Genomic DNA, 70003 nt, shown 5'->3' with positions numbered 1-70003 from the left:
GTCTCGCTGTTTCTTCTGTTTCATTGTTTCACACTCGACTACAATAGAAACCAACTCCCATATTAATTCTTTTCCTCTTGAAAGACTTGTAGCTTTTCTTAATAGTGTTTTTCTCGTTCGGTATTTAGGTTACCGATCGATCAACCGTTCAAAGCCATGATTTCCTTATTTAAATGTTATCAACCGTTTACTTACTTCAGAGTTCTTCTGTAGTTCCCTCTCTTTCCATAACCAGTCAGCCTTGAATATTTACTAAGGACGCGCGCGGGTAGGTAGAGCCGTGTGCCTTAAAAGCTGTTTCTCAAATTCATTAGTATTATCAAATCTTAAATAGAATCTGGCGAGTTGAGTATGAAGATATCATTGCCTCCTTAATTAGCGAATCATCATCTAGTTTTCACGCATCACCACTCTGGAAGTATAATGGAGACTCGTCTAATGTGCTAGAGCTAGAAGATGTTCATATTTAGGGATACCGAATTGTATAGATCCAACCAGTACGTATGGGAGATACCCCAACCAAGTGTTTCAAGAGAAAATCCATCAGATGGGTGAGAGTGGTCTAGAACGAGAAGAATGATGACATTACGAGAAAAGTTGAAGATTTGTAAGCAGAGACAAAATATTCCCGTATACCCTTTAGTATCCCTTAATTTTCGAGGACGTGTGTTCTATATCACATGGGCGTTTGGGATGAAGTTTTACTGTTAGTAGAGTTCACCTACAACAACAACTCCCAGTCCAGCATTTGGAATGGCTCCCTTCGAAACTCTGTACGGATGTAAGTGCCGCACACCACTTTGTTGGTTCCAGGAAGGAGAGAATGTGCTAACTGGAACTGAGCTCATCCAGCAAACTACCGAGAAAGTGAAGTTAATTCAAGAAAGGCTGAAGACGTCCCTTAGCAGGCAGAAGTCGTATGCAGATAGAAGAAGACCTTTGGAGTTCGCTGCAGGAGATTATGTATTTCTTAGACTCAACCTGAGCACTGGAGTAGACCAAACCGTTCGTCCAAAGAAGCTATCTCCCAAGTATATAGGACCGTACCAGATTTTGAGGAAGATCGGACCAGTGGTGTATGAACTAGCTTTGTCTCCTCAACTATCAAATCTTCATCCAGTCTTCCACGTTTCCCAACTCCGGAAGTACATAGCTAATCCTTCTCATGTGTTGGAGTTGGAGGACATCCAGTTACGTCCAGATAGAACGCTGGAGTTACAGCCAGTCCGTATTGAAGACGTTCGCACAAAGCTACACAAAGGGAAGGACGTTCGGTTAGTGAAGATAGTGTGGGACGTTAAGACTGGTGACTCAACTTGGGAAGTGGAGGATGCTATGAGAGATTTGTATTCCCACTTATTTATGGGTAAGTTTCCAATTTTCGAGGACGAAAATTTTTGTAGTTAGGGAGAATGTGAAACCCTAGAAAATTAGCACTGCAAATCCCTGTTACATCACCATTAATACACGTCACATCACGGCTTAGGGAAATTAAAAACCCACTTTGCACCGCATGCAAGCCTGCCATGTGTCATTTTAGAACCTTAGGAAATCTGTAGTGGGAAACAGGTGGCAGTAAGTGAGTGCAGGACCGTTTGACGTGGGGGGGAGAAAATGATTTCTCTAAAAACACTTCCTCTCACTCTCGCCACTCACCTTCTTCCTCACGAAGCTCAACCCTTCATCTTCTCCGCATTCTCTCTAAACTCTTTCATCTTCTCTCTAAGATCACTCACCATCATCTACTCCAAATCCATTTTAGATACCGTAGAAACCTTCCCTGAACCGTGAGCAGCGTTTTACACCGAACAGAAGTAAGATCTAAACCGGTAAGCTTCCAAACCCTAAAACGCTTCGTTCTGAGTTGCATGCAGACGCTGGTACTGCTGCATGTTGGAATAAAATCTGAGTTCTTCCACATTTCTTGTAGATAGATTTAGTGAAACACTTGGGAAGCACGTTGCGGGTAGGAAATTGTATTTGGGCGAGTTAGCAAGCAATCGTTTAGGGAGTTCACTGCAGTAACAGGTAGGGAAGCTTTAGTAATTTAATTTAATATATGTTTGATCTGTATGACAGTAATGAATTGTGATGGATGTCTGAAATGTATGCAATATATGAATTTTGAATATTCGTGAATGAGCAGAATTGAAATGTATGTATATCAGGAATGTTGTGTGAAATTATGCAGTGAATGAGATGTATGAGTTGTAATGTGATTGATTTCTGCATAATTTGGAATGATAATGATCTGAACTGTATGTTGATGATGATATGTTTGAAACTGGAAAATGGAAGATTCTGGAATTATGAAATGATAATATGAATTATGTAAGGTATGAGATTTATGTTAAAGATAAATTCTAAGTTATGAATAGTGTGAAAAACTGTGAAATTCTAGTGTTTGAAAATCTGGAAAATCTGATCTTCTCTGATTAATGGTGTACGCTCGTCATCGAACGGTCTTATACCGTTCGGTTTCACTGGAAAATAACTTAGAGTAAGAATTCTTTCATTTGGAGAGGATTCGGATCGAGAACGAGCGTTATTGGTGTCAAGAGTTAGGTATGAGCGTTCGGCTTAGCCTAGCGGGTCCAACCATTTAAAAAAAATAAATTGAAGTATAGTTAGGACGCTCGGATTTGTTTACCAGCGTTCGTCATAAGTAGAGCTTAGTATTATACTGAGCGTTCGTCCAAATGAGCTCTCGGTCTTAGATTGAGCGCTCGTCCTAGTTAGCGTTCGGTCTGATACCGAACGTTCGTTCAAATGCGCGTTCGTTCAAATGCGCGTTCGTTCTATTTGGTGCTCGGTCATTGACCTGGCGTTCGTCCTGAGCAGTGTTTGCTTTTATAATTGAACGCTCGTCTTATTATTGCTTCGTGAGCGAACGTATATGGCGTTCGTTCAAATTGTTAATTAACGTTCGGTCTTTGACTGGCAGTGTTGTTTTCTGAATTCAATTATATTTGATTGTTTATCTAAATATTTCTTATTGGCTTTATCCTTTGGATTCTACCTGGAGTCTTTATACTTAAGATTTTTCTAAGTATTACCCATCTCTTCTCAGATCAGTTTTCTTCAAATTAGTAAGTGTTGTAATGTAGTTAAGTTGATAAATGGTACGTTTCTTTTGTTCAGAAACGTGGAAGTTTGAGTACTGTAATATGTTCGTCCCTATTTATTGAGTGATGAACGTTCTTTAAAATAAAGAGAGTGAACACAGAATGAAAATTTGAATAAGAGAAATTGTGAATATGTGCGAATGGTATTTGGAATGGATTTATTGGATTGGATTATGAAAGAGCGTTCCAAGGAGGAACGTCTCCATGATGTGAATATGAGAAGTAGTGTAGTATGACCATGGTAAAGCTGCTGATGGCTGTTCATCCTGATATTCCGTGAGTGCTCATCCTCATGTAGAGGGGAGTAGGTCATGCGTGGGAATGGCAGGAGGCCCTAGTCCTACTGAGTACTTTGGACTGATAGGGTTAACCTCGGGTGGCAGCTGATGGACGGTTCCAGTTACCACACCACCCGGGTGCAAGAACGCCTGTAGATACATGGCTTCATACAGTCCGGACAGTCGTCATTTATGAGAATTTGGATGAGTTATATTATGCTTTGTGTATGTACTGTTATTGATTGGTAAGATTGATTTTATATGTTAAAGTTTATGTTGGTGATATGAATTAAATTACCTAAGCTTACCCTTGCACTTTCCTTGTGTTGTCTACTGTTTTTGTATGTCCGTCTTGTCAATGCAATGATCATCCGTTGTGGGTGTGAGCAGATGGTGAGGCACCCCTTGAAGCAATGCTGGAAGAAGAAAATTTGGAGGATGCTAACTTGGTAAAAGTAGAGGTTAAAGCTGAACAATAGAGTGTTCGTTCTTTAGGAATTGCTAGCGTTTATGTGCTGTATTTTGAGACGTTCGGTTATTTATTTTGTAAGGCCTTTCGTCCAGATTTTTTTAAGCCTGGTAGTTAGAAAACTGAGCGCTGTGTAACTTTGTACGTTCGGTTTTTATTTTGAGCAGCTGTTGTAGATATTAAGACTGCACTGTAATTTCTGTAAATGTGATTAGTTCTGATTAATAGTAATTACTATTTATTGGGATGTTACAGACTCCATTGCTAAATTATATATATCTAGAAAATATGAAATATTTACTTCTGTAATTTTTGTAATTGTTTAATTAATTAAATAATTTAGAATGTTATCTTTATGTGAATGGACCTGTGATATGAATGAAACACCTATGGTGAACTGCGTCCACATATAAAGTAGTGAAGAAAATGCAATGCCTTTAACTTTAACAAGTATAGATTCTTCTTTTTTAGTGTAAGCTTTTTGGGTTACTTTTTCTTCTCTTTAGTATATGAAAGGACGATCCCTTACAATGATACAAGGCTTGAGCCACATTTCTCACTGCCATGTGTACTGCAAATCTTACGGAATGATATTTGTGAGTACCCAATAATGGAGTGTGCAAACACATGCACTCATCACACTTGGAATAAACAAAAACTGCACATGTCTTTCACCGTGGCATCGCATGTGCACTCAGTTTACCTCGCAGCTCAACCAGTCACAATCATGTCTCTTGTTTTCCCTACTATCTTTCTTTATTTTGCAACTCTTTTATGTAAAATCAATTAGACAAAATAAGTAATAATTTATATGCATATTTTAATGAAATAAAATAAAACAAAATATATGAAAATTCTATATTCACTCTGATAAAGTAAATATAGAATATTTTTGTGTTTTCTAGTCGTTGTTTGTATCTACATAAAGTTTGTTCACGTGTATGGAAAAGCGAGGAAACAGTTTGTTTGTTTGCATTCATTTGTGGTAAAATGGAGAGACAAAAATTAGGGAGTAATATAGCTTAGACGGTCCTTTGTTCGCCAGTGTGGCATTACCATTTTAGCTTTGCTTTTGCAATGTATGTTTAGCCTTCCTTTTCCTGTACTGCAGTGATATTTTTCAGCTTGTGCATGCCATGGTAAACATTCACACTTTTGGTTTACATAGTTGCAGTCTTTCTTTCTTTCTTGTTTATGCTTAGGACGTTTTTGACTTGTGTTTCCAGATATGCTGCTTCATTCGTTTAGGGTATTCGTTTTACTTGCTTTGTTTATTCGGGAATGTCAACCAGGTGAGAACCCCTTTCATCTGCATGCGTGTTTTTTAACTATTCTCTGTAATCTAATTTTTAATTTTTTTTTTAAAAAATTAACTGTTTTTTTCTTTTAATTTAACCATTATTTTAAATTAAATAAATAAAAATTATCTACAAAATATACAAAAAACTAATTATTTATATTTATTTTATAATTATAATTTTATTATATTTTGTTATTATAAGCGCATGTCTTTTCAGTAACATATAAGAAAGCTATCTTATGTGATATATCTTATAAGAATCGATTGTAATATAGTTTAATAATAATAAAATATAGTAACAAAAATAAACTTATATCATATCAATAAAAAGATTTATAATATTACTAAAACAAATTAATAAAAATAATTAAAATAAGTTTATAAAACTATAATAATAATAATAATAATAACTATTATTATTATTATTAATATTATTATTATTATTATAACATCTCGTTTAATAGTAAAACTATTAATTAAAATATTTAAATTCTAACCATGTATAACATATAAAACATGCAAAATATTAATACCGTTATTCAATGTGATAACTATATTAAAGTGGAATATATACAAAAACAACTTAAAGTAATATCTAAGGTAAAATCAAATATCTATGGCTTAGAATTCGTCCTCTATAAAGACATGTCAACACTTACTTCATTTTTTTTTTATAAGTTGAATGTAATTTCAAAAATATCATTTTTTATTTTATTTTTATTTATTTCTGAGGTGTATAGGCATCGATTTCTTTGTTAACCGAGACATATAGGCATCTATTGCCTCGGATAAGTGAAGAACCAAGGTAGTATAGCTTTTTATACTCCAGAACGCGTTAAAAATTTTAACCTATTGTTTAATCTTCTTCTTCCTCCCGCAAGAGCTCTTCTTCCTCGCGCACCCAAGAAGTCTTCTTCTTTCTCCTGCAAGCCTCCATTGCTCTAGCGTCATCCTTGTTGCTCGCTTTCTTCACGCGTTGGTGCCTCCGGTTCTCTCGCTGCTGCTCCAAAGTGTCTCGCTGCATCCCTCCAAAGTGTCTCGCTGCTGCTCCAAAGTGTCTCGTTGGGCTTGGCGGAGTTTTGCGAGATCGGGAGGAAACTCTTTTCTCATGGCACGGCGAGGACGCGGCGGCGGCGTAGTGGCGGTTAGGTGCTGGATCTGCGTTTCGCGATTTTGGGCTTGATTTCTAGTTTGGTGACTTTTGTTTGTAGGTCGCGGATGGAGTTTCTGTGAAGACGAAGCTTGCAATGGCGCTGTCTCGCAATTTCCATGGTGGCACGATGGCTTCGTGTGATGAAGATGAGTTCTTGCGGTGGTTGTAGCAATGGGTTTCGCGTATGGAGGATATCGCGATGAGCTCGCATGCTTGGAGGTTCGGAGATGGTGGCTTCACAACGACGCGATTTAGTGAAGGCGCGAAGAAGGAAGAAGACGCGACTAGGGTTTTTGGAAAAATGAATGTGCGATTTGGAACTAAAAAAATTAAAAAAAGTTAAAAACACTTTATTGCCTTAATTGTTTATGAATCGAGATAGAATCTGAACCATTTTGCCTCGGTTCAGAACCGAGACAAAAAGCCTACATTTTTGCCTCGCCTGTATATGTCTCGTTTGTGGAACTGATGTCTATAAACAAAAATAACCGCTATCGTTTTCCTAGCACTAGTGTGATTACAAACACTTAAACCAAATACTCACTGTAATAACATTTGTTTGCTTTCACTTTTTGACGTGCACCCTTTATTTGTGCGTCCTCCACATGGTGAATTGGGAGTGGGGTACAGCTTAACTATACAACCTTGGAGTACTTTTGGTCTTTCCTTTCTTGCATGTCTTGCTTACCTGTGTTTAGGAGCATTGCCATGATTGCCTTTCAATTATTGTGTCAATTAATCTTCTTTTCATTTTTAGATCAATCATTTTTCTTATGTAATAAGTATTTATGCTGAATATTTCATGTATTGTGATAATATATATTTAAAATAATGTTCAGAAACAAGACATTTTTGTTTTTTTGTAAAATTAAATTTGATTCCAAGTCAAATTTAAAGATGGTGTAAGAATTTGTCCTTTTTTATATTGTTGGGCCGATTAAATCAGTTTTATTGGACTACTATCATACCATGTCAACCCACATTCTAAGATTATTAGTAGAGGCAACTTCTTTCAACGCCTCCATACATTTCTCTCTATACTTCCATAGTTTGGGTGAAAAGATATTTTTTATCTTATCCTCTTCCTTCATCTTCTTCATCATCCACTAAGCATCCATTTCTCTCGTCTTCTTCACCTTCTTCTTCCTCCAATTACCAGTTTTCATATATTTTTTCTTAAAATCATTTTGGACTGTTCGGAATCACAATTTAGAATACACAATTCAAAAATATATGAATTATACAATCTAAAATATAATTTTTATATTTTAAAACGTAAAGTTCAGAAAACATTTTTTGCACTGCAGATTATGCATTTGAGAACATCTCCAAATTGTGTATTCTAGTACTTAAAATGAAAATAGGATAAAATTAAATAGAAAGAGGTGCAGGAAGAAGCTGCCGTCCGTAGAATGTGATATATAAAGTACTAGTTTAGGACAGAGGTTAAGGAAGTGTTCCATTGCGGATTTAAGATGATGCTGATTAAGGTTTTTATAATGCAGACGATAGTAGTGTGTGCTGTTGTGAGAGAAAAGAAGAAAACGCTGCGCAGTAAAGTAAATATGTGGGAGATGATGGAATGATGATAGTCAATTAAAATTCAAAAGGAAAAAGAAGTGGTAGCTGTAGATTTTTTATAACATAACAATATTTAACAAAGAATTAATGGTAACAAATTAACGGTCTCTATCCCTTTTATATCTCAATAATCATTGAGAATTTAGGTATAAGGGTTCCTAGATGGTAAAAAATTTCAAGTATGTGCATTATCCATATAATACAAATTAATTATTAGAGGGTTCTATTTCATAGGAAATCATAGAATATCTTGGACCACTAAGGAATTTTTTTTTGTAACAGAAAAATCTATCTGTAAAGTTTTAAGAATTGAATACTATAAGAAGGATTGTTATTTATTCCTAGTTCCAAGTCCAGAACGTAGTGTGATCTTTTAAAAAGCAAAGAAGATTTAGGGTGACGCAAGCATCTATCCAATATTTTGTGTGGAATTTTGGTTAATGATGTCCTTTGTGGAAGTAAAATATCTTAGCAATGTGTGTGTAAATTATATTTTATCCTAAAGCTAAAGAAGACGCGTGGCTATCTTCGCACCCATTCAATCTAATTGCTCTTGTCGTTTTTATATAGAGGGCACCATTTTCTGAAAGCATGGATCATGGATCTAAAGTTTAACTTATTTATATGCCCATCATTGTGATTGGATGAAAGCACCGAACTCATATATTTTCTTAATTTCGAAAATAATTAATGAAGTTTTGATGCAAAAACGAATATTAGATGAGAGAGAAAAAAGGTAGCTGTAGCATATTCTTCGGGAGAGCCTTGGAAGAAAACTCAAGTGGAATAAACTTTTGATACTTTAATTAGTATATATTTAATCGTAGGTGCGTGATATTATAGTGAAGGTTAATGGGCGTTGATTAATAAAAAGATGTGAAGCCAAGGGAATTGTGCTTCCCCTAATTGGAAAGTGACCCATAATGCGGGTTCCATCATAGGCAAGCTCAAGCACTTGTTCATACCGTTAAAAGAAAGTGGTAGTGGGCCATCAACAGCAAGGCAACTCCAACATTACTTGTTCCAATTTCCTATGGATACGTGTATTCTACAAATTCTAATAAATCAAAAGCTGCATTCTACTCCCCATTATACTTCCCTATCATTTTTCTTTATTTTTATTTCTGCTCTTTGTTTCCACGTTAAGCCACTCAACAATTCTTTAGGATTTTCGCAATACTATGCATCCCATTAAAATTATAGGGAAAATCAAATTTTAACCACGATATTTTCTATGTTGTCAACTCATTTTTAGTTTTTCTTTTTATTAGCTCAATAGTTTGCTTCAATAGGAACATAAGACTATGATATGATTGGTTAATAAATTTTTTTAATAAATTTTAACAATAAATTATATATCATTATTTTATTAATTTATATATTTAAAACGAATCAATCATAGATTATCACATAAATCATTATTAAAAAATATTTTCCACTTCAATAAATAGTTATATTCCTTTTCTCAGTCACTCTCCGAGACCATGACTCACCTTTTTTCTTTCGACTCTGATTCATCCTTGTTCTCAGTAGCGCGGCCACCAAAGTCTATCTTTACCATTCATCCACAGTCCATATTCTCCCTTTTGTGTATTGTTTTTCGAATACTAAATATTTAGTTAAATATGTTTGTGACATTTAAATTCGATTATGAAATTGATATTTTTTATTTTCAATTTTGATATATTTTAATTTTCAATTTAAAAATAAAAGATATAAACTTTTTTTTAATTCAATGACATTAAATTACTGTGTTTTGAACGATGTTTAAACATGATATTTGAATTGTAACTTATTCAATAATAATAATAATATAAATAACTCAAATATTAATTTGAATTGCTATTTCAAATATCAAAAAAATGAATTTTATTGTACTAGACAAATTTTAATTTTATATCAAAACTTATTATTGAATAAAATATATAACCGAAAATATTTAAATTTTAAAATTTAATCTTGAATTAAAGAAAGGGAGGAATTAGTGATTTACAAAGATATTAAAAAACTATATATATATATATATATATATATATATATATATATATATATATTAAATAGGACAAATATAATTATCTTTTTTCATTTATGAAACCTTTTACTGTTAGTGTTACTTTTCTATCGATGTGTACGGACTACAGGCTGGCCAACGTACTGTCCACCTCGAAAATGGATAGGATTTTAATATTGTGCAGTGAAGTAATGTAGGGCATAAACATGGATTTGAATATTTTTTTCCCCAAAATGTACCAAATTACTGTATGGTACAGAGATTTTTATTTATAGATATAATATTCGGAATTTCAAAATTTGAATTTTTGTCTTGGCCGTACTTTTTCTGTTAATAATATTTGTTCTTCAAAATTTTAGTCTATTTAATTATAGTTTAATAAAACAAGGGAATAAGGATAAAGGAGTAGATGATGGAAAGACAGATACATGCGTATGCGTAAAGTTGAATGCGAAAATGCAGAACTTTATCTTATATGCTCAATTCAGATATCCGTTTCTCCCTTTTGTAACAACCCATGTTTTAGGTATAATTCTTTAAATTAAATTATCGAAATAAAACAAAATTATATTAATTATTCAAAAGTGTTAAGTAACGTTTTATAAATATAAGATATTTTATCTTAAGATTTCTTAATTGAATAACTCTCAGATAATTATATATAAGTTCTTAACAAATTAATTATAAATTAATTACTAATATTTTACATTAATGGTAAATATTCTTTTTTCTATTTTTTACGACTTAGCCTATGAGTACTTTAAAAATTTTAGTTTACTCTAAATAATTTTTAATATTTAAAATTCGGTTATTGGTCAATAGTGTTGTCAAGATAGATATTAACCAGAAAGTCAATCTGATTCATCATGAGTTTGAATTGGATTGAGTTTGAAAAAAATGTAATTTTTTATGCGGGTTAGTTTTCAACCCGGTTCACTTAGAATTCGGCTCATCCGGATTGAACCCTTGGTGAGTCGGGTTGGTTCACCAATCCACCTAATTTAATTTAATTATTTATTATTTTGTGTTTCAATATTATTAGTTAGCATTTTTTTATTATATTGTAGATTAGGATAAAAAAAATGTTTCATAAGAGAAAAATATTATAAATTTATTTATTCAAGACTTTGATATTATAAATGGACACGTGATACAAAAATTATCAATATTAAAAACTTATTTGTTCGCCTTTTGTGCTTGTTTTTGGATTACGCTTGGATTGTATGATTTTTTTTTATTTTGAATTGTCTTTTTTGGAGTTTAAGATCATTTTAGAGTGAAATTTATTTAGATTTGAATTAAAAAAATTATAACTTTTTTATTTAAAAAAGACTTCTAATTAAGTGAGTCAGTGAGTCAACCCGTTTAACTCACCAACCCATGGTGGGTTGAGTTGGATTCGAATATTTTCAACTCACTAATAAGTAAACAGAGTTGGATTGGCTCACTAAGTGACTAACCCGTAGTGGGCCGAACCGGATCGAGCTAAGTTACCTGTTTAACATCTGTCAATTAATTTTGATGTAAAATAATTATTATTATTATTTTAGTTTACATTAGTTTTACATATAAATTTAATTAAATTTTCTTGAAAAGTTAAAATTAAATTATTTTGAGAAGTAATTTAAATGTCTATGAGAAAATATTTTAATAAAAATATTTAGAATTTGATTTTTAAATATTTTCTTACTATTAATAATTTTAATATAATTAATTAATTTAATCACAACTTACGTATTATTTGACATCGTTTTAAAATTTTTGTCGTTAGTTTTTAATTCCGCCAGTAATCTTTTCCCTATATATTTGAAATAACTTCATTTGTGTATTGTATTTTATTAAAATCATTTTTCAAAAGTTATTTAAATTATATTTTTTAAATATATACTTTAAAGTTATATATTAAAATCTAAGATATATCTGTTAGTATATATGTATATGCATATAAGTTTTATTATTCATTCTAATTTAAAATTAATAATATTTTTGGTATATTAAATTTAATTTACTTCATTATTTCAAAATATAAATTTTCTTGGTAAATATGCTTATAAATTTTTTAAATAATTACTTACAAATATTATTTTCATAATTAGTATAAAATGATTATCTTTTAATTAAAATATATTTTAAAAAATATAAATTTATATTTAACATATTATAACTTTTTCTTCTACATCTACGTCTTCAGCAAAACATTTACCCTCATAGAGCAGTAGCTCTGGTTTCTCTTCTTCTCCACTCTTCCACAGCCACGTTCCCTGACCCCATTCTCTTTTATGCTTTATATTTTCTCAGTAAAATTTATTTTCTTTTGTTTTTGCAACTGTGGAAAACAAAATTCAGTAAAAAAAGAAATATTTGGCCTATTTGATTGTATTTCCAATATAATGTCCAGGTATATTTTGATTCTTTTTAAATTAGAAATTTTAATTTTGGGGTTTGTTTTATATTGATTTCTTAAACTGAAAGTAAAATTAAAAATAAAATTTTAATTTGTAATTAACTGGTTATAAAGAATTGTAAGTAACAGGTTAATAGAGAAATAGTGAAGCAGGACAAATAATATAAATATATATAAAGCTCACTTGACCAAGGAAAGAAGGATAATGGATTTTAGATTTGGGCCCATTTTTGGTAGGCTATCTATTTCGATAAGAGTCCCTTTCTAACTGCAACTATATAATTTAAACATACACCTACCATAAAGTTTTGTATTATGAAACGTATAATTTATAATACAACTTTTTGTATTTCAGACTATATATTTCGAAATACAAAATAGAAAGTACATTCCACATTATATAATTCGGTTAGAAGTATATTCTGGAATATATAATTTTTATATTACATTGTACAATCGATAATACAGAATATTGTATTTCAGACATTTCATAATATAAAGAATTGTATTTCAGATTATATATATCAAAATATAAAATAAAAAATATATTTGACTCGTATATTCATCAAACCTTCAACTTTATTTACTTTTATGAATAGATATTATATATGAACGTTATTTTGTTGAAAAGCCATGTGAATAATCTAATAATAATACTAGTTAAGAGAATAACTCATTTGGTTATAGTGCTGTTGTGATTAGAGTTCAACTTTTATCATCAACTTTTATACTAAGTTCATCAGAATTAACTGCCTAATAGAAATAGTCACTAGGTTTAAAATGACTTCAGAACCCAGAACCGAGGATGAAATGTATACTTCTTATGAACTTTTTTGTTCCTCCAAAACTAAAATTATAGTTTTGGATATATCATTTGCAGTTATAGAAAAAGCTTTGAATACCGCATTTCTCCAAGCCTTCGCTCATCCCCAATCAAACTCTTCAAGATTGAGTTGATGCTATATTAATGAAGTACAATCATCGGAGGCAAGACCTTGAATGGAGGCGTAACTATAGTTTCAATGCTGAAAAGTTTCAAGATGATGAAGCGATTTTAGAAGGGTTTTAGCTTTTTCTGATACGAAGATAAGTTTTATGCTGTGCTGATAATTGAAAGGTTTTATGGTAATGTATAGGTTTAAAGGAAAATAATAACATTACAGCTCAACACAAAAAACATTTTTAACTTTAAATAAAATAATATGTATGAGTCGTCCAATGCTAAGACGTGCAGATAACACGTTTTCTAATCAATGCAAATAACAAGTCGTCTAATGCGAATGACATGTATCTTGTAATGTTTTGCACATTGAAAATTGATCACTTCCGAAAAATTCATGCCCATTAAGGTTCTCGGACGATTAAACCTTTCTTCTATAAGAGTACTGCTTATGGAATAACATCCTCTTCTGATGCTCTTTCCTTATACTTTATCACAAGCATAGTTTTGAAGCTTTCTCATTTCTTCTAGTAAAGACCAAGATTAGCAGTGTCTTCCAAGTATACATTTAATTGCATCTAAATGTACTTCCCTTGTCTTTTGCAGTGAACAACCTAGTTCCATCATTGTTCATGGTATATTGGTCACAACATTGCAACCATTTTCACGTAATTAACTTATGCTCAGTAACTTATGCTTCAAAATTTCTGCTAAAAGAACATTATTAATAAATAATGAAGGTTTCGAACTTGACAACTTCTAATTATTCTTCCATGTATATTTTATGCAAAGATTACCTTGACTTTTTTCTTCATTTGAAGATCTAGGGATTAAACTTTCTGGTATCATGTATTACGAGCAACCATTATCTAGGTATTATGATAGGGGTCCTCTTTATAGGATTAAGCGTGTCTGCAGGAGAAATTATTTTGATTTTGGTACTCATATTTCTTTGGACCCTTTGGGGTTAACTTTCCAACAAAATACTAGAGTTATTAGATGTAGTATACGAATTCTCTTTTTAATTACATTCTTTTTCTCATACCCCATCCTGTTTTATCACGAGTCTTTCTTGAATTTCTTATTTATATAAAGCTATATTTGCTCAATGTACCGTGTATACCACATAATATTTATACTAATTTAAAAAATCGATTATAATAAATTTTCACCTAATAATCAGGAATCAATCATCTTAATTTCGTAGAATATATAATCATTGATTTTCTACGTATTTGTAATAACTAACTACATTTTAGCTGAAGATCGAGCTAATAGTCAGCCTGGGTTGAAGTTCAAGCTTAGTTAATCTAAGCCTAATGTCGAGTCAGTTTAAATCAAATGTCAAGCTGAGTTGGCTAGTTGAAGGTTAAGCTAAGTTGGCCTCAACTGAAAATTGAACTGAGTTGGTCCAAGTTGAAGGTGAGACGAGTTTGTCATGGTTGAAGGTCGAGCCGAGTTGCCTTAGGTTGAAATTTGAGTCGAGCCAACTCAATTGAAGGTCAAGTCATGCCAGTCCTGGTCGAAGGTCAAGTCTTATCGACCCAGGTTGAAGGTCGAGTTGTGTCAGCCCGAACTGAAGGTCGAGTCGTGTTGGCCCAGGCCGAAGGTTGAACTGAATCGACACGGACCAAAGGTCGAGCCCAATCTCTACCTAGGTTAAATGCCAAGTTGACTCGACCCGAGTCAAATATTGAGTTGAGTCGACCTAGGCCAATGTTAAAACGAGTCATCTTGGGTCGAAGGTCGAACTAACTTAACTCGGACTCAAGGGTGAATTTAAGTTTGGCTTAAAATAGAAATTAAATTGCTTTATCCAAATAAGAAATTTGAAATTTATGATATTTTAATTACTCCCTCCAAACAAACTATTTAAGAAATGAAGATAATTTAATTATAAGTAATTCAAATTCTATGTATTTCAATTTCTTGGAATTGTTGAAATCTCTCATCCAAACATAGGGTAAAGGTTTAATTAATTTATTTTTTTGTCAAATTATATAAGTTGACACTATAGTTTTTAACTACTATCTTTATAATATTGTATATTGAAATCAGTGAACACTTTAATTGTATTGTTATAACAAAATGAGTCAAGTAAGCCCATTTTAATTGTATTACAATAAATAAATAAAATAAATTTAAAGAATAAAATATCCTAAAGTGGGTCAACCCACGTAACCTACCAAAAAGTGAGTCAGGTTTAGTTGATTCAGTTTCAATTCAACACATAGTGAGTCAACGTGTGTGAATTGGGTTGATACATAATTTATCTTGTAGGAAAAAAAATAACTATTTTTTAATAAAGTAATAATTATTAACATTATCATTATTATTATTATTTATATGATAGTATATTGATGGGTCTCTCGAAGGAGAATGTTCAATAGAGATATATATACAACATATATGAGACTTAAGCCCAACTTAGATAAAAGATTGACACTACTTCTAACCCAAAATCTTAAGGTAATAGATTTATGAGTTTTCATCCTTATATGATCTTCAACCAATGTGACACTTAGACTCGCACTTGAATTCTCAATAATCTCCCCCTTAAGAGGGATTCTCTTCCACATTGGTACACTCTCTCTCAAGCGAAAACATTTGTAACCACAAGTATCCCTTTTCGTATATCGTTGTTTATCTTTATAGGACATGCTTGAATCTTTTGTTAGTAAGATTTTTTATACAGGTATCATATTGTATTTGTGTGAGTCAGCCACTAAGACTATACGTTAGCTTTGATACTATCAATAAATCTTTTGAAGGAGAAGGTTCACTAAAATGAAACATAACATATATAAAATCTAACTCAACCCACATTGACACCACCTTTAATCCAAGACAATTTGTTTATGCGTTTTATTCTTGTCAACTTTTTCATCTCGCACTTGAATTTTCAATATAAATGGATATATAATAAAGGTACCACATGGATGCAAATTTATTATATAAAAGAAATAAAATATAAAGTTGCAAAGGTTTTGGTTCAACAACAAAATGTCTGGGTGGTTGCATTGTTAAAAATAACATGACTTTTAACTTTGGAAATATTATTAGTAAGGAAAATACATTTGAAATTTATGGCTGGTCAGATGCGTCGACAAAGAGTTACACCGTCTCCAATGGAAACAATAGTTGATTCTATGCGACAATCATTTGCTATGTAACTGTTGAATTCTAGAGTAGGCTTCCTGTGTTTCCAGAATTTATCTTCCAATTTCTCATCCTCAGACATAGCCACTGTACCAAGCCATAAGGTGTTGTCATATGCAATTGTTCCACCCTTCTTCACCAATTTTAACAACACCTCATGATACTTTATCATATTTTCCTTGTCAGCATCTACAAATACGAAGTCAAATGACTCGCCATGGTTTCCCTGCAATTTATTGCATTTTCATTTTCCTTCCATTCTCCAAATATAAATTCAAACACAAGGTCTACAAGGATATCAATTCACTATAATGCAACAATGACTTTAGAACTATTTAGTATCAAGAAAATCTTGAATAGTCACATATATAAAAGGTTCAATTATAATGGTTGTCAATATAAAACTTTTCGTGTACATCACGCAATCATATATTATCTCCAAATTAAGTTAAGTTTACACAACAATTGATCTAAATTCATTTTTTACACATAATCAGGTTTCTCAAATGTATACCATTGTGTTTTACTTCCACCCCTTAAATCCTAAAGAAGGGCTTGTTTTTTGTTTATATTTAAAAAAAATCATTGTAAAATAGCACACCAGGACAAAATAGTTTTTTTTCTGTTTTTATTTTTAAAATAAGTTTATTCAAATATATATAAAAAAAATGTTAATAGGTGGTTATTTTATTATAGAAATATTTTTTTCTTAAAATCTATTTAACAAATAGATCTAAAATGTAGAAGAAATTTGCTGGTTATATGATTGTTTCTTGTGGGTTCATAAACATGAAATAAACCACTAAAGTCCATTTATATAATATTGTTACTATTGTAGTGCTGTCAGATTATATTTTTGAGGAATTTGTGAGATAAAAATCTGTATGAATCGATCAGAGTTAAGTTTTAAATAAGTAGATCAATATGTTTATTAAAAGTACTTTCTTTCTTTTCTTTTGTCTGTTTTATTAAGAGATGTTAATAGTGTACGATTCAATTTTGGAAGCTTATCTAAATTAATTTGGGATTCTGAATTTTTGAGGAAATATAATTCAAGTAAATAGAAGTTAGTATTTACTTTTGTGATTTTTTAAAAAAAAAACACTATAATATTTTAATAATAAAAAGTTTAAGCTATATAAAAGTTTATGATAATTAAAACTCATTTATATAAAACTATTATCTCTCTAAATCTTCTTTCAAGGATTCTCTTTGTTTTCTCACTTTGTTTTTTCATCTCTATAAAGATCAAAGAAAGTAGGAATGATCATTTTGGAAGTTCTTCCTATCTATCGAATCAATTTCTCCATTTGGATAAATTGGTTTTCTTCCCTTTTTCTCAAATTTTTCTCTCTTTTTCATGTAATATTTCTTTGATTGCATGTGTCCTTAGAATTATCAATGTGAGTTTTTGTTGATCAAAGATCATAATGATATGGTAGATCATTTTTGTGATGTTTCTGTGTGTAGATAGAACATCCTGTGATGTTAGCGTTATTTGGTGTTTTAAAGTTGTCACACCAAGTGAAGGCAGCTAATTTTAATTATTATCTTCGTAGTAATTTTGATTGTTGATTTTGCACCTTAAAATTGTGATTGGATGATCAAATTGAAATGTTTGATGGTTGTTGGTACTGAAAATGATATGAAGGATTTTTTACTTACATGTTTGTATTGTTTCTTGGATTTGGGGTTTTATATGATAAGCATTGCTGAATGTAGAATTTGTTTTGGTTTGAGTAATTTGATATTAGGATTGGAATGAGAATTGAAATTATAAGGTTGATGATATTGGTTGACATAAATGATTTCAACATGTGTTATTGCAACTGTGAATTGTGAGAAGCAAGAAAAGTCTTGGTTTTGTATGTTGTTAGCAATTTTCTCTATGAGATCTTTGAATTGAACTAATTTAACACCCCTTGAGTTAAAAACTTGAATTTTAAAGTGTTATGAGGTTTATTAACTAGTAATGAACTTAAGAAGTGTAAAATTACTCAATCAAAGCTCAAAAATTGAATTTAGAGTTTTGGTACATTGTCAAACGTCGTTGCAACACTGTCGGGTGCCACTTAGACAGTGGCCACTAACGTAAGACATTGCGTGCCACTTTTACTCAGTCGAGCGTTGAGGGGGTTGTAGTGTCGAGCCACTCTCCTAGAGTCAAGCGCTACCATATTCTTCTAATTTGAGTCATCTCGGAAAAAATTGGATTCTCACTTCATTAATTGTTAAATTGAGCTAAAATTTTAACCGTTAGTCTCTTTCTATTTTAGGTTTCATTTTTTGTAGAACTTTTCTACTTGATATGTTTGTGGGATATTATGTACCTACTTGCGGTTTTGGTTTGATCTTTACAAAAAAGAGTGTATTTTTGTTTGGAATGTTTCATGGTTTTCTGATGTTTTTGTTATCATATTGGATAATGGATTAAATGATTCTAAAAGTGAATTGAATTTTAGTGAATTGAGTTGAAAATTGGCATGTATTAAAAAATTTCATTTTTTTAAACTCAATCCGACCCGTGAATCAGATTGGCCCGCGAATTCTAACTCATTTGAATAACGTTACCTAAAAAACCAAATATAAAATTAAATATAATTTTTATTATAATATATAATATTCACCATGAGAATATATCATATATCAAATTACTATATCAGTTATAATTTTTTTTATTCATGTGATTTTGGTTATAGATTTTTTCAATTGAAAGACAATTAGGGCATGTAACCTATATATTATAACTCTTTCAGATTTCAATGAATATTTATATGTCAATGTATTGTTCAATTTTGTATCATAATGAATTTTTCTTTCTATATATTAAGTTAATTAAGTTTATAGTTAAAAAGTAATATTATTATATTAAAACTTATTAATAATGATTAGGGATGGTAACAAGTCGGGTCGGGCACGGATAGTGCCTACCCGCAACCCGACCCGACAAAAACAAATTCACCCGCTACCCGCATGGATACCCGCTTAAAAAATATCCGCGGATATTTTAAAATCCGCAGATACCCACGAATACCTGCAAATATTTAAAAAAATATATTTTTATAAATTATTAAAATAAAATTTAAATAAAATTACAAAAAATATATAAAATATAATAAAAATTTAATTAAATATACATTAAAATTTAATTTTAATTAAATTTAACCTTATAAAATATAAATTAATGTTAATTTTGATTAAATTTAACTTAATAAAATATAAATTTAATTTTTATTTTTATTTTTGCGGGTAGCGGATATCCGCGGGTATAGATAGTATAATACCCACACCCGACCCATTTATAAGCGGGTATTAAAATATCCGCTACCTACTACCCGTAGCAGGTAGTAAATATCTGCAAATACCAACTATCGTGGATTTTATCCACGGATATCCGCGGACACAGATATTTTTGTCATCCCTATTAATGATGTTACCCCATCATATATTTTTCATTATTTATTTGATAAGTAAATTCAAATTTAAATATTTTATTCGGATGATGAAATATTTCAGTTACTAATACATACAATTATTTAAAAGTAAAACAATCATAATCATTAATGTTGTTAAAAAAAAATTCAGTCAATATTTACAAAAATTGAAACAAATTTAATAAATAATAATATTTGTGTTGACAGTAAAAAAAACACACTATAGATATTAAAAAAAAACTGCCAACTAACAATTCATTAAAAAAATTAACTTTTTTTTTCATAAGCTCTCGTTTTCTCTCTTTTCATCTATATTTTATTTTTATTTATTAAATTTGTTTAAATACTATTGAGTTTTACAAATTCTATTTGTATTTAACTTTATTATATATTTTTATTAATTTAATATTCTTTTGAAACTGGGTGTCAAACAAGAAAAAAACATATATTTTGGTTATATACTTTTTTACACAATAGTATACATATATTGTTTTTGTCCTTTCATATTATTAAAACATTGTTTTTTATTTAAAGAAAGGTATATTTACACGTAATAGTAATAGTTAGGTTGATAAAAAGTGGAGTGAACATAATATTATCTTTTCTTTTGTAATGAGGTTTAATTGCTTAGTTGAAATAAAAAGGGTTTAATTGTTTTATTTGGAAAGTAATTATTTTATGTTACAAACACTGACAAGCTGCATTACACAGAAAAGCAGAAGAGAGAAGAAAAAGTTAATGTCGTTTCTGTCTATTTAACGGATGGGACTTGATTGAGGCAAATTTTTTTACGTTTGGATGCAATTGACACTTTTAAGGGTGTTGCTCCCTCCACCACCACTCTATACTTCCTCCACCTCCCCACATTATATATTTTAAATACAGTTTTATCCTTAAGTTAATTTTTTTTACTTTTACCCTATTTTAAATCATTTGAAACCCTAATTTTACTTTCCCAACACCCACCCACGGAATTCTCTTCCCCTTTCCCCATTTTCGTTTCACCTCCCCACCTCCCGCACTCCCATTCCTTTTTCTTTCCAGTTTTTTTTGGTTTGAAAGCTTTCATTGCCGCCGTGGTGTGAATGAGCGTTGCCGCCATGGTGTGGAGGAACATCGAGGAGCGTCTAGAGCATCAATCAGCGTGAGAAAGTATACATCAACGGATGTTCCCTAATAAAACAAACTCTAAAATAAAAAATGTAACCTTTAAATAGAGGTGACATCTTCAACGGATATCAACATCCGTTTAAGGTAAAACGAATGTCGACATCTGTTTTTCCTTAAACGGATGTTGACATCCGTTGAAGGATGTTGACATCCGCTGAAGGATGTTGACATCCGCTGAAGGATGTTGACATCCGCTGAAGGATGTTGACATCCGCTGAAGGATGTTGACATCCGCTGAAGGATGTTGACATCCGCTGAAGGATGTTGACATCCGCTGAAGGATGTTGACATCCGCTAAAGGATGTCACCTCCGTTTACGTTTTTTATTTTAGGGTTTTATTTCAAGGTTTATTCGAATATGAGGAAGCACGACACGCACTGCACCACTCCACGCACTGCACCACGAGAGCGACACTGGACCACGAGAGGGAGACTGCTTGATAATTCTTTCCACCACCACCAATCTTTGCAACTTGTAGTATCTCACAACGACGAAAGAAAGAGAGGAAGAAATATAATGTTAAAATGAAAGAAAAGTATTTTACTCATGTACGGGACTAGAATAGGTTATTAGTGAAATAGGTTGTGAATGGGTAAAATTAAAAAATAATAACCCTAAATAAAATTTTACTGAGGGACAAAATAGTAAAGGGGAGGTGGAGGGAGAAAGGTGTGGTGGTGGAGGGAGCAACACCCCACTTTTAAACCATGTGTAGACGAAATTGCAACTTTTTTAAAAGGATGGACAAACTTGACACACTTCAACGAAACTGGAACAAAACAAGCAATTTAACCTAAATTTTATGATCACTATATTAAAATTCATATTAATAGTGATTTGTTGTTGAATGGTTAAATTTTGAGAATTAATTGTTTCATTTTAACTTTTTAAATTTTCAATTTGTTCAATTGACTCTACTCAATGTTACAAGTGTGTGACTTCAAAATTTAGTGAGCTGATTTGGTCCTAAAAATTAAACAAGCGGTTTTAATCTTTTTGTCAAGTGAAATATGTTAAAATATATGTTTGGTGCAATTAAAAAATAGTATGATTGTGCTATTTCAAAACTCAATGAATAAACTTAAAACATCAAAAACAGAAATCTCACATTTATGATATCCAGATAATTTAATTAACATGATTAACAAGGCCAAAACAACACTTACTTCAACGAGATCATTCAGGGCGGATAATGCATCTGCTTGGATAAAGTCAATTTTGTCCTCCACTCCTGCCTTCTGGATGAAGGGCAATCCAGTCTCATATGCTTCTCTATCCACGTCAATTGCTATAATCTGTAACATTCACATTATTTCTTCACAATTTATTCAAATTGTTTTATATTCCATATATTCATGGCAAAAAACAAATCCTGTCTATTGATAAAATAATACATATTTTTTCAGATGCCCATAAATAATAAATATAAATATGTTAGTCATTCACTTAGTAATAACAGATAATATAGATTTTATAATATTTTGTAAGTATTTTTTTTATTTATTATTAATAATTTATATTTAGATAGATTTTTTAAAATCAATTCACGGAAATAAAGTTGTCAAAAATATTAATATTTAGAGAATTATTTAAAAAACAATTACAGAAATATACTACTTATTTAGATTCTTATTTTTCATGATTTATAAAATTCAATATAATTTATTTTTTCAAAAAAACATATTTAGTTAGTTATAATAATATTTAATGGGTTAAATATATTTTTAGTCCCTAAGCTATTGACAGTTTGTGGTTTTAGTCCCTCTCTCAAAATAAGGTATAATTTAGTCATCATTCTTTTCGAAACTTTGGTTTTAATCCTCGAAAACTAATGCAGTTAAAAATGTGCTGATGAGTTTAACGTTTCTGTCCACGTGTAATTTCGTCCATTTATCATTTCTCCTTCCAAACTTGAGTAAACCTCATCTGGCAAATAAGTGATCGTTGTCCCTGAGTCAATAAAGATGTTTCCATCTTCACCATTTCTGGGAAACTCTATTCTCTTGCTTCCCACACTGATTGCTTCCATCACTACGTAGTACATGGATGGTCGTGCTATGTTTATGACTAAAGGGGTTGAAACGACACCTTCAATAACCTCACCACGATCTCCAAAATAGAGATAGCTAGGTTTTGCTTCTCCTTCATACATTGGCGTCAAACAATAGGAAAACGTTCCACCTGTTTTAAGTTTTAACTGACTTGCAAGTGAGAAAGGTCTGTTTCCAAGGCCAACTATGCCAGAGCTTTGCTCACCAAAGATTCCATAGTTTGGGGAAATGCTACAGGAACATTTTTAGTACTGGAAGTTAGAGTAATGGTGTCCCAACTGAAATCTCCTTCTGAAGTTGATCCATCACCATAAGTCACTTTACATGTACAGTGCTTTCCATTGTTAAAATTGCAGAAAGTATGTGTCCCACTCAGACATTCAGCAGCAACACAAGGGATACTACTGTATGTCCTTGAAGTTGAAGAATCAAATATGGGTCTATCTTGTTTGTAACAGTTTTCACAAGGTTGACATTGCATCCAAATTTTTGGGCTGCTCTCAGGTTCCTTGAACATGCCTCAAGGTTTGCCAAAATCCTTCAGGCAGGGACCCTTATGCCAATGTTTAATTTTTGTGAAAAAGTTGATAACTTTGCGTAAAAGGAACTAAATTGCTCCGAACGTAGAATTTATTGTTGCTTTTATTCCAAATAAACCTTAAATTTCATTGTAGAGTATCAGCCTTTCTCTTAATGGGTTTTAAAGTAAAAGAAATAAAACTACGAAAATAGTCCCCAAGCTAAGTTTTAGGAATTTTTCTGAGTAGTCTTCCAAGCATTGAAAAACCCTTCATTGGTCTCTGAACGGAAGTAAAACAGCAATTAGGACCAAATTACATGTGGATAGACGTTAGACACGTCAGCACATTTTTAACGGCGTTAGTTTTCGTGGACTAAAACCAAAGTTTCGAAAAGAATGAGAACCAAATTGTATCTTATTTTCAATATAACTCATATTTAATTAAGCAAATTCATTTAAACATATTCTAAAATTAATTTTTACTTAAATTTATATTTTAAATACATTTTATTTGAGTTTTTTAAGAGAAAAACACAAATCCACATATATCATAATACACAAAGGTAAAGAAAAACATATAAATATTACTTTTAGATTTGATTAAGTTTTGAATCATGATAAATTTCAAAACTTTCATTGACATATAAATATTACTTAGTTTAATTAAGTTTTAAATTATAAAATTATAAAATTATAAAATGATAAGATCATAAGATTTTAAAATTTTAAAATTAGGAAATTATAAAATTATAAAATTATAAAATTATAAAATTTTAAAATTTTAAAATTAGGAAATTAGGAAATTATAAAAGTATAAAATTATAAAATTATAAAATTATAATTATAAAATTATAAAATTATAAAATTATAAAATTATAAAATTAGGAAATTATAAAAGTATAAAAGTACAAAAGTATAAAATTAGGAAATTATAAAATTATGAAATTATGAAATTATGAAAGTATAAAATTATGAAATTATGAAATTATAAAACTATAAAAGTATAAAAGTATAAAAGTATAAAATTAAAAAATTAAAAAATTATAAATTTATAAAGGGTTAAATATTTTTTAGTCCTAAACTGTAAAACGAATTTGGTTTTAGTTCCTCTTTCAAACTAAGCTACATTTTGATCATATTCTTTAAGAAAACCATAATTTTTCATCCTCTAAAATCAACGGCGTTAAAAAGAAGTTGACGTCGCAACGTCTGACCACGTGTGATGACATCTTTTCTTTCTATCGTTTACCACGTTGGATCTTTTTCAATGCAAACGTCAGCTTCTCCTTGATGTTAGTTGCCTTTCTTCTTCCTTGGGAAAAACACGGGTCATCCCCTCTTCTTTCTCCGTGAGAATGGCAGCACCTACCGAGCCAGCACCCACCGAACCAACACCCACCAAGCTAACACCCACCAAGCTAGCACCCATTGAGCCAACACCCCCCTCTGGTCGGCCAAAGGCGTCACCAGCGACGCCGCTCGTCGACAGACTCATCGTCGACGACCGCAAAAGCCCTCCTTTTACGTCTTCTTCGCGTGCGCGAGAGAGAAACACCCTCACTCAATGGGAAACATTCTCCCAGCCACCGACTAGGCCAGCCACCGCCAGTGCCTCCAACGGAAGAACCCGTACCCTTCATGGTGGACCGACCTCTCCTGATCGCGAACCCTAACGCCTTGGCACCCCAACCACCACTAGCCGAAGACGTCGTCAATGACACTAAAGACACGTGACCTTCGCTCTCCCAACTGAGCCAGCTGCCACGACGGTCCTTCTTCTTGGCCCAAGGCGTCGTCGACGGATTTCGGGATTATGCGAGGAAGGCTTTACGATGGGTGGTTTCTGGGTTTTCCATGGCTATGCGAAGTTTGTGGTTGGGTTTTCTGGTTCTGATTTTTGATGTAGGTTGGTGCGATTGACGAAGGAGGAGAAGACACAATGGTGTGTGATGGACAATGCGATTCACGATTGTTGTTTCATGGGTTTCGCGATAGAGATGAGGGTTGATTGACAATTTCAGTGGTTTCATTTTTGTGTTAATGATGCGCGAGGAGTATGATGGTTCGATCCAATTTCTGTTTGCAGGTTTGTGATTCTTGTGTGAATTGAGTTAATGATGGAAGAGATCGCCATGAAGGTTTGGGTGGTTTTAGTTTTCTGATTTGTGTCTCTAGTGGTGGGAGGAGATGAACTGATATGCGATTTGGAGGTTTTTTGGGCAGTGGAGATGGAGATTTTATGTTGGCCATGGAGGTAAGCGTGGTGGAGGGTGGTTGTGCATGGGAGTTTCGCGGTTGGTGGTGGCGCCGGAGGTGTTCGAGGTGGCGTCAAAGGTGGCTGTGGTAGAGTCGGAAGGAGAGGAGCTGAGAAAGATTAACTAGTGTCAGGAAAAAAAATGATGTAACACACCACCGTTAGCCACCTCAGTTTATTTTTAACACTGTTAGTTTTGGAGGATAAAAATTTATGGTTTTCTTAAGGAGAATGATCAAAATGTAGCTTAATTTGAAAGAGGAACTAGAAACAAATTCGTTTGATAGTTTAGGGACTAAAAACATATTTAACCCAATCATAAAATTATGAAATTATGAAATTATAAAATTCTAAAATTAAAAAATTATAAATTCATAACTAATGTGTTAAAACAAATATAAATCAAACAAAAAAACTAATAATCTAATTTGTTAAAGAAAGTCAGAAGCAAAACAAGACATAACTTCCATTTTTAATCGACTATATTAATAACATAATTAATTAAAATAGAAATTTTTTCTTAATAGGTTAATATTTTAATCTAATTGATTAAACTACTATATAAATCAGTTTTGAAAGTTGACTTAATACGAAAATCATTTGTAGTATACTAACATTTATTTTGAGTTTGAGTAGAGACAAAATCGAGAAGAATTCTTGGAGGTTTCAAGCTAGATTGGTGAAGAAGATTACAAGAAATGACTTAAAAGAAGCACACATATTTTGAATCTTATGCACTGTTGAGTGTATTTCTTTCAAAGTTCTTTTGTATTGTTTGGACTTATAACTTGTGTTGGGTAGGCCAGTGATAGTGATCCTCTCTTGATTTCTTTGTTTTGGTATTTAAGTCTTGGTTTTGATACAAATTGAGTATATCATTGTTTTCTTAGACTCAATCATTGTTTTCTTACACTTAAATTTTTATTAGAGAATTACCCCAACTAAAATTTATGAACTTCTATAAAAATAATTTTATAGTACTGATTATGCATTATTTGACAATTACTTATATATATATATATATATATATATATATATATATATATATATATATAATGAGGTATAATTTTTTTAAATATAGTATTTGTTCTAACCTTAACTCTTACAAAAGGTAAAAGTTTTAAGGGGTGACATTACCAAAAAAGAAAATCTTAAAAAATAAAAAAAGAAAGTGAGATGGTGTTATACCTTGGCATGAGGAGGAAGAGCCAGAGCAGTAGAAAGAAGGGAATAACCCGTGAAAACTCCAATTTCTAGTGTTTTCTCGGCCTTGATGATTTTTAGAAGAATAGAAAGGAATTGTGCCTCATCCACAGCCACATTCATCAAACTCTTGAAACCATATTTCTGCACTGTTGTCTCTCGGAGTTGCTTCAACTGCTCGTGCTCTTTCGGATATGCACTCGTATCAAGGATGTACTGTTTTTAAAACAATTTCAAGTTAATTTCAAGTTAATTTGTATATGCATATATGAATCAAATGGGTAAATTTAGTTACCTGCGCAAGTGCTGGACTTTTCAGGATCTTGCTCTTGGGTGCTGATAAGTCCTCCATGGTCAAGTGCTGATAATTGCAGGCTCTCCGAGATGAAGGATGATAAGTCCTCAATTAAATATTATTTGGTTAAGAAGTGAGAAAAAAATTAATATATCCACCTCTTTAATTACCCAATACTCTTTTATAAGAAAAAGTCAACGGAATCATCAAATTTATATATGCATAACTCTGTCTATATTAAACCTACTTCTTGCGTGGGGAATAAAATATTTGTATTATAAATGTGTATGTAATCGTTTTCTATCAGTTCTTGTGACTTCTTCTTTATTAAAAAGGAAAGAAATTAGCTGTACGAAAGATTGGAGTGAGATACATCCACAAACAACTGTGTAACAGGGCATCGGATAATAATAGCACGAAACGTATATATAAGCTAAAAAGAAAAATATTTTAACACACATAAATTTTTTATATTTATTTAACATTATATTTTTTATTTTTTACTCTTTTCTTTTTTAAGAAAATATTAAAAATTTATTTTTTATGATCACTTTATATATCAAATAAATGTAAAAATATCTCACCATATTATTATTCTATATCATTATTCAGCTAAAATAATGTTTTCTTTTTCCTTTTATCTTAAGTTAGGGGTAGGCTTATGTCCACAAGATTCTTTCTACACACAATTTCTTTTATAAATCAAATTAATGTATGTATTAATTAATTTGTACAATTTTTTATGATTTCAATATTTACTTTTAATTTTTTACAATTTGTACTATATGGATACTTGACCAATGGACTGGACAAACAAACAATTAACAACTCTTAACCGATCGGTTAAGATAGTCGTTGAGATAACTGATTGATAGTTAATAAAAATATTAATCATTTATTGGTAATGGGTCACGACTAAGGATAAACTCATTTTAATATTTATAAATATATGTTTGACAGGAAGGTCAGATAACTAATTCTGAGTACTTATTTTTATTAAACATTATTACGCAAAAACACTAACTTGAGGGTTGAAGTGCCTTTGACAAGTACCCTCCCACACAACTTGGACAAGGAGGGGAGGGAGCTAACAACGCAATTTGGATAATGGAGGATCATCAAGAAGTTCATCCCTTCTTCAAAACAACTTGAAGTGCTTTGAGTAAGGGATCTCAACATCTTACCCGAAACATTTTGGCGCCTACTGTGGGGCCGAGCGGCATCCCCTGAAACCACGAGGAACCAGACTACTTCGGATTAGTACTAGGTTTTGCAACAACAAAAAATTAATAATAATTTTTAAAGACATGTCTTTTGTTTTGAGAATTTTCAGGTAACCATTAGAGGTTTACGAGGCAAAAAATTAAATGCCTCAACTTTCTTCTTATACAATATTGAAGTCTTTTCTTTATTTTTTTTAACACATACTTTCGTGAGTGAAAATATCTTGCATAGAAAGGTTCAGAATGTCCTCCATTAATCTTGACCCTATGTCCCGAAATGCTCATCACATTAGTATCGTTGATTGAGGTTTAGCAAAAGTTGAGTGGAAAATCTTTAAGATTCTGAACTTTCTCATGGTCTTTTGCCCTAAATCGTTTTAGGTTTTCCAAAGTTTCTTATGATTTATCTACCGTCACATTCCTCCATTTTCCATTTCGATATCTAGCGAAATCAGATCAATATCGTTCACCTCTCAAGATTTGCAGCTTCTGTCGAAATTGTATATAACAATATATACGACACTCGAGCAATAGATATGACACTCAAAAAAGAAAGGAAAAAGTGATATTACAATACCAAATATTTCATTTCAACCAACCACTCGAGCAACTATAATGGGCATAATTAGGAGTAGCTTCCTTTTTTTTAATTTCTTCAAATTTTCTAGCCCTTATATTCTACAAGGCTGAACTTGGTAAATCCAAGTGATTTGAGCCTGAGATAATTTCAAGAAACAACACACCCATGTCATAAACATCTTTTTTGCATATGCCAAAGCCTTCGTGGTTCTTATGTAAGTGAGAACCATAGTAATAATTACAGTTGGGCAGACCAAATCTTACAATCTTGGTAGAATAATCATCATAAAGGAAGATGCATGCAAATTTAAGGTTATGGTGAAATATGGGAGGAGAGTTCTCGTAGTGTAGGAATGCAAGAATGATAGTTGTTTCTGCAGCGATAGTCAATCTATTGTACCAATCTAAACGTAGTTGTTGTCCTTTACTTTGATGTAAATGTTCCTCTAGAGTACAATTGGAACGAAACTCATAAACTACTATAGTGTTTCCAGATTCAATACAACAACCAAGAATATGGGCCATGTTTCTATGCATAGTAGATGACAGAACCTCGATTTGTGACAGAACTTGAATTAAGTCTTTCTTCTAACTTTGTAATTTGTGGACAGCTATGTGAGATCCATCCCTAAAAACTCCATCGAAAATTGTCCCATTATTGTCATGCATAAGTTTGTTACCCTCTTCAAAACCTTTAGTGGCTTCCTCTAGCTCGTGGAGGCTGAACAGTTGAGTTTTACAAGCTTTGGGGATTGAAATGTTTTGATAGTAAGCCTGCTCCACGTCTGATAACGGTTGATTTTACCGTTATCTGTGATTCAATTTTGATACTAAATTAACCCCTTTTGACTTAGAAACTTGCTTAATCTCTCGTTTTGAGTTTAATTGTGTGAATAAGAGAGTTGTTATACTTGATGATTTTTATCACAAATTCTCTTGATTTTGTAGGTTATTAGAATGATTTGGAAGAGGAGTTAAAGTATCAAGGAGCTGGAACCCAGAAAGGACAGAATAAGCACCAGAAGAGAAGGCTACACAAGGTCGCAGAACGCCTGGTTGCCCTTTGTTGGGGCGCTGGGCGCAGGTTCTCACGCAACTACGCCTAGTTGCCCTTTTATGGGGCCCTCAGCGCCAGCAGTCACGCACCAGCGCCTGCTTGCGCCCTAAGAGGTGCTGAGCGCCAGACTTCAGGTACCGCAAGACGCCTGGTTGCCCCTTTCAGGGCCCTCAATGCCACTTCTCTCGCAAGCTCGCTCGGTTGCCCTAAGTAGGGGCGCTGAGCACTAGCGTGTTCGGTTTTTGGAATTATTTTTTATCTATTTAAGGATTTGCACGCCCTAGGGTTCACATCTTTGGAAGGCTGAAGCACAAAAACACACTTTTTGACCCTTTGGAGGCAGATTTGGATGCAGGAGCTCTCCACTTTGTTTTCTAGGGTTTCTATCTCATTCTTCCATTGTTCACTAAGGTTCTCCATGACGATGGAGAACTAAACTCATTTTGTTGTTGGGGAAGATGTAACCTCTAAACTTTCATGTATTTGAATATGTTTTGAATTAATTTTATGCTTCTTTCATTAATTGTTAATGATTTTCTCCTTTACTCAATGCTTGTTATGTTTTGATCACTCATAGCATGATATTTAACTTTCTTTGTTATTGGGAAATACCTAGAAACCATGATCTGGAGATTTTCACCCAAAAGAAATATTGCCTAGGGATAGGGATAAGATGTTTGGTTGTCTTAAGCTTCTGCTCGTAATGCAGAATTGATTATTAGGGATGCAAGGGATTGTGGTCTAATAATTAAGGATAGGCTTTTTACGCCGAGGGATCAGGTTCTAAGTAATTTAGAGAGTGACGTTAACAATTTAATGATGAAGATGAATTCTTATATGCATGAAAGTAAGGATGGTAAAATCTAAACCCCAACAACATAATCATCTCATATTATCAACACCATTCATTCTTGTGTCAAGCCTCAATTGATCAATTTACATTCATATTTACTTTTGTTGCATTTGCATTTAAACACCAACAAAATAACTTTTCAGTCTTAATTAGTTAAGTAATTACACGATTGTTTAGTGTTGTGAGTCTTTTAGGATACGATACTTGGTCTTACCATTTATTATTACTTTATACAATTTGGTACACTTGCCAATGAGTTAACAGTGTCAAACATCCCCAATTTTGTTGGCCTTTTAAGAAGATAAAATAGTGCAACCAGGAAGGCAACGATCAGAACTAGGCCAATGATTCCGACAATTATAAAAAATTTCCTCTAATCTTGTCTTTTGATGTTGCAGTCTGATAACGGTTGAAAATACCGTTATCTATAATATAATTTTGATACTAAACGTACCCTTTTTTACTTAGAAGCTTGCTTGAACTCATGTTTTTGCTTTAGTTTTTGGAATAAGTGAGTAGAGGTTATACTTTTTGATTTTATCACTAAATTCCCTTTATTTTGTAGCTAATAATGTGCTTGGAAGAATCTCCAACAATATATAGAGTTGTATAAAGCTGAATCAGCCAAAAAAACAAGCGAAACAGCAAACAAAGTGAGTTTTGGAGTGCTACCGCTAGGGCTGAGCGCCCTTGAGCGCCAGTTTTCTTCCCGCACCACGCCTGGGCGCCAGTTTTGACCCGTACGATGCTTGGCCGCCCTACTTAGGGCGCTGAGCGCCAGCGAAGTAGGCTTGGACCTGTTTTCTATTATTTTTATGTTCTATTTAAGGACTTGGACATCCTAGGGATTGTATCTTTTGATGGCTTGAGCATAGAAACACGCTTTTCACCCCTTGGACGATAGATTTAGGGATGTGACAACGCTCCTCTTCTCTTTCTAGGGTTTTATCTTCATTCCATTCCATTGTAGAGGTTATACTTTTTGATTTTATCACTAAATTCCCTTTATTTTGTAGCTAATAATGTGCTTGGAAGAATCTCCAACAATATATAGAGTTGTATAAAGCTGAATCAGCCAAAAAAACAAGCGAAACAGCAAACAAAGTGAGTTTTGGAGTGCTACCGCTAGGGCTGAGCGCCCTTGAGCGCCAGTTTTCTTCCCACACCACGCCTGGGCGCCAGTTTTGACCCGTACGATGCTTGGCCGCCCTACTTAGGGCGCTGAGCGCCAGCGAAGTAGGCTTGGACCTGTTTTCTATTATTTTTATGTTCTATTTAAGGACTTGGACATCCTAGGGATTGTATCTTTTGATGGCTTGAGCATAGAAACACGCTTTTCACCCCTTGGACGACAGATTTAGGGATGTGACAACGCTCCTCTTCTCTTTCTAGGGTTTTATCTTCATTCCATTCCATTGTACACCTAGTTTCTTCATGATTATGGAGAACTAATCTCATTTGTTATTGGGGAAGATGTAGCCTCTAAACTCTCTTGTATTTGAATTGATTCTTATTAATTATATATGCTTCTTTCATTAATTGTTAGGGTAATTTTTCTTCGCTCATTGCTTGCTTTGTTTAACTGATTCATTAGCATGATGTATGATTTGCATGAGTACCGAAAGGTATCTTACAATTTAGGTTTTGGAGAATTATTTCCAAAAACAGTATTGCTTGGAACGGGGTATGAGTTCTGATTGTCTTTCATCATCCCTAATAATTAATTCTTATGAACAGAAGCTTAAGACAACCAGAACTCATATCCCCATTCCTAAGCAATACTGCTTTTGGGAATAATTCTCCAGAACCTGAATTGTAAGATACCTTCCCGTACTCATGCAAATCATACATCATGCTAATGAATGAGTTAAACAAAGCAAGCAATGAGCGAAGAAGAATTACCCTAACAATTAATGAAATAAGCATATAATAATTCAAAACAAATTCAAATACAAGAGAGTTTAGAGGTTACATCTTCCCCAACAACAAATAAGACTAGTTCTCTATCGTCATGAAGAAACTACATGAACAATGGAATGGAACGAAGATAAAACCCTAGAAATTGAAGAGGAGAGCTTTCACATCCCCAAATCTGCCTCCAAGGGGTAAAATGTGTGTTTCTTTGCTCAAGCCATCAAGAGATACAATCCCTAGGACGTCTAAGTCCTTAAATAGATCAGAAAAATAACAGAAAACGGGTCTAGGCCCAACATTGACGCTCAGCGCCCTCATTTACGACGCCCGGGCGAAACTGTGAGAAAATCGGCACTCAGCGCCCCTGGAAGGGCGCTCAAGCTTTGTGCGATACATGAAACTGGCGCTCAACCCCCCTTTCTGGCGCTCAACCTTGACTGGCTGGCGCTCAAGGCCCCTTTCTGACGCTCAGCTTCAGTTTGACTTTTCTACACAACATCTTTTTCTCTTTTTCTACATTCGAAGTCCTTGGTACTTTAACTCCTCTTTTAAATCATTCCAATAACCTACAAAATCAAGGAAATTTAGTGATAAAGTCATCAAGTATACTCTCTACTCACTTATTTACAAAACTATACTAAAAACATGAGTTCAAGCAAGCTTCTAAGTAAAAAAGCATTGATTTAATATCAAAATTGAATCATAGGTAACAGTATTTTTAACTGTTATTAGCGAGGTCATTCAGCGTCCTGTCTTCGCCATCAAGGAGCTCCTCGAGAATAGCCTTGATGCCTGTGCCTCTTCCTTCAATCTCCTCATCAAGGATGGCAACCTCAAACTCATCCAAGCTCTCCGCATTTGAGGACTTGCAGCACCTCAAGATGATGGGATTCCACGAGGGGCTCTCGCTGGCATGACTTATGTCGGTCACGTCACTGTTACCACCATTACCAAAGACCAGTTGCACGGTTACAGGGTGTCCTACATAGATGGTGTCGGCGAAACCGTTTGGTGCCTCCTAGCATAATACGAGGGTGAAGGCGAAGGTGCTCACAGAACTCCTGCAAACCTCGTCGCTCACCAGGGATCGGCGTGCTTCGACGCTATCGACGCAAAGCTCATTGAGTCTGTCGGTTTCCCCTACTACATCCCCAACGGCTTTTCCATCGCCGCTTCAAGGCTGGTTTCATCTCTTATGGTGGAATGCTAGATCAGTGTCAACTCATCGCCCAACTTGTCTACATTCCCATCATCACCGACGCCGACAACACCATGAACTTAAAGAGAACCTTCAAGGGTTTCATTTCCGCTGGTTTCACATGAATCCTTCTCGATGATCAGGTTGCGCTGAAAGCGTGTGGGCACGACGTTTACTGTGGTCGCGAATGCTGAATCGGGGCACAATCACAATGGTGCTTCCTCGGCGAAGTGAATCTCAAAGGAAGGGAAGAAAATTGGGGGAGAGAGTAGAGCAAGAGGAGAAAACATTTGGGAGTTTTCTATCATTATTGTGCTCATCAGAATCGCCTAATAAATCATATTTATTGACTCTAATCTTTGAGTGCACATATGCCACAGTTCCACCAGCAACTAATATACTAGTTGCACATGGCCAAGTTTTTCATAGGTCGTGGGATCGAACACAGCGTCGTGGGATCGAACACAGCGTGAAGCAGCCCTCTCTCTTGGACAACAATTCCAACAACTAAGTGTGCCAATTGCATATATCAGATATTTGGTGTGGTCGATTACAAAATACTAACACCTAACCGAAGAGAATAGGACAATACAACGCTAGCCCGTGGAATCAATCCCGTAGTCACATAATTTTTTTGTTTCTTCTTCTCATTGAAGCAGGGTACATGGGTATATAGAGAGAAGATGCAGATTTGAAAAGGGAAAAGTCTTGGAGCCTTGGTGTCAAATCATCTTCGGATTCACCTCCAAATCTTGGTCGAAGGGTGCAACCTTCATTCAGGATCTTGGCTCCTTTTCGATACCCCGATCGGGGTATAGCCTGGGCAGGCCATGGTTTCTCTCTTGCTTTGCCAGTCATATTGTATATGTTCAGTCATGTCAATGGCTTGGCTCTTGTTCGAGCCTCAACTAAGTACATGTACTCTTATTTAGCGTATTTTGAATGGTGCTTATCCATATTTTCATGGTCAACCTCCTTATCTATTTTACAGGTCACAAGACAGTAGAGCACCTACAACTCACCCATGACACATCTTAACATTGCTTTCAAATTTTGGCCTTCAAATGTTAAACCGAAGACCGAATGGTCTCACTTGCTTGGTCATCCGGCTTTAGAGCCTAAACTATTTTAATATCAATTTGATTGGCTATATTTTTCTGACCATTCCAATTCGAATTACTACTTTTCTTCAGTACAGGTGATAGGACCCTGCGTACAAACCACTTGATCAATCGAGAGCTTACCGCTGAGAAACGATTTTGTAACTCTCACCTTAGCCTTTCCGACCTAGGGAACGCTTCTGTAGCTCCTAGTGTCCGCCACTCGGTGAGGAACGCTTTCGTAGCTCTTACCTGAGCCTTTCCGACCTAGGGAACGCTTCCGTAGCTCCTAGTGTCCTACGCTCGGTGATGAACATTCTCTATGAACTCTCACTTGAGTCTCTTCGACCTAGGGAACGTTCTAAGTGAACTCCTAGAGTATGCCGCTCGGTGAGGAACGTTCTCTGTAAACTCTCACTTGAGTCTCTTCGACCTAGGAAACGTTATAAGTGAACTCCTAGAGTCTGCCGCTCGGTGAGGAACGCTTCCCTAACTCTCACTCGAGTCTCTTCGACCTAGGAAACGTTTTAAGTGAACTCTTAAAGTTTGTCAATCGGTGAGGAACGTTCTCTATGAACTCTCACCCAAGTCTCTTCCATCGAATAGTCTCGCTTGCTTGGCCGTCAGGCCTTATAACCTAAGTTATTTTGATATTAGCTGTATAACCTCATAAATGTGTTGGTTTGATTGACTATACTTTTTTTACAGCTCAAATTCGAATTGTTATTTTTCTTTAGTGTAGATAAAAGGATCTTGCATATAGGTCACTTGGCCAACTTTAAGCAACCACTCAGTGAGTAACGTTCTCCATGAACTGTCACTTAAGTCTCTTCGACCTAGGAAACGTTCTAAGTGAACTCCTAGAGTCCTCCACTCGTTGAAGAACGTTCTCCGTGAATTCTCACCTGAGTTTCATCAGCCTAGGGAATGTTCTAAGTGAACTCCTAGAGATTGTCTCTCGGGCAAGGAGGAATGAAGACTTAAGGCATATTAAACACAGACTCCCTAATACCACATGAACGACCTCTCTCAAGCTCATAATAATCCTTGTGCACCTCTTCCAATAAAGAGTTTTCTTGGGCTTAGGGGGCTTATGTACGGTATAGATACCTATCAGGCCAATGGACTGGGCAAACAAACAATTAAAACCTCTTAACCGATCAGTTAAGACAGTCGTTTAGGTAGTTATAACTGATTGACAATTAATAAAAATATTAACCATTTATTGGTAATGGGTCGGGCCTAAGGCTAAGCTCATTTTAATATTTATAAATATATGTTTGACAGGAAGGTCAGGTAAGTAATTCTGAGTACTCACTTTTTATTAAATATTATCACGCAAAGTCACTGACTTCAGTGTCAGAGTGCCTTTTAATGGTACCCTCCCACACGGCTTGGACAAAGAGAAGAGGGAGCGGACAACGCAACTGGACGCAATTGGGATAGTGAAGGGTCATCAGGAAACCGATCAAGTTTTCAAAACAACTTGAAGTGCTTTGAGTAAGGAATCTCAACCCCTACCCGAAACACAATTTAATCTTAACAAAAAAAAAAAACTTATTTATTTCTATTACTCCCAAAGTGAATAAAATGAATTGCTCTCAATATCAACCCAGAATGGATCAGAAGTCTAGATGAATAGAAATTGTAATTTTTATTCTCTTTGGAAATTGTATTTTTTATTCTCTTTAGATGAACAATCACCCGGTGTCGACGGAGCAAACATCAATTGACGACGACATTAAACAGTATCAGACAATGGTAGATAGTGATCAATACATAATTCTTTTATCGAACAGAAATAACATAAAAACTAGCAAAACATGATAATCCATTTGATACCAAATTGAGATTAATAAGAGAGAAAATATATTTGTAAAGGACTTTAAAGACCTTTCTTTTAATTTTCTATTTATAATAATAGAAATTTGATACAATAAGAAGCTTAAAGATCAAAAAGATTCCAAAGAGAGGTTGAAGTATGTTTATAATGAATGTAGGGAGCTCAGTCTTAGGAGTTATCCTGAAACTCTAATGGTCTTTCATTCTTAAGTAGAGAAGATTGATCCATGTCATGAAGAGTAGTAGGAAGGGTCTTAGTCTTGGGTGCTTCTAGTATGATCTAAGGCGTGGAACAGACTAATCTTGTGAGTGTGGTGTTAACACTCGGCAAGTGCACCGAATCGTATCAAGTAATAATAAAATGCTAAGACCAAATATCGTTTCCCAAAGGACTCACGGCCTAAACAGTTATGTGATTTGTTGATTAAATTAGACTTGTAAACAAAATCTTGTAGGTTTAGATGCAAATACTGAAAAGTAAATATGAATGCATGTGTTGATCAATTGGATCGAAAGAAGCAAAAGTGATTGATGTAAAATATGGTATGATGATGTTGGGGTTTCCGATTCATCCTATCCACTCTCTATGTATTCAAGAATTCATCTTTCTTCATTAATGTTAATGCCACTTTCTAATTTACCTTAAACCCGATGTCTCGTTGAAGAAAGCCTACTCCTAATCACTAGTTTACAATGTCTTGTCTCCCTAGCAATTATTCATGCATTACATTCGCACAGAAACTTAAAGGCAACCAATCCTCCTATCCCTATGTCTAGGCAATATTGCTCTTGGGAGAATTTCTTCAGTTCTAGATTTACTTATATGTGTCCATACAAATAACATCAATAGATAATGCAATTAAATGAGTTAAACAAAGCATGCATAGAGTATAGAAGAAAAACCCTAACAATTAATGAAAGAAAGCATATAGTATATAGAATATAGAACCAATTCAATACATGAGAGTTTCAAAGGATTACATCGGTTCCACAACAACAATGAAGGTTTAGTTCACCATAGACATGGCGAAACTAGATGAAAAACAATGAAAGAATGAAAGATAGAACCCTAGAAGTTGAAGAATAGAGCTTGAGCATCCAAAATCCTCCTCCAAGGGATGAAGAAAGTGTGATTTCGCCTCTTTCTATCCAAATATACTAACCCTAATTCGGCTAAAACCTTATATAGTTTCCTAAAAATATTATAGAAAATAGGCCCAAGCCCAAATAAATGGCGCTTAGCGGCACTTTTGCCGCTTACCAGTAAGTGCGGGTCTTCAGAATTGACGCTCAGCTGTAGTTTTGGCCCTCAGCAGTGACTGCGGGACTTCAGAATGTTGCTCAGAGGTAGAATTGCACTCAACGGTGACTGCGGCTCTTCTTTTAAGCACTTTCACTTCCTTTCTTGAGTCCAGCTCCTTACTACTTCAACTTCTTTCATCTAATTCATCTCAATTCCTGCAAAACAAGGAAAACCAAGCATAAAACCCATCCAACTCTCTTATTTCCAAAACATAAGCAAAAGCATGATTCCAAGCTAGTTTATAAGTCATAAAGGTTGTCTTTAAGGTCAAAATTAAGTATAAAAATAACAATTTTTCAACTGTTATCATGTGGTAGGGTGAAACCCATTGGCAATGACTTTGAAAAGCAGTAGAGGCCACCATAAGTGCACAACCCACCATAGTTCGACAATCATTCTAAGTCCAGACAATCTAGTCTAAGTCTTAACATGTTTAGGATGTTTGAAGTTGGTTGTTATATGTGAATGAATTAAGATGTTTAATGTATTATAACATAGTATGAATATTTTTATATCTAGATTACCCTTTTGTTTGTGTTTGTATATGGTTGTGTTCTTTCCTTGGATGTGAGCAAAGGGTGATGAGATTTCCTTAGAGCATCCACTTGATGGAGGGAATGCTACCGTTTAGTTTTCATTATATTAGTATTGTAAATAGTTTTGTTTAATCGTTTGTATATAAAGTTTAAAATTTATAGTTATTTTTGAATAATTGTAAGTTTCTACTTTATATTATAGTTAATAAATGTTCTATCTTAGTAAATCTGTGATCACTATTATATAGTTAAATACTATATTTTGAAATGTTACACGAATCAAATTTATCAAAAACAAATTTGATTTTTTAAAATAATTAATTTCAATTAATTACGTCCTAGAAAAGAAAATCCAAATTGATCTAAAAAAATCAATCTTAATCAATTATCGATGGTTTAGATCAATTTTCAGATTTTTTTAATCAATTTGATTCTAAACACTCCTAAATGTGTGTATATACCTTATTTAAATTGCATCAATAGACTTCTAAGTGGAAAAATTTGTAACGAGTTATAAAAGAAAAGGAAATTATATTAGCTAAAGTTCTTTAGAATGAATGGCTATCTACAAACTGAGAGAACTATATAGAATGACAAAGAGAACCCCGAAATTCCCTTCTCCCGTATCTTCCCCGCTTCTGAGGACATATCTTCTGTTGCACAACTACAAAGTCAATTTTGGAGCAAAAATATCCAGAAAATTTCAACATTTTCGTATGAGGAAGTAGTGATATTCATGAACATCAAGCCCCAAGTGAGATGAGACAAATGTCCACCAAATTAGAAGCTCAGACCAAAACAAATCACAGATTAAAACTTAAACAAAAACCTCAATTTCAAAATGCTCAGTTAAGCGGAAGTATTAATGATATTCCTCCCTTTCAGCGATTGTCACTGTAACTGAAGAATGTACAAGATTAAACACCAAAGCTCCAGAAATCATTTCCTCAACCACCAATCTGGGATTTTTAACCTCCGGCTTCGATGAACAGAAAGGCTGACCCCTGGTAGTTTGTACTTGACCTGTCTCCACAACATACTGACAGCATCTTCTCTTTTAGGAGGGTACTGGAATTCATAATGATGGGAGACGTTTTTGAGTTGCTTCCACATTTCAGTCCATTTCTGTTTTGGAAATTTACGAAGTTGATCGACCATGTAGCCAGGCTGTAATGCCTCTTTGGTAGAGAAGAAAATCGAGAACTGGGAGTAGTCAATCTCATCCTCAAATGGGAGCTCAATTTGATCACTAACAATGACAGGAACACAGTGACTCACAATGGCATCAAAAAGCCGACAAGATGACGGTGTGTCTCCTGCTGGATGCAAACAGAACTTCGATGAACGCATCCCTTTAGATGACTGTTGTATAGGAAACAGTGGATAAAGGAACACTAGAGTTAATAATTTTTGCATGATAAAATAAAACAAATACAATTGTAAAATTGATCTGTTAAATCGCTAACCACGAATATTATTTTGTAAGTTATCTGAAATATATTTCGCTTTTTCAAACGAATCCTAGCCTTTGACTTACAATGAAGAAGAAAAGTAGATGTAAAATTGATCTTTTAAACAGTCGACCACAAATATTCCAACTAAAATTAAGCAAAGATCAATTACACAACTATACTGCTTACCAATTTTATATTTTCTTCTGTAGCAACACTTCGCTCATAGTGAACATCATCATAACCAGAAAGTATCTTTGCTAGTTTAACACGGACAATCCCTTCCTGCAAACATCACAGACACCAGAAAATCAATATTCATGGAATTTATAGGAAAAAGCAACACTAAAGTGGGATTGTTTTTAAAGTGAGCAGGTACAGGTTCGTCGACCTATGAATTGTAGTGTTTGATGACTACAATGTGCTTTAAATTAAACCAAGGGTCTCGATATGGCCTTACTTGCCCACTTTAAAGACAAACTTACTTTACAAGAACCTTGCCCCATTAAGAAACACATTATTCCTTCAATTAAATCTCAGATAGACATACATCTTTCCTGTAAGTTCTCCCTCGGAAGAAAAGCAGCGTGGAGCGAGACTCATACGGATCTTGAGGCTCATCTACCGTTAAAGACTCCACAACATGCACATATGGGGACACTACATCTTTGTTCAAATTAGACATGCGCTTAGGGTAGCGACCAAAATCCACAACAACCTGAATAGAATCATTCAACTGATCTCGTAGGAACCTAAAGGCATTGGGGTGTGTGACAGGAAATACATGGTCTCTACCTCCCGACCTCTGCCAGTATTTGGATTTCTTTAAGAATTCCATTAAATCAACCTGAAACCAGAAACAAGCACTGTCTAATATTAACAACAGAGATTTGTAACACACTAACTGGACGCACAGAAACAGATACAACACCCAATATTTCTAAAGAAGTTACAACGCAGGCATGGCAAGAAACCATGTAACATGCATAATATATATTACATATCAATTCATAAAACAACTCATAAGAGACAATAATCTTAACATATCATAAACAGTTGGAGCATTCCGCTTTTATGTTGCGCCACTATTTTGAGGACTCAAATCTACAATTAAGAATAATGACGCCAGTGTGCTAGCCCAACAGCATCAACCTGATACATATGGCCTAGCTTTGAGAATCTTTTGGCACTACATCAACCCCAATTTAGAAGCATGCATCGGAACTGACACCAAAGTTCATTATGCAGACACAACGGATTTCATGAGACTGACTATTGGAGGTATTTCACACCCCTCATCGCGACCACGGCCCATAGGAGAATAATATAAATAAAATCATATAGTCACATTTTCCAAATTTACACTCTCATTCTCCTCCTGCAAGTAAAATTCTCAGACACTAAAAATATTTCATTCGGATATTCCTCCTTCCTAGACTAGTAACACTAACATTCATCAAATTCTTATGATCTTCAGCACTAATGTCGTTTCACAAATATCCTGTACCGTGAATCTTCAAGTCACCATATTAATCGCATTATGCAAAAATGAAATTAACTCGCGTCACGTTGCATTCCAGTAATTCAGAAATCAACTACCAAGAAAAGAAAGATGGCGAAGCACCTGCAATTGGCGATCCGTCTCCGTGGCGGGATCCTTCATGTTGTGGCCGTGCGTGTTGAAACTGAGCGAAGAGAAGAACGGGACGAAGAAGGCATTGGCGAGTTCCGGGTCCGAAACCCTAACCACTTCTCTGCCCTCGACATCGTGGAGAAGCGACCCCATCATCCAGTACTCCACGCTGTGCTGCTTCTTCAGCCCCCAATTCGTGGGCCACGGTGGCCAGTCCTCCACGGTGACGGGTGTCTCCGCCGTATTGCGGCGGTCAATCATGCCAACGTTGAAGCGGCGAGGGAGATCGTACATGAAGACCCGAAGAGATAAATCAGGTGCACAGGGAGCGGGTGCAGACGCGGATAACTTTAAGTGAGGAAAGAAATAAGATCGAACATCGACGTTGCCTATAAAAATTGAGTACGAAAGAAGGAGGACAATCACGAAAACGAATGTAAGAAGCACATTTCTATACATTGTACTTCTCTCTTTTCTTCTCGTTTTCTTTATTTTCTCATATAGTTTCGGATCTTATGCTATCTTCTTCTGCTATTGCTGCTTCTGTTACGAGTTGCTTTGTTTCTTTTTCTGCTATCAGTTGAAGACTTCATCTTCAATGTATTTCAGAAAAGTGTGGAAGCCACAAAGATGCATTTCTTTCGGACTGACCTTATGTCGTTTCCATCATTTTCCTCAATATTAATGGGATGGGAATAAATAGTAATTACCGATCTTATAAAACGTAAATAATTTGTAATATTTAACTATAATTATTATACTTTTCTTCTTATGGAAACTAAAAGAAAATCTTTATATTGATTATTACAGAAATTATTTCTTGTGTAAAACTATAATTATAATCTTCCATTAAAAATTATAAATTTATATCGTTCAGTAAAATATACTCTTCCATTTGGAACAAGAGTGTTCATTAAATCACATAACCCAAAATGAAATCTGAGTCAATAGATCTAAATAAATTGAACTAATTTTTTGGTAATTAGATTAAATTTAACTAAGATTAATTAATCTTTTATTGATTAATTAATAAAAAAATGTGCTAACACCTTACACTCCAATCCAAAATTATTTTATTGAATCAGACTTTTGCTAACCCCACTCAATCTTTGCTTGTACACTCTACTCGCAAGGTAATAAGTTTAGTTATATCCGTGATTTCGTACTTATAATATCAAATATTATATAAATGAAATTGTCATTTATAAAAATTAATCTTTATATTTATTTTCCATAGACAAGATTAAGTATTGTAAAATTAAAATAACTATTTAAATGAATAAATGATCAATTAGAACTTTGAGTGAGGAAGATCTTGTCAAATATGCTTTTCAATAAAGAATATGTAATATAACCTCTGAACATGTTAAACTTAGGTTTAATGTCTCCCTAAGTCCCTATTTTGGTCATGAATTTCAAATAGGTCCTCTTTCTTTTCGGCGTATCAATTGAGTCCTTGTTTTTGTAAAATTGAATCAATTACAGGCCTGCCGTTAAATTGGACAAACGGCCGTTACAGTATTGGTTACGTGGCATGGTTCAGTGCAGTTACTAATTAGACGTGGCATTTAAAACGATTTTTGTATTAAATAATTGGTATGCACAGATGTATATTAAGTTTTGGGTAAGGGCAAACTAGGAAATTTGAAAAAATTAAAGGGCAAGACGTTTTAATTGAGGAATGCAACTGAGATTGGGGAAAGAAATTGAGGGTTTTTATTATTAGGGTTCGCGTGAGAGGCCAAAAATCGCGATCCTAAGTTCGAGCTGAAGCGGCAGAGTGCATGCAGGGGTTCGTGTCTCGGTAGGTCAGGTGTGGGTCCTTTTGTTGTTGGAAGCAAGAAGCTGAAGCACGTGGTGAGTGGAGGTTAATCTCAAGGAAGGTCAGTGTTTGTGCTTTATTGTCTTCGTTTTTATTGAATCGAAACTACAATATTCGGTGGTGGTCCCCCATTGATGTATGGTTTGGTCTCTGGTTTTGATTGCATTTTGGTGGTCCCCCATGTATGTTTAAAGTTATTTGACTTTGTCTGAGTGCGTATGTTTAAAGTTATTTGATCTCTGTGCCTGTTTTAATATATATTTTTTTTGTCGTGATATGTTTTCATAATAGGTCTGTAGATATATTTATGTTGTGTTGTGCGTAATGGAGGACGCTATTGTGTGTGTCTTCCACCATGGAGGAAAGTTCATTAATGATAGTACCCTAAAGTATGAAGGGGAGACAACAACTTTGTCCTTTGACCCTGACATGTGGAGTTTTTTTGTGGTTGTCAGTGTAGTCAAAAGTTTAGGATATGAGAATTTTAAAGATTTATGGTACTATTTAGGAGGGGGTTTAGTGTTGGAAAATAGGTTGGAACAATTGATTGATGACAGAGGTGCCATGCATATGGCTAACTTAGCTAGACTTAATGGTGAAGTTCATTTATACGTTGTCCATGTAGTTTCTGATCCCGAAGTCATTCATATGCTTGAAGACATTACTAATGATGAAGGAGAAGTTGAAGGTAATGGTACAGTACAAAAAGAGGGTGAAGAAGATTGTGATTCTGTTCAAGTAAATGGTGAAGGTGATGGTGACTTACAAGAGGTGAATGTTTGTGAAGAAGATGGTGACGGTGTTGAAGTAAATAGTGTAGTTGATGGTGACTTACAAGAGGTGAATGTTTGTGAAGAAGATGGTGACGGTGTTGAAGTAAATAGTGTAGTTGATGGTGACTTACAAGAGGTGAATGTTTGTCAAGAAGATGGTGACGGTGTTGAAGTAAATGGTGTAGTTGATGGTGACTTAGAAGAGGTGAATGAGGGTGAAGAAGATGGTGGTGCTATTGAAGTAGAGGTTGAAGGTCATGGTCACGTACAAGAGTTGCATAAGGTTGAAGAAGAGCAAGAGTTGAATGTATGTGAAGGAGTTGTGGAGGATGAAGTTTATGTTTGTAGTTGGAGTACATCTACTGAAGAAGGTGATGTACATGGAAATAATGAGTGCTTAGAGGGCCTAGTAGATGTGAGTGTTGAATGTGATATAGATGGTGATGTAGATGGTAATGTCGAAGTAGAAGTAGAAAGTCTTTATGACAGTGATGATGACCGTGATAATGTCAGTGTTGAATGTCATGATCATAACGATAGAGGATTGTCAGATTTTGAGTGGAAATCTGAGGAATTTCTTAGTGCAACAGATAGTGATGAAGAGGTTAATGACAGTGAAGGTTATGGGAGGTTTGGTATTTTTTGTATGCCAAAAAGTATGGTAGACTTTACATGGGAAGTTGGGACTTTTTTTGCAGAAAAGCAAGATATTTTAGATGCTCTAAAAGGGTATGCCTTGGAAAATGGGAGGAATATAAAGTTTGTAAAAAATGACAACAGAAGATTGAGGATGAAGTGCTTTGGTGCAAAAGGAGAATGCCCATGGACCATATACTTTGGTTATATGGAGGCTGTAAAATCATGGCAGCTGAGAACTAAAAAAGACCTTCATACATGCAGCAGGGAGTTCAACCTGAAGTTAGTTGACGCCAAGTGGTTGAGCAAAAAGTTGGTGAAAACAGTTAAGGAAAATCCTAAGATGAAGGGTGTTGATATTCGTGAAAAAGTTCAAAGGAAGTGGAACATAGGTATATCAAGGTCTATGGCTTATAGAGCCAAAGCTATTGCTTCTAATCAAATTGATGGGTCCTTTAATGAACAATATAAGAGGATATATGATTATGCGCATGAGTTGTTGGAAAGAAATCCAAGATCTACAGTTAAGGTCCATGTTGAGAATAATGAGGGTGAGTTAATTTTCAATAGATTTTACTGTTGTCTGAAGGCATGCAAAGACAGTTTTGTCTGTTGTAGGTCAATAATTGGATTAGATGGAGCCTTTTTGAAAGGGAAGTATGGTGGTGAGCTGTTGGGAGGGATGGAAATGATCAAATGTTGCCCATTGCATATGCGGTGGTAGAAGTGGAAAACAAAGATTCATGGATGTGGTTTTTGAAACTTTTGATTGATGATCTTGGTGGTGGAGAAGTATGTTCTTCAATTACTTTTGTCTCCGACCAACAAAAGGTAATAATCATATTTAAATTGCTTCTTTCGTATATTGGTTCATTAATTTGATATGGTGATAAATGTTTTATGTTAACACCATAGGGTCTACTACCAGCCATACAACAGTTACTCCCAGGTGTTGACCAGAGATTTTGTGTCAGACACTTATATTCAAACTTTAGGAAAAAGTTTCCTGGTAAAAATCTGAAACAACTGATGTGGAGGGCAGCTACTGCCACTCATCCACAAAACTGGGAAAGGGAGATGAGAAACATTAAAGATATAAATGAAGACGCATTCAAGCATTTGATTGCCATCCCTCCAAGGTTGACAATTTGTATTAATTATTTTTGCCCTTTCTATATTATTTTATGTTTGTCCATATTAGTTGCAGTTTTAACATGTGTATATATCATCTGTTGTAGATATTGGTCAAGGTCCAGATTCAGTCCAACACCAAAATGTGACACATTGGTCAACAATATGAGTGAGGCTTTCAACAGTGTCTTGGTTCACACCAGGACTAAACCAATCATAACAATGCTGGAAGAAATTAGGGTATACATAATGCAAAGATGGGCAAAAAACAGGTCTAAGATACAATCATTTTCAGGACCAATTTGTCCAAAGATCCAGGCCAGATTTACAAAGGAATCCCAAGCAACCAAGAACTGGATACCTAGGTAACTTTCTTCATAACTTCATAAATGTTTATTCATTCCTTGGTAAACTTTATGTCAGACACTTAAATGTGTTGTTTAAATTTTTTTTTATTTCTTTATAGCTGGTCAGCACACAAACTCTTTGAAGTAAGACACGTCTCCCAAAGTGGAGAAAAATTTGTTGTAAACATAGGCGAGTTCTCATGCTCGTGCAGGAGATGGAGCATCACAGGAATTCCATGTTGTCACTCCCTAGCCGCAATGAAGTTTCTTAATATTGATGGCCAGCAATTCATTCCGGCTTGCTTTCTAAAGTCCACCTATGAAGAAACCTATGCATCAATCGTATATCCCATCAACGGAAACAACATGTGGGACCTAACACCATATCTGGATGTCATGCCTCCTAGGAAAAAGGTTATGCCTGGAAGACCTAAAAGGAAAAGAAGACTGGAGCAGTGGGAGATCAGAAAGGATGATTCACGAGTGAGCAAGGGTGGTTTGCGGAAGAGATGCGGGCTATGTAGGGAGGTTGGGCACAACAGGAGTCGTTGCCCCAAAGCAACCCAAGAACCAATCATGCCATCATCACAGTTATCTGAAGTGTGTATGAATGACCAGGAAGCTCAACTATAGATGTGTGTATAAATGACAATGATGCCAAGTTTAAGGATCTTATTATGTAATAGTCTAAGGAACAAGGTTTATGGTTTTACTGCTATGTAATTTAATGAATGACAATGATGCCAACTATGTATGGTTTTCGATGTATTACAATGACCAGGAACTATTTTGTCAATGACCAGGAACTGTTTTGGATGTATTACAATGTTTTGGATATATTATAATTTCCTTCTTTGACGTCTTATATAGAAGTGAGGCCGAACGGTATCGATCGTAAAGGTCGAACGTTGGAAGGCAGGGAGCACATGTTAGGGGCTGGAAAGTGTACAAGAGAAGAAGGTGTGGGAGGGAGAGAGAGGGGGACCGAACGCTAGAGGGAGGACGACCAGACCGAACGGTTGGGAACACGGAGGTAGTTGGAAGAGCGATACAGGAGGGTGGACGACCAGACCGAACGGTCTGCAGCACGGAGGTAGTTGGAAGAGCGATACAGGAGGGTGGACGACCAGACCGAACGGTCTTGAGCACGGACGTAGTTGGACGAGCGGTAGACAAGGGAGGACGACCAGACTGAACGGTCTTCAGCACGGAGGTAGTTGGAAGAGCGATGCAGAGGGTGAACGACCAGACCGAACGGTCTTGAGCATGGACGTAGTTGGACGAGCGGTACACGAGGGAGGACGACCAAACCGAACGCTAGGGAACAGGGAGCTAGTTGGACGAGCGATAGACACGGTAGGACGACCGGACTGAGCGTTAATTATTATATAACATTGCTGTGAATAAAATAAACATTAAACAATTTTCAAAAGGCCTTAAAACCTGCTACATTAAACCAAAACCTCAATTTATTATGTTTATCACTTCAGTAACACAACTTCATTCCTTCACATCTCGTCATATACATAAACAGTTTCATCCTAACAAACAGAAAAACCCGGCTAATTTCTTCCTAAGAATACGATCAACACTACTACATTATGGATTTATAATCCATATTGAAATTACAATAATATTAAGTAAAAAAATAAAAATAACCAATCCTGTCAACACCTTCATCCATTTCTCCACAACGTTGACAGATTTAATCAAATCACTCATCATCTTCGATCCACCTCCCATTTCTCCTGTCTTTGACAAACACTCATGCTTTTCTTCCCACTTCACATTCGTATAGCTTTTGTCATTACCGTCTTCACAACACCATTTGAAGAAATTGCAACCACCTTCATGTCCAGTCTGTGAAAAAAATAACAATTAAAATGACTTTCCACTCAAACAAAACACTACTTCTACACGTTCTTACCTTGTACTTAGGGCAGCTCCAGAATTGCTTCCCTCTGTTCTTAGCAGTTCTAGCTGTTCTTACCACTGTTTTCTCTCCACAGAGGCAAAGGGGTGATACACCATCAATGGTAGATACTCCACCACCACGAAAAACGACATCACAGTTTTGATTCCGCCACCCATTGCATGTCGAAGATGAACAAGAATGCGACTTCTGCACTTCATTATCCATCACTTCGAATCGAACAAAGAACGCGCACCCTCCCACTTCCAACTACATAATCTTCACCCACGAACACCGGCGCTTCGAATCCAAGAAAGAATGGGATTTTTTCCCTCACGCGAACCCTAGTAGTAAGAACCCCCAATTTCTTTCCCCAATCTCAGTTGCATTCCTCAATTAAAACGTCTTGCCCTTTATCGCGATTTTTGGCCTCTCACGCGAACCCTAATAATAAAAACCCTCAATTTCTTTCCCCAATCTTAGTTGCATTCCTCAATTAAAACGTCTTGCCCTTTAATTTTTTCAAATTTCCTTGTTTGCCCTTACCCAAAACTTAATATACATCTGTGCATACCAATTATTTAATACAAAAATCGTTTTAAATGCCACGTCTGATTAGTAACTGCACTGAACCATGCCACGTAACCAATACTGTAACGGCCGTTTGTCCAATTTAACGGCAGGCCTGTAATTGATTCAATTTTACAAAAACAAGGACTCAATTGATACGCCGAAAAGAAAGAGGACCTATTTGAAATTCATGACCAAAATAGGGACCTACGGAGACATTAAACCTTAAACTTAAAAAAGAAAAGAATAACATCTACATAGGGGTTATTAAAATAATTAAACCAATTGTCATCAGAGTCAAACCTTATGGAGTTATCATAAAATAATATTTAAAACTTAAAAGTTGGAAATTTTCCTAGTTACAACTATTACAGTTTTACCCTTTACAATATAAAAATATTGCATGTGCCCACGATCCGATAAATCTGATCTAAAAAATATATATAATGCATAGAGGTAGTTTTAAATATCGTATTAATTAGGCTAACTCAGTTGGTTTGTAAGAAAAATTATTAAATTATTATTTAAATTAAATAAAACTTAAATATGTTTTTTTTTTGTCTTAGTTGGATTTTGAGGGAAGATTTGTGGATAGACAACAAGATCTTAGTGGAGGTTTGAATGTTTTTTATTATCATAATTGAATCTCTTTTTGTTTTAAGGGGGAATCTACCTACAAAAATTTCTTCGATGTTTAAGTCAGTAAGAAAGTTTATGATCTTTATGAATATAGTGAGTATGAGTGATTATGAAGTCTCTTTTCCTTGAAAAACAGTAATTGTATTTATAGAATCAACATAGATCGTGGGTCTATGTATTGTAATAATATTTATCTCAAATATATAATAACAATGTAGTAAATAATAACATGACGATAAATAACAACCATCATACAAAACTGTTGAGATTTAGTTATAATATATAAATATGGCCTAAATAGACATAGGTTTGGGCTGCTCCATAATGAAGAGGATTTAAAGGCCTTATTGGCCTATGCTCTTTAATATGCCTATTGAGTTGGATAGGAACATAACCCCCCCCCCTTCCAAGTCTTGGGAATTCAGTTTGGTGTATGTGATTGTGTCAGACCAATTTGTATAGTTTGCAGTTGGATTGCCCCTCCAATTGAGCTTTGTAGGTGGATTGGCCCTCTGGTTGAGCTTGTTTGTGTATTGGCTCTCTAGCTGAGCTTGTATGTGGATTGGCCCTTTGGTTGAACTTGTTTGTATATTAGCCCTCTAGTCGAGCTTGTTTGTGTATTGGCCCTCTAGTCCAGCTTACTTGTTTATTGGCCCTTTGGCAGAGCTTGTTTGTTGATACCTTGGTGGCATCCGAATGTGATGCTAAGGTGGCTAAGATTACCTTACGCAGTAAAATGATGCCACATACAACCACCACGTTAGAGTTGAAGCCCTTACCATCTCATTTGAAATATGCCCTATACATGTGGTTCTTAAAAAATATGGAATCACAATGGTAAAGAACGAGAATGACAAGTTGACTCCTGTTCAAAATAGAAGTGGGGTACATAACTTAGTATTTGACCATCTTAGTAGGAATGAAAAGGGGAAAGATAACATTCCGATCCAAGATGACTTTTCTGATGAAGTTCTACTAGCATTCCTTCCACACCATGAAGGAGGTAAGTACCCTCATACTTTTCTTTACATTCTGTATATATAGCATATATTGAGGATAATGCATGGATTAAGGGTGAAGGTGTGAGGAAACAATTTACTTTGTTCCCTATTTTTTTGGTTTTTTTTTAAATAATAATAATAATAAAGTTGGAATCAACTGAGACAATCACAGATTCTAGAAAAATATGAGTCATGTTGATATGAGTGGATTATGTCTATGATTTGTTCATTGAGTTGATTTGAGAATTTATTAATTAAATCTTTTGTGAAAGAAATTTGAAGCTTTTGAGTTTTGGACCAAATGAAAAGGATGGACCATCATGTATCATACCTATTTTTCTTGAGAGATTTTCCCATATTTTGTTAATACTCTAATATTTAGCTAGATTCTTTGTTTTGTAATTGAGGTAAATATGCATGATTTGATATGATTGAGACATTTCTTATTTTAGCTAATTAGCCAAATTAACTTGTCCTAACATTAATCCATTGAAAACCCATTTTAGCCTTAAACCTATTTTTATTGTTTTTAGTCATTGCCAAATGAGAAAAGAAGAAAAATCAAATGTTTCTTACCTTAGGAAGAAAGAAAGAGTAATGGATTGTGTTATAGAAATAACTGATGAACAAGTGTCTGGGTGAGTACCTCACCACAAAATAATAAAAAGGGTTAAATATGTTTTTGGTTCCTCAAGTATGAGACGTTTTTGGATTTCGTCTCTCTCCCAAAGTTTGGTAAACTTTGATCCTTTACCTTTAAGAAACTATAATTTTTAGTCCTCCAAAAGCAACGACGTTAAATTTTGGCTGAGCTGGCTAATGGTGTGCCACATCACTTCTTCTTTTTCTAAACATGTCATCTTTGCTTCCTACTTCGTCTCTTTCTTCCACCCCTGACTCTAAACTACGCACACGGTGTTCTTCTAACTAAGGCAAATTGGAAAATGGGAGTGGACTATTACAAACTTCTTCAGGTAGATCAAAGTGTCAGCGATGAGGATCTTAGGAAAGCTTATCGAAGGCTTGCTATGAAGTGACACCCTGATAAGAACCCTAACAATAAAAAGGATGCTGAAGCCAAATTCAAGCAAATTTCAGAAGCTTATGTTGTACGATTTCTCTCAACAATAAAAAGGAGAAAAACCCTATTTTAAATTTGACTACACACTTGATGCAAACAATCGATTGGAAAATATTGCTTGGTCATATGTTTTATCAATCCAATGGTACGTTATCTTCAGTGATGCAGTGGTGTTTGATATGACACATCAACGGACTATTTTTGACATGCCGCTAGGGATATGGGTTGGAATAAATAATTATGGAATGCCTTGCTTTTTTGGCTGCACACTTTTACGGGATGAAACCGTGAGGTCGTTTACCTGGACACTAAAGATACTGTGATGAAGTTAACATCATTATTTTTTATTTTTATTTCATTCACTTTTTACTTGTGGAATCTAAATTTACGAGAAGTTACACATCTTTTTAATTTACATTGCTTATTTCTTTTGTTTTTATTTTTTCTTTTCTTTTCTATAAATCACTTTCTTAGAAGGCTTTCTCAAGGTTCATGAATGGAAAGACTCTACAAACTATATTAATAGACCAAAATATATGTCTCAAAGAAGCACTATCCAGAGAAATGTCTACAACAAAACACACTTTTTGCATATGGACGATAGTAGCGAAGTTTCCATCTTGGTTTAATGATTTTCTAGGGGAACGGTACGATGAGTGGAAGGCTGAATTTTATAGACTTTATAATCTTGAGTCAATTGAGGATTTTGATCTAGGTTGGAGGGAAATGGTTTGTTCTTTTAGGCTACACTATAATCGACACATGGTTAATATATGTAGTTCACGCTCTCTTTGGGCTTTGCCATTTTTTAGAAGAATTTTTCCCCCAAAATAACAAACCTTGCAAGCATTTGATTTTGAATCTATTATTGTATGAATTAGTCCTCATTGTGCTAATCTCTGCATACATAATACCCAAAATATTTTCAGGTAAGCAAACCGCCCTCCGCCGGAACCCCTCCCATCGTAATACGACAACCTCCACATCGGCCACATCGACATCCTCGCCAACCGCCTTGGCCTCTGGTATTAGTACGCGTCCCTCATATCCTCCCTCATCCGAGAAGGCTTCTCTCCTCCCACCATCGAGGAAACCGCCGGCATCTCCGGTTAGAGTAGAATCGTTTCATAGTCGCCGCGAGGGTTTGCGACTCCCTACCCCGAACTTCTCGCTGCCTTCGAGACCGGCACCGAGCTCCTCTACGAGATCTGCCTTCTCAGCACTACGCATGGTGGGGACAGAAAGGGCGAGGAACATAGTGCTGGAAGAGTTGGAGAAAGAGACGTGTGTGTAGTTTAGAGTCACGGGTGGAAGAAAGAGACGGAGCAGGAACCAAGATGATAGTTTCAGGAAAAAAGGAGAAGTGACGAGGCACACCGTTAGCCAGGTCAGCCAAAATTTAACGCCGTTACTTTTGGAGGACTAAAATTTATAGTTTCTTAAAGGTAAATGATCAAAGTGTACCAAACTTTGAGAGATTGACGAAATCCAAAAATACTTCATACTTGAGGGAGTAAAAACATATTTAACCTTAATAAAAATGGCAAAAAGATGATAAAAAGTTAGAATTTTGAAAAATAAAGAAGAAAAAGAAAATAAAAGAAGAAAGATAAAGGAAAAAGAAAAACTTCCTTAGAAGAGCAACAAATAATAAATTTTTTTTTAATCAAGCTCCATTAATATTTTTATATCCTTTTCAAAAACTAAGAAATTCCAAAAAAAAAAAACCTTTCATACCTTTGCTTTAGCCTTATTATAACCTTTAAAAAAGTTCTCATGATCATTAATTACAAGTTTTTCCAAAGTATGAGAATATTAGAATTTTGCTAAATATCAAGGGTGTTTTCTTACATGGGCATTTTGAGTGTAAATACAAGCCAAAAAAATACTTGAGAGAGTTGGGGAGAAATATATACATTTTGATTTGAGTGATATCTTTCATATTTAATATTCTTGTGAATTCAAAAAATTACCTGATGCATGAAGAATAGAGTGATTTCATTTGCATCTCCATGACAACTTGATTTCTAGATGATTGATCTGTATCCGGGGCTATTCATTCTTTTGATCCAAATGCAAATATGAAATAAAATAACCCAGAACAAAGTCTTGGAATTAATCAATTTTGTCCAGAAGTGCAAAAGGATAAGTGTGGGGGTGTGATGAGTCCACATTTATGCCCCTATTTTAGATTTAATTTCAAATTTTTAGTGGAATAATTGTGTTTAAATGATTAATTTGAATAAGATTTATGACATTTGGATTTATCGGGTTTGAGAATTAAAGAGATTTAAAATGTGATTTTTAATTGCATAAATTATTTTAGATAGTCTAATGTTTGTTGATTCAATTGAAATTAAGGTTTGATTAATTCAAAGGATGAAATTTAAATGTCCAATTTACATATACAGTTCTTTTTTCAGCAAATGGGCTACATTATTAGTCTTTTGCTCCTGTACTCCTATTCATTATTTTCACCCCGCCTACACTCCTAAGTTAGATTGTCTAATATAGTGTCATGTGACGATTTACCATCAACAAAGACTGTCCCACATGCTGCCACATCATCAACCTTGACACATCAGCACTACTACGTCATTACTCTCCTCCACTAGAAACCCTAATTCCCCTAACCTTCTCCTTCTTGATGCATGACTTTAAAAGAAGTGATTTTGAAGAATTTCTCATACTTTATGAGTCGTAAAAAATAACATTATCCATAATATAAAATGTTAAAGAATTAAATATCCAAGATAACACCATGTTTCATTTTTGTTTATGTTGTATATTATTCTGATTATCCTTTATATATATATATATATATATATATATATATATATTTATAAAAAGGTTGTTATATATAATTGTTGAGAAAAAGATTGTTAGTACCATAAAACTATGTAAAGAAAAGAAATGAAATGAATTTTGCCATAAAAGTATGTAAAGAAAAGAAATAAAATAAATTTTGCCTTGTATTATAAGTTAATGAAAAAAGATAATAAATATAATTATAATATAATGTTCTTATAACTTTGAATACAATCCTTACAAATAAGCTAATATAATATGGGCAATTATAATATTTTTTCCTAAGAATCTAAGTGTATGATTGTTTTTTCTAATACTACTCAATAAAAAAAAAGCAATGCAGTGCAACTTTATGTGTAACAACTCAAAATTACTTATGCATCAAATCATGTTCCGAGTAATTCCAAAAGAGTTCTTTTTATTTCACTACTTCAGTATTAGACACTTCAAACAAATTGAATAGTTATTTTTTTTTTTTGTCTTTCTATTATTATATGACAATTAAATTATTAGATTAAGAGAAATAATTTTTTTTATAAACAAATTTGACTACATGTTAAATTGAAGAATTGTTTAAGAATTATGTCATAAATTTGTTCACATTACATTTATCAAGATATTGTGAAGGAAAATAAACATTAAAATGTTGAGGAGAAATAAGTAAAAAATCCATATGAAATACATTATTGAAAAAAATATTTATTTTTTGGTAATTTCTAATAAATGGTTAGATAGTATTAAGTATATCGAAAATTTTGGATGACGTAAAAGTCGAGACTAATTATTACTGATATACATATTTATTTCTTAATTTATTAATATATTTTTTGAGGACAAAATTATGATAAGTCCATCAAATTTCAAACTCAGTATAATATCTTAAATGTAGCTTGAATTTATCTATATAAATCGACCCGATAATAAATTTATAAGAAGATATTTATATTTTATTTAACCAATAATTGTTTTATACTATATCATTTCTTTTTTATTGTCAATAATTATTGTTATTTATAATTATTATCTTATATTATATTATTACATTATAGGCCCAAAACTATAGTTTTACGGCATGGCTCGAATGGAATGGAACGTGGGCCGAAATACATGTTGGACCTCATCGCTCCCACCGTATACCCTATGGCTGCTTGTCACAATACTAGGGTTTTAAATCCTACTATAAAAACTCCTTGATCCCTCGTTCTGGTCTTGCGGTGAGCCATTTCTTGTTTGAAGGTGCCGAATTAAGCCGCAATGGTATGAACTATTTTCTTCTTCTACTCAGTTCATCTGTTTAGTCAAATTCGCTGTGTATCAGATCCATGATCTCTTTTAATAAAAAATATAGCTTATAGCACTCTTTAAATTTTTTTTCATTCACAGGTGAAGTACTCAAGGGAGCCAAACAATCCCACTAAGTGTAAGTTCCATTAGTCTATAGTTGATTTTTATTTCGTTCGCTTCTATAATGGTGGCGTTTAAGGTCTCAATTTGGGCATTTTTGTCGTTTTTCATATGCAGCATGCAAGGCTAGAGGCGCCGACCTTAGGGTTCATTTCAAGGTACCGGATCCTGGTACTTTGGTTACCATGCTCAGTTATTTTTTGGAATTCGTGAATTAATTTTTTTTTTTTTTGCATTCAAAGTTATAATATTTGAACTTTTTCTCGCATACTATTTGCTTTCCATATACTTGTATACTTTAATTGATTAATTAAATTATGGATGTACGGTAATAAATCCTGATGAAAAAAGCAGGGACCTGTTTTACCTTTGTGAGCATGTCCTTCGTTAACTTCAGGGACAGCGTCCTCATTGTTATTGGGTGAACCTCTGTCTTGTTCGTGACTCAAGGTTCAGTAAATAATGGAACATTTTGCACTTTTAATGCACAGTATGCTTGTGATTCGTGTTGGAGTCGTGTTTGTTCTATTGCTTTTAATCACTATTTGTTTGTTATGTGGATTCCATTGGGCTACGCGATTTTTGAAGGGCTGTTCTATTAATAAGTAACGGATCAAAAATTGGAGGCGTGTCCCCGGTTTGGGCACGCCTCTCGTAGCCTTCAGTGATATAATAACCATTTTTATTAGGTGATCCCCTTTTCTCTGTTTGATACTAGCGGTTTTGTTAATGATGGAACATTCTGGGAAAGACATATTGAAAACGGCTATAATTAACATGTTGAGTTAACCTGATGAAAAAAGCAGGGCATGTTGCCTATGTGAGCATGCCTCTCGTAACCTTCAGGGATATAATAATCATTGTTATTGGGTGAACCTCTGTTCCCTGTTTTTGACTGAAGGTTCAGTAAATGATGGTACACTAATTTTTAAAAATAGGTGTTGAATTAATCTGATAGAATAAAGCAGAAGTTTGTTGCCTGTGTGAGTAGGCCTTTTACAACCTTTACTATTATAAAAATCATTGTTTGAACCTCTTTTGCCTGTTTTTGACCGAAGTTTCCATAATTATGGACCCTTGTGGCAAGCCCAGCAGGCCTCTCATTGTAACCGTTACTATTATAAGCATTCGGTGAACCTCTCTTCCCATTTTCTGGCTGAAGTTTCCGTCAAAAGGTGGAACCCAGTGACAAACCCTGATGAAAGTTTTTTTAATAAATAATCTACCTGATGAAAAAAGCAGGGGCATGTTGCCTGTGTGAGCAGGCCTCTCGTAACCTTCAGGAATATAATAACATTGTTATTGGGTGAACCTCTGTTCTCATATTGTGACTAAAGGTTCAGTAAACGATGGAACAGATTGCTATTGTTGCTCCTTAATGAGTTTTTAATGGTTTGTTTTGATGTCATGTTTATTTATCTAGATGTGAAGATGCCTTTAATAAACTGTTTCCATGTTAAAAATGGTTTTCTGTAGTTTTAAGCTTAGTGCCCAGTGGACATCATCAACATAGAGATTTACAATGTAAAAATTATTTTTGGTTTAGTGTGAACTTATTTTTAATCAATATATAGAGAAAATTCAGTTATATGAAGTGAGAAGTAAGGTAAAACCCTGAAGAAAAAAGCAGGGTTCTGTTGCCTTTGTAAGCAGTCCTCTCGTAACCTTCAGGAATATGAAAACAATTGTTGTTGGGTGAACCTCTGTTATCTGTTCGTGACTTAAGGTTCAGTAAATGATGTAACATGATTTTTCATTTGTAGTTCCCAATTTTAGTCTAGTTGCTACGGTACCTTTTGGTAGAGGAGTAGGGTAAAACCCTGATGAAAAAAGCAGGGGTCTGTTGCCTCTGTAAGCAGTCCTCTCGTAACCTTCAGGAATATGCAAACCATTGTTGTTGGGTGAACCTCTGTTATCTGTTCGTGACTTAAGGTTCAGTAAATGATGGAACATGATTTTTCGTTAGTAGTTCCCAATTTTAGTCTAGTTGCTACAGTTCCTTTTGGTAGAGGATGATACAATGACCATCTGATATTGTGGCCATATTTAAATTATGGATCTCATTAACAGATAAAAAAACTGTATTGCTATGTGATTACCTTTTTTTTATCATATTATTTTCCTAGACTTGAGATTTTTCCTTTTAATAACCGTTGCTGTTCGTGAACCTGTTACCTGTTCTTAACCTTGCCTTTTAAATTTTACTTGCAGAACACTAGGGAAACTGCCTTTGCAATCAGGAAGTTGCCCCTGGTTAAGGCTAAACGGTATTTGGAAGATGTCCTTGCCCACAAACAGGCCATTCCATTCAGGCGTTTCTGCCGTGGTGTTGGAAGGACAGCCCAAGCGAAGAGTAGACACTCAAACGGCCAAGGAAGGTGGCCTGCCAAATCAGCAAAATTCATCCTTGACTTGCTTAAAAATGCCGAGAGCAATGCTGAAGTATTTATATACCCTATTTTGCTTTTTCATGGGCATTTTATTTTATGCCAACTATTTCCGAAATCATTTAACTGAAATTGCTTCTTTTCAGGTGAAAGGTTTGGATGTTGATGCTCTCTACATTTCCCATATCCAAGTCAATCAAGCGCAGAAGCAAAGACGCCGAACATACCGAGCCCATGGAAGAATCAATCGTACGTTCAAATATTAAACATTTTGTTTTATTGGGTTGATTTGTTTTACACGGTTTTATTTACGGAGACACTTTTGGCAGCTTATATGTCATCCCCGTGCCACATTGAGTTGATATTGTCGGAAAAGGAAGAACCTGTCAGGAAGGAGGTATTGAATTCATCTGCTCGCTGTTTTGTTTTCCTTTTTTTAGTAGGTTGATTATCTAATTCTTGATTCTTTTGTTGGTCCGTAGCCCGAGACGAAGTTGGCGACAAGCAAGAAATCCCAAGCTCTTCGAAGTGGTGCCTCTTAGATTTTGTTGCTTGTTTTTCTGATATTTCTTGATGAAGTTTTGAACTTTGTTTCAAATTAATGTGGTTTAATTGTAAAACTTCATTTAGTGTTTTTAGACTATGGTTTTTCACTCGATGGATACTTAATAGTTGTTTCTAATGAAATACTAAATATTTAAACAACGGTACTCTTGTTTTCTGTTTTGCCTCCACCTTTTATTCTCGAAAACTATATTAATAAAAGGATGAATGTGGAATACTTCTAATAATGTATAGTTATGGTGATGCTGTACTGTTTTTTTGTTTTATTACCACAATGCCTCTACCTTTTATTCTCGATTAATATTTTAATGAAAGGATGAATTTGCAAAACTTCTAATGATGTATAGTTATGGTGATCTCAGACATTAACGTCCATTGGATGCTTTGTTGACATGTTTTCTTAGTACATAAACCAGGTTGTTTTGTTTTTTCTGCACTGAAGACTTCTCGGTTGGTTATTAATTATTTCTTTGTATTCGATTGACAATATTATGAGATCTATCGATTTTAAAAATAATAAAGCATGCTGTATATTTGATTGAAAGCTCTAGTACAGTGGAGTTTGTGTTGTTAAATTTGCTAATTCAGTCTTTTTTAATTTTTCAAAATTGCCCGATTTAAAATTCCCGTTTCTAGTTTCTTTATCATATAGAAAGTGGTTCCAACTAAATTGGTCTTGGGTATGAGTGATGCTCTATATATGTTTGATGGGTTCAGTTCATGAGTGTTTCTTTATGTTTAACAAATGTTTTATTAAAGTAATATTTTTGTTTTACTTCAATGTGTTTATTATAAATGTTTTTGTATTCTAAAGGATTATATCGTTCTTTTAATTAGATGTTTTTGTAAGTATGTCTATTTTGAGAGCACTTCTCTGAAGTTTACACACGAAAGGCTTGTTTCAGCCTTGATCGTGTATATCTGAAGCTTTTGTTTTATGTCTGTCTTGTCGGATGTAAAATCATTGATTTCTGGAGCAATTATTTGTGGTGTAATAATGTGTATTTGAATTTAAATTTAAATTAAAACTAGTGAATAAGTGTTTATATTTCATTTGGTATAGTGAAAATATCGCCATCCGAAAATTTTGATTTTTATGTTGTATGTGAAAGAACAGAACCTCGGTCTTGACGTAAAACAAGAGACCTTGCTTATCATTTTCATATATTAAATAAAGCTTATTTTTCTTTTATTTTTTGTATTCCAGCATCGTATCTATGTCAGCTCTTTTATAATGCACTAGGGAATAATTGCCAACGATTTGTGCCCACAAACTAGGAATTATAGTAGTTTTATAATTAAAAAGTATATAAAACGGTGATTAAATTTTACTTTTTTCTTTATATAAAAACATGATGTAAATTTTTTAAATATTGCAAATATCATATTTTGTTGTAAAAAAGTAGCATATGTTTGTAACAGTATTATAATTGAAATATTTTAAAATTGAGTAACGATATCTTTGTTTTTAATTTATTTCGAATAGAAAGTTAGGACAAATGTATGAATGGTCACTAAATTTGATTATAAGGGTGGGATATATATTTTCACCATAATGTATTTTCACGTACACTAACAGAAAAATAGTTGGTCTTCATACTTGATTGGACTTTATTTATGTTCGTTGAAAATATTAATGACATGTTAATTTATTGTATTTTTCATATAATATATTATCAATTTTGTATTTTTAATATAATTCTAAAAAAATTGATTGATAGTAATTAATATGTATAACTTATTTTGAGTTTTCTTTAGGATGAATCATACAAACCTCTAGTTTACCTCCTCTTCAAGAATCTTAGTCTATCATTTTCAATTCTCTAATAACTCTTTCCTTTTCCTTTTTTACACTCCGACCATAGCAACAATATCTGGAAACAATTTTTCCCTTACTTGGAAGCTACAGAAAGGATAAGCAACATCATTCTATCTGACAAAAATGCGAAACAATTTTTCCCTTACTTGGAAGCTACAGAAAGGATAAGCAACATCATTCTATCTGACAAAAATGCGAATGAGACACTTCTCTTAGAAGATGAAACAATTCTGGAAGAACTTCGGGCACCAGAAATAGCCTTATAAAAAATCAAGTGGTGAAGAACAAAGAACTACTTTTTATGGGACAAGCCAATCCTTCCAGAACTAGTAAGAGAATTTCGAAAAAATGCTCAAGCTGAACTCGACTGCATAAGAGCATCAGTCATTGGAAAAAAAGTTGCTAATGATTGTTTCATGGAGGACTGGGACCTCGGTCTACCTATCTGTTTCGGTGATAAGTCGTGCTCATAGCTGAGTCCCTTATAGTCTAAATTATTCCTTCCGAAGAAGACTTAAGAAGGTTGGTTTTCGGTCATCCTTTACTTTGTCAATGATTTTTTTTCGAGCCCGATCCTCCTCTACCTCCTCTAGCACCTCCTACCAATAGGGTCTGACAACCACCTTCAATTCCTTGTCTCCTTCTTCCATTTCTTACCCTTAATAGATAGGCCATCAGCCACTTTATTAGATGCTCAACTATATCAAACTCATACCCTATCAAACTCATACCCTAGCAGTTTGGTTGGTTCTGAGTTGTAATTCGTTGTACCAGCAAGTATTTGAGGCTCCATTGGTCTGTGTAGACTACCAACTTCTGGCCTGGTAGATAATGCTGTCAATGTTGAATTGTTAGAACTAAGACCATTAATTCATTTTCGTAGATGGATTTGGAGAGTGATTATTTTGACAAAGCCTTGCTGAAATAAACAAATTGGCTTTTTATTCTAGGACAAGATAGCCCTCACACCTCTCCCTGATGCGTCACATTCCACATGGAGTGTTTGTGTAAAATCAGGTAAGGCTAGCACCAGAGTTGTGGTAACAGCTTCCTTTAAGGCCTTCATAGCAGCTACACCATGTTGTGACCACCCAAACTTCCCCTTCTTAAGCAGATCAGTCAGTGGCCTTGCCATCTTGCCATAGTCCCTTATAAACTTTCTGTAATATCGTGTGAGACCCAAGAACCCTCTCAACTCCTTAATGCTTTTAGGTTTAGGCCAATCCACCATTGCTGACACCTTTTCCCCATCCATTTCAACCCCTGCTTCTAAGATCATATGACTCAGATACATGATTTGAATCCTTCCAAACTCACTTTTTCTTGTTTGCAAAGAGCTGTTTTTGTGCCAACGTGTCCAACACCTGTCTGAGGTGTCTCTCATGCTCTTCGTACGTCTTACTATAGATTAAGATGTCGTCAAAAAAGACTAGCACACATTCCTTAAAAAGGATCTCAAAACGGTGTTCATCATGAACTGAAAAGTTGTAGGGGCATTTGACAACCCGAATGAAATGACCAGGAACTCGTAGTGACCTTGACGAGTCCTGAATGTCGTCTTCTGAATGTCTTCCTCCCTCATCCGAATTTGGTGGTATCTTGCTCTCAAGTCCACCTTCGAAAAGTAGGTAGCACCCTGGAGTTCATCAAGTAACTCCTTAATTACCGAAATAGGAAACTTGTCGGGTATTGGGACCTTATTGAGAGTCCTGTAATCCATACAAAAATGTCGAGCTACCATCCCTTTTCTTCACTAGAATCATCGGGCTGGAGTAAAGGCTGTTGTTGGGTCTGATGATGCACATCTCCAACATTCCCGCTACTTGCTTCTCTATCTTTGTTTTCATCAAATGCGGATAACGGTATGACCTCATGTTAACAGGTTTTGTTCCCTCCTTAACGAGTATTTTGTGGTCTACAAATCTGGCAAGAGGAAGTATTAGGATTGAAACTAATTCTTTACTGTCATAAAGACAGTAACCATTTCTGTTATACTAGGTTTTACTGTTAGTAGTTTAGTTGTTAGTTTGACAGAGCTCTATAGATAGAGCTCTCCCCTTTGTTTTCTTTATGGTTTTCAATACAGAAAGAAGATCACTATCATTTTGTAAGAACTCTCAAAGTAATCACAGAATAATAAAAGACGGTATTTTTCTTACCTCTTACGTTGTGCTCGTTCCTTTTCCCTTCTACACCGTCGTCCATAGCTGCCTCTGCGAAGCTCAGCTTACGCGGACGCCATTGTTGCTTCTACTTCTACTGGAACCTTCAAGAAGCTCTGTTGCCTCTCTTTTCGCTCTCATATCGCGCACATAAGACTGCTTGCGTGGCATCTGTGGTTTATTCTAAACCCCGTCAGTGGCAAACTAATATGGGCTGGGCCACATATCAAATGCAACAGTGCTGGGCCAGTTCTTATATGGTATCAGAGCAGGTCTAGTACCTGCTCTGCTTCCGTTGCCTCTAGTTCAAATCTTGGTATCTTCTTGGGCTGTTTCTTGGAATCTCCCTCTCATGGATCAATCAGCCGATCCACCCAGTTCTTGCTACCTACACCCAGCTGAAGCTAACAACCCATCCAGCCCCTACTATCTGCACCCTGGTGAGAACCCAGGTCTCACTCTCATTGCCCAGACTCTGAACGAAAACAATTATTCCTCATGGAGCAGAAGCATGAGGAGAGCTTTGCTCTCCAAGAATAAAACAAAGTTTATTGATGGGTCCATAAAGAAACCCCAGAAAACTGATCCACTGTTTGATGCATGGGAAAGGTGCAATGTAATGATACTATCCTGGATTACAAAGACACTCTCCCCACAAATTGCTGAGAGTGTCATATACGTTGAAGAGGCCAAGGAATTATGGGATGAGCTGAAAGAAAGATTCTCCAAAGGAGACTATTTCAAGATTTCTGATTTATTACAGGATATACATTCTATCAAACAGGGAGAAAGGGGAGTGAGTCAGTTCTTTACTGATTTGAAAATCCTATGGGAGGAGTTGGAATCCTTAAGACCCATTCCTACTTGCACATGTAAAATTCCATGTAGTTGTGATCTTTCAAGAATCTCCCTGAAATACAGGGAAATGGAACATGTAATATGCTTCTTGAAAGGATTAAATGACTCCTACAGCACTGTTAAGACACAAATTCTACTAATGGATCCTCTACCTAATATCAATCGGGTCTTCTCTCTCATTATGCAGCAAGAGAGACAAGAGAAAAATACCTCTCCCGAGGTCAAGATTCTGGCAAGCACCACTGATAAGAACAGCCAGTGGAAGGGCCAAGGAAGAGGTTTTGGATTTCGTGGTCAAGGTAGAGGAAGGGGTAGGAATCCTAATCATGGGAAACAATGCTCCTTTTGCAACAAGATGAATCACACCATAGATGAGTGCTATTCTAAACATGGATACCCTCCTTGGTACAAGAAAGGGGACAACAACCAAAGCAACCAAAACAAGACAGCTGACTGGGGTTCTGCAAATGCCTGCCAGACCAGCACTTCCACTGAACCTGGAGATGCTCATAGCACAAATCAAGCAAGTAGTAAGGACATTTTCCAGTCCTTCACGGTTGAGCAAATGCACAAACTTCTCAGAATGATGGACAAAATCGATGAGCCCCCTCACAAGGTTAATCAGGTCCAAAGAAGTGACATCCAACACAAACAAGGTACCCTTTCCTGGATTATTGACACTGGTGCCACAGATCATGTGACACATGATAAAACAAATTTTGTGACCTTCTATAAAATTAAACCTATTTCTGTGAAACTGCCAAACAATTCTATCCTAACTGCTGAACACGCTGGAACAGTGCAATTTTCCAAAGATTTTATTATTTTTAATGTTCTCTATATTCCTGAATTTTGCTTTAATTTGATCTCTGTTCAAAGTCTCATTAAGGACCTAGATTGCAGTCTAACTTTTTCCTCTAAGGTCTGCCAGATAAAGCAGAATCATACATTGAAGATGATTGGATGTGCTAATTCCTGGAAGGGACTCTATTACCTGCAAGTTTCTCCTAAATCTGATTAAAGATGCACTGCTAAAGCTGTTTTTTCTTTTAAAAATCTTGATGTAAACCTATGGCACTGTAGATTAGGCCATCCAGGTGACAAGGTGATGAAATACATATATGAGAACTTTCCCTATGTTAAAACTGATACCAATACTGTTTGTGACACTTACCATTATGCTAAGCAACGAAAGTTATCTTTCCCTAAGAGTATTTCTGCCACCACTGACTGTTTTGACATTGTGCATTGTGATATTTGGGGCCCTCTTAATATTGTTTCTGTGCATGGTCATAAATATTTCCTCACTATAGTAGATGATTACAGTAGACACACATGGATTTTTCTAATGAACAATAAGGGTCAAACTAGAGAATTATTGCAAAGTTTTGTTACTAAGATTAAGAATCAGTTTAACAAATCTATCAAAACCGTTAGATCTGATAATGGCCCTGAATTTAATTGTGTGGACTTCTACAACATGCATGGGATCAACCATCAAAAGAGTTGTGTTGAGACCCCAGAACAAAACTCTGTTGTTGAAAGAAAGCACCAACACATCCTAAATGTGACCCGTAGCCTACTCTTTCAATCCAATCTGCCTAACGCTTACTGGTCCTATGCAGTCGGGCATGCTGTTTATCTAATAAACAGGCTGCCCACTGTCACTCTTAATCACAGAACACCTCATGAACTTCTCTACAAGTTGCCTCCCACCTACTTAGACCTCAAAACCTTTGGCAGCTTATGTTTTGCCTCAACTCTTGAGAATAACAGGGGAAGCTCGATCCTAGAGCCAGAAAAGGTATCTTTTTAGGATACAAATATGGTGTAAAAGGGTACATCGTGCTTGACATAAATACCAAAGAACTCCTCATAAGCAGAAATGTTATTTTTCATGAGGACATTTTTCCCTACAAGGAGGTGCCAGGCAGCAGAGAAGAATGTAACACTGAAAGAGACAAGGCTGATGCCTTAAATGATCTCCTAAAGGACCAATATCACATTGGTGATGGCAGACATGACGAGTTGAATGCTGCTGATCCAACAGCAGCAGAACACTCAGGAGAACAGCTCCCTGATGATGATGAAAATGACAGTAATGATGCAGAAACCAGCCAGGAGAATCAACAACAGAGAAGGTCTGACAAACCCAGAAGAACTCCTACATACTTGAAAGATTATATCCACCAGGTGAATCAATCCTCATCTATTCAAAACTGCTTTAAAACACCCTATCCTATCTCTGATGTTGTGTTGTGATAACCTTTCAGAGAAACATTTGAGATACACTATGGCAGTCACTGGAAACAAGGAACCCACATCATACAATGATGCGAAAAGGATGAATGAATGGGTAGAGGCCATGCAAAGGGAAATTAAAGCTCTGCAAGACAATGATACATGGGTTCTAACTCAACTGCCCCCAGGGAAAAATACAATAGGCTGCAAGTGGGTGTACAAAACGAAGTACAAAGCAGATGGCAATATTGAGAGATACAAAGCCCATTTAGTGGCTAAAGGTTATACGCAACAAGAGGGCATAGATTATCTGGACACATTTTCCCCTGTGGCCAAACTCACCACGGTCAGATTACTTATTGCTCTAGCAGCTTCCAACAGTTGGTTTCTACATCAACTGGATGTAGACAATGCCTTTCTGCACGGAGACCTTAATGAAGAGGTCTACATGGAAGCACCCCCAGGACTAAACACATACAATGAAGGACAGGTTTGTAGGTTAACCAAGTCATTATATGACTTAAAACAAGCCAGCAGGCAGTGGTTTGAGAAACTTTCTTCCTTCCTGATAACTGCCAAGTTTGTTCAATCTAAATCTGATCACTCTTTATTTACTAAGAGAACACCTACTAGCTTTACTGCCCTTCTTGTGTATGTAGACGATATTGTGTTAACAGGGAATTCCATGATGGAGATCAACCACATAAAGGAACTTCTCCATAACAGGTTCCGAATAAAGAACCTAGGAGAACTCAAATACTTCCTAGGATTGGAAGTAGCTAGATCTAAAAGAGGGATCCGCATATGCCAAAGGAAATACGCTCTAGATATACTGGAAGACACAGGAATGTTGGGTTGTAAGCCTTCATCTACTCCATTTCTTAGTGACACAAGTTCCTTATACAAATTGGACAGCTATCTAGATGATCCGGGCCCTTACAGAAGGCTAATAGGGAAGTTATTATACCTCACAAACACTAGACCTGACCTGTGCTTTTCAGTTAATTTACTCAGTCAATTTGTTCAATCACCTACTGATTACCACTTTCGGGCCATCCAACATATTCTCAGGTACATCAAATCTAAGCCATCTGAGGGGTTGTTTTTCCCTGCTGACTCTCCTATGCAACTAAAGGCTTTCAGTGATTCAGACTGGGCCACATGTCCCAACACCAGAAGATCCACAACAGGATTCTACATTTTTCTTGGATCTTCTCTCATTTCATGGAAATCTAAGAAGCAGAGAACTGTCTCCTGATCATCTACTGAGGCTGAATATAGAGCACTTGCAGCCACTGTATGCGAGATACAGTGGCTCAGTTATCTACTACATGACCTTCAAGTAGAAGAGTCAGGAATCCCGGCCCTATATTGCGACAACAAGTCAGCCAGACACATAGCTCACAATCAGAGCTTTCATGAACGGACCAAGCATATTGAGCTTGACTGTCATGTGGTTCGTGAAAAGGTACATGAACAACTCCTAAATCTTCTTCCCGTGCGCTCCGACGAACAGTTAGCTGATATCTTCACAAAGTTCCCTCATCGCGTCAGATTCAGATCGATTATTCCCAAGCTTGGACTGACGACCATCCATCGTCCAGCTTGAGGGGAGGCTATTAGGATTGAAACTAATTCTTTACTGTCATAAAGACAGTAACCATTTCTGTTATACTAGGTTTTACTGTTAGTAGTTTAGTTGTTAGTTTGACAGAGCTCTATAAATAGAGCTCTCCCCTTTGTTTTCTTTATGGTTTTCCATACAGAAAGAAGATCACTATCATTTTGTAAGAACTCTCAAAGTAATCACAGAATAATAAAAGACGGTATTTTTCTTACCTCTTACGTTGTGCTCGTTCCTTTTCCCTTCTACACCGTCGTCCATAGCTGCCTCTGCGACGCTCAGCTTACGCGGACGCCATTGTTGCTTCTACTTCTACTGGAACCTTCAAGAAGCTCTGTTCCCTCTCTTTTCGCTCTCATATCGCGCACATAAGACTGCTTGCGTGGCATCTGTGGTTTATTCTAAACCCCGTCAGTGGCAAACTAATATGGGCTGGGCCACATATCAAATGCAACAGTGCTGGGCCAGTTCTTATAGGAAGCCCTTTTGGTTCTCCAAAACCCCCATCAAACTCTCCCAAGATCTGCTCTAGTTCCTTAGCCTGGCTGGGGGTTAGCTACGCCATGTCCTCCTCACCTTTTTCTAATTCGGTCTGACCCAAACCCTAAACCAATGTCACTACCTCTATATCTATTTCCTTCAATAATGCCTCTGAGGATACCACTTTTCTGGTTAATGTTGGGTCCCCCTTATTAACACCTCCTCCTCCTTCTGACCAAATCTCATTATGAGTTTTCCCTAGTTGATTTTAATTTCTCCCAGTGTTACCAGTCAAGTCACCCCTAATATAATGTCTACTCCTCCTAGCTCAAAAAGGTAGAATTTTTACCTGATTTCCACTCCTTCCATGGTCAAAGAAACATTATTACAACACCCTTGAGTGACCTTCTTCTGTCCATCCCCTAGACACACCTTATAAAGAGGTGTTTCTTCCACCTCCAACCCCAATTCCTTTACTAGCCTCATTGAAATGAAGTTATGGCTTTCCCCATTGTCTATCAAGACCAATATCTTTTTCCCATGCACCCAGCCTTACAGCTTCATTCTGTTGGTCTGGGTTAGACCCCCTATTGAGAAAACGAACAATTTCATACATTTCTGCCCCATTTCCTCTTCTCCCTCGTCCTTCTCTCCTTCATCACCTTCCGCCATTATCATAACCCAGATAATCCTCTCAGAACACCTATGCCCTGGGATGTATAGAACTTTATAGTGGAAATACCTTCCTTCCTTCCTTCTCTTGACATACTCGGGATAGGGTAAAGTCTTCACCCTATGTTTTGCATCTCTCCCACTGCATTACTCCCCGCCTTGGAATCTACGGTGTTGACCGTTCCTTCCCTCTTTGACATGTTTCCCCCATTTATAGCCCCATGTCCATCTTGGTTTCCCCTATACGTTTCGGCTCTTGCAACTGTCTTGGAACTCCCCTGATACCTTCCCCATGGTTAGCTGCTCTTATTAGTCGTTCCTCCATTCGTTTTTGGGTTATTCCCTACTTTCTCCACATCGCGGGTCACCTCCATTGTCGTCAACAGGTCCCTTGGGTTGTGGGGCTAAATCTGGTTCTTGAGGCTCCCCTGTAAGCCCACAAAGAAGTAACCCAACAACTGTTCCTCTGTCACTCCAATAGCTTGAGCCACAAGCATCTCAAATTCTTGGACATACTCCTCCACCGTTCCCCTATGTCTCACAATCACCAATTTCTCAAAGATTGACCCTTTATTCCTTCCTCTAAATCTCCATATTAGCGCCTCCGTCAAACCTTCCCAATATGGGTTCTTGGTTTTCTTCTTCCAAAACTGAAACCAATAACTCGCGCCCCTCCACGCATATCTACGCCAACTTGATCTTCTCCTTCTCCGTAATATTTTGGATGTCAAAGAACTTTTTTGCCTTAGAGACCCACCCCATCGGGTCCAACCTCTCAAACGTGGGCAATTCTACCTGCTTTATATCCGACTCCTCTAGACCTCACCCCTACCTTCCTCTATTTCGTCCTCCGAGCTCTCTTTCCTTCCTACCCGACCTTTATTCACTGAATCGTTCTTCTTCCAGGAATGCGTGCGAGTTCTTGGCGTAGCCCTCTCATCTTAGCCTTAAATTCCTCCATCGTCGTCTCCATCGAGTCAAACTGCTTTTCTAGCGCACTCATTCTTCCATCTATTCTTCCCTCTAACACATTCA

The 70003-nt window shown here is 35.1% G+C and overlaps 5 protein-coding genes and 6 non-coding genes across 11 annotated transcripts; 8 read left to right on the top strand and 3 right to left on the bottom strand.

Moving 5' to 3' along the window:
* Nucleotides 1-16176: 16176 nt before the first annotated feature.
* Nucleotides 16177-27501, bottom strand: LOC124843510 (flavonoid 3',5'-methyltransferase-like). The gene is made up of 4 exons (XM_047320270.2): nucleotides 27349-27501; nucleotides 27039-27269; nucleotides 22192-22320; nucleotides 16177-16646 (listed from the first exon to the last, which is right to left on the bottom strand). The coding sequence occupies exons 1-4, from the start codon at nucleotides 27403-27405 to the stop codon at nucleotides 16356-16358; spliced, it is 708 nt and encodes a 235-aa protein (XP_047176226.1). The 5' UTR covers nucleotides 27406-27501; the 3' UTR covers nucleotides 16177-16355.
* Nucleotides 27502-39515: 12014 nt separating this feature from the next.
* Nucleotides 39516-42706, bottom strand: LOC124843511 (Exostosin family protein). Its single transcript, XM_047320271.2, has 4 exons — nucleotides 42029-42706; nucleotides 40955-41251; nucleotides 40594-40689; nucleotides 39516-40315 (listed from the first exon to the last, which is right to left on the bottom strand). Exons 1-4 carry the CDS (start codon nucleotides 42494-42496, stop codon nucleotides 39893-39895), a joined length of 1284 nt encoding a protein of 427 aa, XP_047176227.1. The 5' UTR covers nucleotides 42497-42706; the 3' UTR covers nucleotides 39516-39892.
* A 3591-nt stretch (nucleotides 42707-46297) lies between these two features.
* On the top strand, nucleotides 46298-47379 carry LOC148206090 (uncharacterized). Its single transcript, XM_088106441.1, has 3 exons — nucleotides 46298-46407; nucleotides 46507-46764; nucleotides 46866-47379. Exons 1-3 carry the CDS (start codon nucleotides 46298-46300, stop codon nucleotides 47377-47379), a joined length of 882 nt encoding a protein of 293 aa, XP_087962567.1.
* Nucleotides 47380-48338: 959 nt separating this feature from the next.
* On the bottom strand, nucleotides 48339-48886 carry LOC148206089 (uncharacterized). Its single transcript, XM_088097425.1, has 2 exons — nucleotides 48674-48886; nucleotides 48339-48606 (listed from the first exon to the last, which is right to left on the bottom strand). Exons 1-2 carry the CDS (start codon nucleotides 48884-48886, stop codon nucleotides 48346-48348), a joined length of 474 nt encoding a protein of 157 aa, XP_087953551.1. The 3' UTR covers nucleotides 48339-48345.
* A 7022-nt stretch (nucleotides 48887-55908) lies between these two features.
* On the top strand, nucleotides 55909-59269 carry LOC124843509 (Ribosomal protein L22p/L17e family protein). Its single transcript, XM_047320269.2, has 7 exons — nucleotides 55909-56014; nucleotides 56141-56177; nucleotides 56279-56319; nucleotides 58373-58603; nucleotides 58695-58797; nucleotides 58878-58945; nucleotides 59031-59269. The coding sequence occupies exons 1-7, from the start codon at nucleotides 56012-56014 to the stop codon at nucleotides 59088-59090; spliced, it is 543 nt and encodes a 180-aa protein (XP_047176225.1). The 5' UTR covers nucleotides 55909-56011; the 3' UTR covers nucleotides 59091-59269.
* On the top strand, nucleotides 56506-56634 carry LOC124843516 (small nucleolar RNA snoR74). The gene has a single exon (XR_007029287.1). It is a non-coding gene; the product is annotated as a small nucleolar RNA snoR74 (small nucleolar RNA).
* LOC124843518 (small nucleolar RNA snoR74) lies at nucleotides 56776-56904 on the top strand. Its single transcript, XR_007029289.1, has one exon. It is a non-coding gene; the product is annotated as a small nucleolar RNA snoR74 (small nucleolar RNA).
* Nucleotides 56958-57085, top strand: LOC124843514 (small nucleolar RNA snoR74). The gene has a single exon (XR_007029285.1). It is a non-coding gene; the product is annotated as a small nucleolar RNA snoR74 (small nucleolar RNA).
* Nucleotides 57394-57521, top strand: LOC124843515 (small nucleolar RNA snoR74). The gene has a single exon (XR_007029286.1). It is a non-coding gene; the product is annotated as a small nucleolar RNA snoR74 (small nucleolar RNA).
* Nucleotides 57782-57910, top strand: LOC124843517 (small nucleolar RNA snoR74). The gene has a single exon (XR_007029288.2). It is a non-coding gene; the product is annotated as a small nucleolar RNA snoR74 (small nucleolar RNA).
* On the top strand, nucleotides 57988-58116 carry LOC148206088 (small nucleolar RNA snoR74). The gene has a single exon (XR_015783994.1). It is a non-coding gene; the product is annotated as a small nucleolar RNA snoR74 (small nucleolar RNA).
* Nucleotides 59270-70003: the final 10734 nt, after the last annotated feature.

This window comes from Vigna umbellata, chromosome 1 (assembly GCF_029865625.1).
Source record: "Vigna umbellata cultivar VRB3 chromosome 1, Vumbellata_1.0, whole genome shotgun sequence".
Classification (NCBI taxonomy): Eukaryota; Viridiplantae; Streptophyta; class Magnoliopsida; order Fabales; family Fabaceae; genus Vigna; species Vigna umbellata.
Note: the sequence above shows the minus strand (reverse complement) of the source record. Positions and strands in the feature narration are given on the sequence as shown.

Coding starts and splice junctions, on each gene's coding strand:
- LOC124843509 (XM_047320269.2), top strand. Junction 56,178..56,278: donor GCCAAACAATCCCACTAAGT/GTAAGTTCCATT, acceptor TTTCATATGCAG/CATGCAAGGCTAGAGGCGCC. Junction 58,604..58,694: donor ATGCCGAGAGCAATGCTGAA/GTATTTATATAC, acceptor GCTTCTTTTCAG/GTGAAAGGTTTGGATGTTGA.
- LOC124843510 (XM_047320270.2), bottom strand. CDS start 27,405: ATGGAGGACTTATCAGCACCCAAGAGCAAGATCCTGAAAAGTCCAGCA. Junction 27,270..27,348: donor AAAGTCCAGCACTTGCGCAG/GTAACTAAATTT, acceptor TTTTAAAAACAG/TACATCCTTGATACGAGTGC. Junction 16,647..22,191: donor CCCTGAATGATCTCGTTGAA/GTAAGTGTTGTT, acceptor AATAAATTGCAG/GGAAACCATGGCGAGTCATT.
- LOC148206090 (XM_088106441.1), top strand. CDS start 46,298: ATGTGGAGGGCAGCTACTGCCACTCATCCACAAAACTGGGAAAGGGAG. Junction 46,408..46,506: donor TTGATTGCCATCCCTCCAAG/GTTGACAATTTG, acceptor CATCTGTTGTAG/ATATTGGTCAAGGTCCAGAT. Junction 46,765..46,865: donor ACCAAGAACTGGATACCTAG/GTAACTTTCTTC, acceptor ATTTCTTTATAG/CTGGTCAGCACACAAACTCT.
- LOC124843511 (XM_047320271.2), bottom strand. CDS start 42,496: ATGTATAGAAATGTGCTTCTTACATTCGTTTTCGTGATTGTCCTCCTT. Junction 41,252..42,028: donor AGACGGATCGCCAATTGCAG/GTGCTTCGCCAT, acceptor TTCTGGTTTCAG/GTTGATTTAATGGAATTCTT. Junction 40,690..40,954: donor GGAGAACTTACAGGAAAGAT/GTATGTCTATCT, acceptor TGATGTTTGCAG/GAAGGGATTGTCCGTGTTAA.
- LOC148206089 (XM_088097425.1), bottom strand. CDS start 48,886: ATGGATAATGAAGTGCAGAAGTCGCATTCTTGTTCATCTTCGACATGC. Junction 48,607..48,673: donor GGAGCTGCCCTAAGTACAAG/GTAAGAACGTGT, acceptor TTTTTTTCACAG/ACTGGACATGAAGGTGGTTG.